At 40.7% G+C, this 72,089-nt stretch overlaps 1 protein-coding gene across 1 annotated transcript; it reads right to left on the minus strand.

Annotated features, from left to right (window-relative positions):
• Nucleotides 1–13,566: 13,566 nt before the first annotated feature.
• On the minus strand, nucleotides 13,567–60,522 carry LOC132233749 (DNA ligase 1-like). The gene is made up of 3 exons (XM_059694961.1): nucleotides 60,397–60,522; nucleotides 60,127–60,287; nucleotides 13,567–13,780 (listed from the first exon to the last, which is right to left on the minus strand). Exons 1-3 carry the CDS (start codon nucleotides 60,520–60,522, stop codon nucleotides 13,567–13,569), a joined length of 501 nt encoding a protein of 166 aa, XP_059550944.1.
• Between the last annotated feature and the right edge of the window lie 11,567 nt (nucleotides 60,523–72,089).

Below are 72,089 nucleotides of genomic sequence, written 5' to 3' on the forward strand. Positions count from 1 at the left end.
TCTCTCCTCTATTCTCCTTTTCCAAAAATAGAAGAATATATAGCTAGATAAAATTTTTTTAAAAAAAGTTTTTGGTTATTTTTTTATCTTTTTATTTTTTATTTATTGATTATTTTGTTTTTTACTTTTCTTCTTATCCACTCATTCTCTTTCTACCACCTGTATACTGAACCATGACCATTGCCCTATTCATTCAATTTCTCTACCTAACTTTCTGGAAATAAGCTCTGCCTCTACAGATTCTGTCCCCCTACCCCTCTTTTTTCTGGGTGCTTGTTGTTTGAATTTTTTTGTTTATTTTTCATCTTGTGGAGTTTTCTCCCCATACATGTATATTTTTTCTCATTCATTTTGCTTCTTTTTCTTTGCACTCTTACCTTTTTCCTTTTTCTCAGTACCATTTTTGCTTTCTTTTATCTCTCCTAATTCTATTTCCTCTGGTGGTCACTTTTATTGGGGTTATCGGTATCATGAGTACATTTGTGTTTTGTTCCCTTTGTGTCATATCTTGTCAAGTTGTATTTTGTGTTGTTCTGTCAAAGTGGTAGAGAGTGAGCCACATAACCAGAAACACAGAGAGGATACTCCATCCATGAATGGGACAATAACACTCAAGACACAACTACACCAGGAGAACCCAAATATCCCAAGTAGGGAACATCCATAAAATACCCAACCATAATACCTGAGAGTTGCAACACTGGATCCCACAAAACATCTACTATACAAGAAAAACTCAAAAAAATCTGGGTGACATAGAATTTTGATCTAATACATAGTAAAAGCCCACAAAGGAACAGCAAAAAATAGGGAGGAAGAGAAACACCCCACATACAAAAGAAAAGGAGGAATCACCAGAAAAGGAAGTAAACAAAATGGAGGCAAGCAATTTGTAAGAGAAACAATTCATAACAATAGTTATAAGGACACTGAAAAGGATGGGAGACAAATTCAACATGTGTAAGAATCAAGGGGAAATGAAGAAGAACCAGGTGGAAATGAAGAATGACATATCTGCAATAAAGAACACAATGGAAAGTATCAACAGCTGAGTAGAGGAAGCTGAGACTGCATCAGCAAACTAGAAGAAAAGGTTAAAAAAAATACCCAAGCAGAGCAGCAACTGGGAAAAACAAACCTTAAAAGCAGGAGGAGAACGTAAGGCAGCTATGGGACAACAGGAAATGACCATCTGCATGGTAGTGGTGCCAAAAGAGAGGAGACTGAGCAAGGAATAAAAAATCTGTTTGAAGAAATAATGACAGAATACTTCCCTGATATTGAGAAGAAAAAAATTCACAAAAGTCCAAAATGCACACAGAGTCCCAAACAAGATGAACCAAAAAATAAACAAAAAAACCCTGACACCAAGATACATCATAATTAATTGGCAAACACCAACGACAGAGTAAGAATCTTAAAGGCTGACCAAGAGAGACAGAAAGTTACCTATAAGGGATCTTCCATTAGATTATCAACTGATTTCTCAACAGAAACACATCAGGCCTGAAGATAATGGAATGAAATATACGAAGTGATGGAAAGCAAGGGACTGAATCCAGCAAGGCTATCATTCAAAATCAAAAGGGAAATCAGGAGCTTTACAGACAAAAAGGACTAAAGGAGTTTATTACCACCAAGCTGGCAGTGTAAGAAATGCTAAATTGACTGCTGTAAAAGGAGAAAATAGGAAGGGAAGAAGGAAAACAGGAATAAAAAATAAAAATGGCTACAAACAAATACCTATAAATAATAACTTTAAACATAAATGGACTAAATGCTCCAATCAATAGACAATTAGTGGCTAAATGGATAAAATATCATGACCCATGTATATGCTGTCTACAAGAGACCCACCTCAAAACAAGGGATTTACACGACTGAAGGGATGGAAAAATAACTTCCAGGCAAATGGAAATGAAAAGAAGCTGTGGTAGCAATACTTATGCCTGACAAAATAGACCTCAAAATGAAGGCCACAACAGGAGATAAGGAAGGCCACTACATAATACTAAAGGGATTGATACAAAAAGAGGAAATAACACTGGTTGACATATATGCACCCAATGCAGAAGTACCCAAATAAAAACAACAACAACAACAACAACAACAAACAAAAACAAACAAACAAACAAACAAAAACACCTCCTGGAAGATATCAAGGGAGAGATCAAAAACTATAAAATCATAGTAGGGGACTTTAATACCCCACTGACCTCACTGGCGAAATCCTCTAAACAAATAATCACTAAAGAAACAGCAATCCTAAATGACTCACTAGATCAGATGGACTTAATTGACATCTTCAGAACATTTCACCCCCAAACCATGGAATATATGTTCTTCTCAAGTGCACATGGTACATTTTCAAAGAGAGACCACATATTGAGTCACAGGCAAAGTCTCTCCAAATTCAAGAAGATTGAAATCATATCAAGCATCTTCTCAGACCAAAATGGCATAATATCAGAAATAAACTACAACAAAAGTAATAAAAAAATGCAAACACCTGGAAGCTGAATAGCATGCTATTAAACAATGGGTAGGTTACAAAAGAGATCAAAGAAGAAACTAAAAACACCCTGGAAATGAATGACAATGAAAACACAACAATCCAAAGTCTATGGGACACAACAAAGGCAGTCCTGAGAGGTAAGTTTATAGCTCTACCAGCCTACCTCAAAAAACAACAAAAAAAATGCAATAAATCGTCTAACTCTACAACTTAAAGAATTAGAAAAGAGCAACAAGAAAATCCCAATGTGAGCAGAAGGAAGAAGATAATCAAGACCAGAGGAAAATAAATGACATAAAGACAAAAACAAAACAAAACAAAAAAAAATGATCAATGAAACCAAGAGCTGGTTCTTTGAAAGGATAAACAAGATTGATGAACCTCTAGCCAGGCTCATCAAGAAGCAATGAGAGAGGATCCAAATAAACGAAATCATAAATGAAAGAGGCGAAATAACAACAGACTCCACAGAAATACAAAGGATTGTTAAAAAAAAATACTATGAACAACTCTATTCCAACAAACTGGACAACCTGGAGGAAATGGACATATTCCTAGAAAAATACAACATTCCAAAACTCAATCAGGAAGAATCTAAAAACCTCAATAGGCCAATAACTATGGAAGAAATTGAAGCAGTAATCAAAAAGCTTCCAGCAAAAACAAAACAAAACAAAACTGGGGCCAGATGGCTTCACAGGGGAGGTTTACCAAACATTCAAGGAAGAACTTAAACCTATCCTGCTCAGACTATTCTGAAAAACTCAAGAGGAAGGAACACTTCCAAGCACATTCTATGAAGCCAACATTACCCTAATACCAAAAACAGATAAAAAGACAACATGATGAAAGATAATTACAGGCCAATATCCCTCATGAACATAGATGACAAAATCCTCAACAAAATTCTAGCAAATTGGATCCAGCATTACATCAGAAAGATCATACACCATGACCAAGTAGGATCTATCCCAGGCATGCAAAGATGGTACAGTATCCACAAATCAATAAATGTGATACATCATAAACAAATTGAGAGATAAAAATCACATAGTCATATCAATTGATGCAGAAAAAGCATTTGACAAAATCCAACACCCTTTCTTGATAAAAACCCTCAGCAAAATGGGACTAGAGGGATCATACCTCAACATAATAAAAGCCTTATATGACAAACCTACAGCCAACATCATACTCAATGGGCAAAAACTAAAACCATTTCACCTAAGAATAGGAATGAGACTGGGATACCCACTTTCACCACTGCTGTTTGCTAGCCATAGCCATCAGACAAGAAAAAGAAATACAAGATATCCAAATTGGAAAAGAAAACGTAAAACTGTCATTTGCAGATGACATGATATTGTACATAGAAAACCCTAAAGAGTCCATCAAAAATTATTAGACTTAATTAATGAATTTGGCAATGTAGCAGGATACAAAATTAAGCCAAGAAATCTATGGCATTTTTATACACCAATAATGAACTTACAGAAAGAGAGATTACAAAAAAGTTCCATTTACCATTGCACCAAAAAAATTATGATACTTAGGAATAAACTTAACTACGGAGGTAAAAGACCTATACTCAGAAAACTACAGGACACTGAAAAAAATAGAAGAAGACATAAACAGATGGAAGAATATACCATGTTCATGGATTGGTAGAATCAACATCATTAAAATGTCCATACTACCCAAAGCAATCTTTAGATTCAATGCCTCCCCATTAAAATACCATTGATATATTTCACAGACTTAGAACAAACTCTCCAAAAATTTATCTGGAATACTAGTAAAATAAAGTCCCCAAATAGCTGCAGCATTCCTGAGAAAGAAGAACAAAGTAGGAGGGATCTCAATACCAGATATCAAGCTGTATTACAAAGCCACTGTTCTCTGATAAAGGTTTAATCTCCAAAATTTACAGGGAACTCATACAACTTAACAAAAAGAAGATAAACAATTCAATAAAAAAGTGGTCAAAGGACCTATATAAACACTCTTCAAAAGAGGACATTCAGAAAGCCAAGAGACATATGAAAACATGCTCAAAGTCTCTAATAATTTGAGAGATGCAAATCAAAACAACGAGGTACCATCTCACACCTGTCAGAATGGTTGTCATCAACAAATCCACAAACAAGTGTTGGCGAAGATGTGGAGAAAAAGGAACCCTCGTGCACTTTTGGTGGGAATGCCACTGTGGAAAATAGTATGGAGTTTCCTCAAAAGTTAAAAATGGAACTCCCACTTGACCCAGTAATCCCACTTCTAAGAGTCTATCCCAAGAAATCAGAAACACCAATCAGAAAAGACATACTCTCCTATGTTCATAGCCGTATAATTTATAATAGCTAAGATTTGGAAACACCCTAAGTGCCCATCAGCAGATGAGTGTATTGAAAACCTGTGGTACATATACACAATGGAATACTATGCTGCTAGGAAAAAGAATGGACTTTTACCATTTGCAACAGCAATGATGGACCTGGAGAGCATTATGCTAAGCTAAATAACCCAGTCAAAGAAAGATAAATATCACATGATCTCACTCATTTGTGGAATATAATGAACAACATAAACTGATGAACAAAAATAGATCCAGAGACAGAGAAATACCAAACAGACCATGAAACCTCAGAGGAAAGGCAAGGAGGATGGGGAGTGGGGGGCAAGAGATCAACCAAAGGACTTGTATGCATGTATATTAGCCTAACCAATGGAAACAGACACTGGGGTAGTGGGGGCTTGCCCTGGGAGGTGGGAGTGGCCGGTGAGGGGTCAATGGAAGAAAAAAGAGACATATGTAATACTTTAAACAATAAATAAAATAAAATAAAATAAAATAAAACAGACTGCTGACACTAAAAAGGAAACACACACAAGTTGGGAGTGCCTTTAAACTGCAGGTGGATGGAACCTGACATAATGTAGAGAAGCGTGAGAATAAAAACCAAAAGTGCCTCCAAGAAATGGTGAGTGGAGGCCTGATGGCCCCTGAGGAGGCTGACAGCAAGGGCTTCTGGACAAATGAACAAAATGACACTGAAACAAGGATGACAGAGATTCTTTCTAGGAAGCTGGTGAAAGTGAAACTGATAAGAAAGATAAGCTAAAGAAAGACAATCCTATATAATAGCCTTATATGCAAAATGACCGAACTGCAGAATGGTCAGTGAGGGGTGGGGCCAGCAAGTGGGTCAGCCAAGGTGGGTGCCAGCAGACAGAGAGAGGGGATGGAGATCCCGGGGGAGGGGGGGCAATCAGAGGCAGAGGAGGGGCAATTTGGGGACAGGGCCGGCTGCTCGCCTGTGGGTGCTGTTCCCTGATAATCCTGCCGGTCACCTTCCGCAGAGAGGGGCCAGAATGCAGCTTAGGCTCCTGAGGGATCCCAGACTGTGGTGCAGGCTGGGCTGAAGGACCCTCCTCCTGCCCCCAAGTGCATGAATTTGTGTGCACAGGGCCTCTAGTTAAATATAAAAGAAACAGGACTTAAGGATTTTAATTATCCATTTATCAATTATTGTTTCTCCCACAGGTCCAATTGTCATATAATCCTATCTAATAAAAGAGAAACATGGTGATTAGCGTACGTCCGCTACCCTTCCCATTGGCTAATCAGCGAGATATGCAAATTAACTGCCAGCCAAGATGGCGGCCAGCAGCCAGGCAACTTGAAGCTACATGAGGCTTGCTTGCTTCAGTGACGGAGGAAACCAATGTTCCCCGCCTGCCTTGCTGGCCTCTGAGCTTGCAGTTTGAAACATTGTTACAAATATAGAAGCTAAACAAAACCCCAGAAACCTGCTTTCAGCCTGCCGGGATCTCAGAGCTGGAGTTGATACAGTGTTTCGATTATAGAACCAAACCAAACCAGATACCTGCTTTTAGCAGCAGAGGCCTCAGAGCTAGACCCAGAGCTAAAGCTGGCCCAGAATAAAAAAGAAAAGAAAAAAAGGAGCAGTTGGGAGCTTTAGTCACCCGCCAGCCTGAAAACAGCCCTCAGCCCCTCACCCAGACTCGCCAGGCATCCCAGTGGGGGCCCCACCCTGAAGGGTGTGTGACCAGCTGCAAACAGCCATCATTCCCTCACACAGGCTAGCCAGGCACCCCAGTGGGGACCCCCACCCTGAAGGGTGTGTGACCAGCTGCAAACAGCCATCATCCCCTCACCCAGGCTGGCCAGGCACTCCAGTGGGGACCCCCACCCTGATCCAGGACACCCTTCAGGGCAAACCAGCCGGCACCCACCCATGCACCAGGCCTCTATCCTATATAGTAAAAGGGTAATATGCCTCCCAGGACCGGGATCAGCGGAGCTGAGAGGCCTCCTGGCACCAGGATCAGCGTGACAGGGGGCAGCGCCCCAATCCCCTGATCGCCCTGCAGCTCTGTGTGTGACAGGGGGCGGAGCCACAACCTCCCTATCCGCCCTGCTCTGCTCTGCCACCCGGGAGTGGGCCTAAGCCAGCAGGTCGTTATCTCCCGAGGGGTCCCAGACTGCGAGAGGGCACAGACCGGGCTGAGGGACCACCCCCCCCCCCCCACGAGCGCACAAATTTTTGTGCACCGGGCCTCTAGTCTATATAATAAAAGTCCAAGTGACTCCTAGGGCGGAACGATCAGAACGACTGGTCGCTATGATGTACACTGACCACCAGGGGGCAGACGCTCAATGCAGGAGCTGCCCTCTGGTGGTCAGTGTGCTCCCACAGGGGGAGTGCCACTCAGCCAGAAGCGGGCTCATGGCTGGCGAGCACAAAGGAAGTGGCGGGGCTCTCTCCTGCCTCTGTGGCAGTACTAAGGAACAGCAAGCCAAGCAGTAAGGAGCGAACAGGTGGGAGGTAAGGAGCAAGGGATCCCGGATTGTGAAAATGATGTTTCCTAAGCCGGCAGGCGGACATTCCTCTAGAGGTTCTAGAATGCGAGAGGGTACAGGCCAGGCTGAGGGATCCTCCCCCCCCCCCACCGCCTGCACAAATTTTGTCCACTGAGCCTCTATTCCTATATAATAAAAGGGTAATATGCAAATTGTCCCCTTGGGTGGTCATTTGACCAAGAGTTCGACTGGGGAGACCAGGAGTTTGACTGCTCACTATGACATGGGTCTGTGACCTCTCACTGAATATCTGAAGGTGGGGGTGATGGGGACAGAGGTGCAGCGAGAATGCGGGGTTCTGCCAAGCTCGCTCTCACTCCTCCTGCTACCCTCTCCCAGGACACCAGGACTCACACACGTGGTATGTTCTGGGTGATCCGGGACACAGCCACTGGGCCGCAGCCACTGTGACCACAGGGGCCGGTCAGGCTCCCCATGGGTTTGCACAGGAGCCGGTCTGTGAGCCAGCCAGAAGAGCTCACACTGCCTCCCGGTTTCTGTGTGGTGCTGCTGGGCAGCCCAGAGGCCCATACTGAGCCCCGGCCTGTGGCATCTGGCTGTACTCACTAAATCTCCGTGTGGGCACTCAGGCACTGTGAATCAGGCAGAGGGGGGCGCGCAAAGGGGCCTGGGAGCCCAGGTGCTGCCCAGGGCTCAGAGGTCAGCTGGGACCTGCCCTTCCACATCAGACACTTGCTCTTCAATCGCTGGTCAGGCCTAGGGACTGCACCCATGCACTATTTCATGCACCAGGCCTCTAGTGCTAAAATAAAGAAAGGGCTCTGGGCTAACATCAAATCCAGGGTGTCCAGGAAGACATGGTTTAAGGATGAAGCCAAGACTTATAAAACCCTTAAGACCTCAGAAACATTGATGTGGTGCCTCAAAGGATTTTCAGAATGTAGGAGTTTTAAAGGCACTGTCCTACAACACCTCCAGGGAGCCCAAGGTGAAGAACAATTTGTGAGGTGCTTATATGAAAACAATTTCTGAGCTTGCTTTTCTAATGGCATGAACTGCAATCTTAGTTAATAGAAAACAATCCTCTTGACTTCTATGAAGAATGATGCATAATTCTCAACGTTCCTAAGGGTAAATACTTAAAAAAATATACAAATGGCAGAATAAAAGCCAGGGTTTAAGATATAAGTGCACTATAAAGATAATACAATTAATCACAATAAAATACATAAGAAAGCTGCCATGAAAAGTAGTATCCTAAAACACATTATATTATTTAACCAGCTATAGTTTAACTGATTACAGGTTAAATTTCATACATACTTGACTTCTGCTTTGATCCAGTTTGTTCTTGAAATCTTGTTTCTTATCTTCTAAATGCATATGATGACGTGATTCAATCTCCAGAAAAAACTCAATTGTAGATAGTTTTGTTTTGGTATCAGCCAGTTCTTGTTGAAGTTGTTTCACAATGGCCTAGTAAGATATTTCTGTTACTCATTTTATAAATCACATTATTATGAAATTATGTTAATTACACATAACTTCACATAAAGGATGGGGCAAAAGGTGTACAGTTGTGAGTACGTGAAACACAGAGTTTACTCTTGTATAGTTATTGACTAATTCTTGTATTATTCTCCACACAAACAACTATAAAAAGTATAAACCTCCTTTGGCCCCACCCTGGATGTACCTTGTTAGAGTCATATATTATTATCATAATGTTATTACGATAATCTATGACTGGAAAAATATCACCAGTTACATCAAGTCACCTTCTTTTCCTCATATGGACATGTTTCTGTTTGCTTAATCAGGTTAAAGTCACAGAAAATGTAACACTTCTGCCAAATCAGACAGCTGATTCAGCCCCACTCTCATCCCCCTCTCCCATAAGTCGCAAAGCTATACAATCTACTGACATCTCAAAGAGAAATGGGCACGTAGGTGGATCAAGCGGTAGTAAATTCAATATTATGGAAAATTTTCTCTTTTTATTTATTTTTTTAGAGGCTTAAATTAACTTCAGAGTTCCTCACACATTCAATTCCCTGTTCAAGTCCTCCCAATAGGTTCCTAACTTAGAAGAAAAGTGAAGTCATTCCAATGGCTTTCAAGGCCCTAGCTAACTAGGCCTTTACCTTCCCTCCCTGCTACACATAAACCTTGCCACCCCTCACTAATCTGAAATGGAGATCCAATGCCAAGTTACTAAATCACAGAGAGCTACAATTCTCTTTGTCTTGGACAAACTTATTTCCACATGATAGTAATTAGGCCTCAAAATGAGAAACATGAGCACTTTATTTGTAAAAGTATTCAAAGAAATTTTTAAATAGTAGTGGAAAGATTAAATCAAGTGTGGGTTTGCTAAAAGTCATCACATTAGTCCCAAATTATGATTTAATGAAGAGTAGATGCCTTTAAAAGAGTTGAGAGGTCATATGAATATATTACTCGAGACTGAAATATTTCCAAATTTAATTCAATTTAGCATAAATAAAAATAACATTACACCAACTGAAATGTATAAGAAGCTATTGAAGGAAAGGTAGTATATGATACAGCATCTACATTTCAGTTCATCTGGGAAATCCGAATTTAGCGGTGAAATTAATCCATTTAATTGAATCTTAATTTCAAAATACTCATTTTTGGTAGAGCATTTCCATTTACTTGCTTCCTAATGGTTTTAAATTGGGTGACAGAAAGATTAAAATTATTATTCTATTAATATAAGACTAAATTATTGATATAAACCTATATCTACTAATAATCTATAACGTAACCTCTTAAAATTTCACGGGCAGCACAACGTCTTTACTCAAAACAAAGCACTTTTTAGGTTTAATGTTCATCTCTCCGGTACAGCGTCTGCTTTAAAGCTGACAGAGCAAACACATTTATAGACGGAATATTATATATATACACACATAAGATTGATTTCAGAGAAGAAGGGAGAGGGAGAGAGAGATAGAAGCATCAATGATGAGAAAGAACTATTGGTTGATTGTCTCCTGCACACTTCTACTGGGGACTGAGGCTGCAACTGGGCATGTGCCCTAGACCAGAATTGAACCTGGGACCATGCAGTCCTCAGGCCAATGCTCTCTATCCACTGAGCCAAACCAGCTAGGGCCATGATCTCTACATTTTTAATATTCAACTAGATTCAACACTTATCCATCATCAAATATTACTCTGAATTTTCTCTTAGGAAGTTTGAAAAATACTTATCTGTCTGGATACTTACATCTCTTTCTACATGATCATTTTCACACTGATGTATTCTTTCTTTAAAATGATGCCATTCATTGATTAAATCCTTAATTATTTTATTCAGCATAAGTCTATAATTTTCATTTTCATCATCAAATATTTTTATGATATCTAGAATCTGATCTTGGATGTTAATTACTGTCTTTTCTTCTCTGTCTACTTTGTTGTGAGCCTGATCCAGTTGCTGTCGAAGCAACATATTTTCACTCTGTAGGTGAAATAGCCTCTCCTGTAAGGATTCCTGCTTTCCAATGTCTTTATCGACTTTACCTTGTTCCTTTTGATACACATGTTCAGTTTCCTCCTTTTGACACTGTTTTTGAATGAGGTCTCTTTCTAAAACCAATGTCCTTTCATTGAGAGCATCTCTTGTGTGATGAAGCTCAATTTCTAAGCTATTGATTTTAGTTTCCATTTTAGAAAGTTGTTGAGAAAGAATCTCATTGTTATGTTTTAGGTTAGACATATCAGAATTCATTTTGTCACATAAACAAAACCATTCATAGCTTGCTCTCTGGAAAGTAAGTTGTAGGTCTCCTTTTGATGTCTGACAATGCTCATGATCCTGTTCAGCGGTATCCAGTCTAGACCAGTATGATTCAACTTCTGCTTCCAGTCTTCCTCTGTTTTGTTGTTCATCCTCCAGTTTACTGTTTAGCACAGTATTCTCAACTCTCAGAACTTCAAGCTCCACATTGTGTTGAAATACTGTTTTTCTTATTGCCTTTTCAAGACGGTCAGTCTTTTCTTTGACAATTGCGATTTCCTCAAAACAGTTTTTTCCCATTTCCTGGACCTGATGTTTTACTGTGCCCATTTCCAGTCTTAGCTTGGCAATTTCATCCCACAACATGCGATTTCCATGCAATTGACTTTTTTCTACGTCAGAACTCTCAGAAACCTATGTAACACAAAGAAGACTTTTAGCTAAAAAATTGAAATGACATCTCATGATAGGCTCTGAAATTAAAGAATAACCTATGTTTATAATAAAAAGTTGCGATATGTGGATATCCCACTGAAAAAAAAATAAATAGAGTTGGATCTAAACCTCTAACTTTTACAAACATAAATTCTCCAAAGTTAAAAAATGTAATATAATATGATGAATTTTTTAAGTGAAAAAAAATCACAATAGATTTTCAGAGTCTCAGAATTAGAAAGGGTTTTTCTAAATCATCACAAGCCCAGAATGCATTTAAATAAAATACTAATAACTGTACACTTGCAAGTTGATATTATAGCCTGAACATATAGCTACACCATAGTAAAAGTATCAACCACGCATATAATAGGACAAACTAAATTTCCTAAAATTCTTTTCCCCCCAATATTATCCCATAGATATTCTACTTTTCTAAATACTTTCATAGTCATTTATAAAAACTACCTATACTAATAACTGGTAATCAAGCATTTTCCTAAGCACTTCTACATCCATCATTCAGTTATCACAATCTGGAATGGAGGGGTTAAAAAGATAAGGAAGTTCAGGATTTTCCCCAGGTTTTCAGACTCCACAATTCGTGCTCTTGCACCAGTCCATAGTTTTTCTCCAGTGTGGATACAGAAACACAAAAGAAGCCTATGTTTCAAAAAACAAATGGTGACTAAGTAAAATTTACAGAGCTCTTTTTAGAAAAACATGAGAACATTTGTTGCTTCAATAACTTTTATTTCTTGTTCATGATGTTTGAAGTAGTATTAAATATGAAATGGGGATGGGGGGAAATACACTAAAATACTTAATCAATAAATTACCACTAAATATAGTATATTATGTCTTGCATTCTCTTCAAAAGTCCCTTGTATTAAAATGGGGCTCTGAGTTTAGAACAAATTGTTACTTTTCTCAAAAGCAGAAGAATGACATCTAAAATGTGATCTCTGAACCTGCTATACTTTCCTCCATAACATCATTGGGAGTGAAAACTAACCTCTATATTAATATGTCAAGGAAATGAAATTACTGCCAAAATCTGGAACATCTGTTGTTAGTAGCAATATCTTTGGGATCATGGAAAACACATCAATTCTTATGGAAAATACTAAAAGCCTTTTCTTTGGATGAAGCCATTGTGAATGTCACTACTTGAGACAAATGGTTTTGAATTAACAATATCATTTTATCCAATGGACCCCAAAAGCCATCTCTCTCTCTCTCTCTCTCTCTCTCGCTGTTTAAATCCTCTATAGTTTCTATATGTAGAGTATTGTTGTTTTTTTAAAATATATACAAACTCACACATACTCACATACTGGTATATTTGAAAATGACTAAATAAACTACCTCAATATTCATTTTCTTATGAGCTATTTCTATCACTTTTGGTTTGCAAAAGTGTTCAGTCAGAATTCCATCTTGTAATATTCTGGCATTCTGTTCTGGAGAAGGTTGCCTCTGAGTGTAATTTTGCTCTTCTACAACCTAGAGACACATTTCATTTAGTTTTTGGTCTCATTCCATTAAAAAAAAAAGTCCAAAGCTTAAGAGCAGTACCTTAAACAAGCTGTGAAAAGGAAGTATCCTGTTTAAGCACAAGGATTGTTCCTTTCCATGAAAAACTAAAATTGTAAGTGATTGCTACATTTGTCATAGAGCAAAAATACAGTATTCTGAAATAAAATTTATTTATGAATATTTGACTCGTTCCATCACAGTGTAAATGCAATTTAGCCCATATGTTAGCATTTTTCAAGAGCCAGAAATAACACTTATTTTAATGGGTAGGCTCAATTTATTTTCCATTTCTTCATTTAGAAAACATTCACAAGCATCTCTTAGATGCCAAAGATAGTAATAAATTAAGAATAATTTAACTCATAAATGTCACAGTTCCCATTTAGAATGAGAACATCTTTTGGGTTGTTATAAATGTAATAATATACATGAAATGACAGGGATATAAATATTGATGAAGTACTGTTAGAAATAAGAGATTTTTCCCAAAGATAAATTTACCTCATTCTCTCCTATAATCTCCAGTGTGATGGCTTGTGTTCTAATGTTGGTTTCAAGTTGTGGGTTCATTTCAACTTCTTTAATAGAGTGCTCTTCTTTCTTTCTTAACTGCACCCTATTTTTTTCACATAACAGACCAGCTTTTCGTCTCTTCTCTTTTTCTTCTCTTAAGGTAGATCTGCAGTTAAATATAAGCAAAGATGTAATCAACATAAGACAAACCGTTATATTGTAAGATGTCTTATGTAAACCTCATGGTAATCACAAAGCAAAAACCTCCAGCAGATTCACAAAAGATAAAGAGCAGGAATCAAAGCACACTATGGAAAATCTTCACTTCACAAAGGAAGGCAGCAAGAGAGGAAGAATGGAACAATGCAACTACAAAATAGCCAGAAAACAACTAAATAGCATTAGTAAGTCGTTGCTTGCCAAAAGTTACTTTGTAAATGGATTGAATTCTCCAATCAAAAGGCATAGGATGACTTGGGGCAGTGAACACACAATGCAGTGTATAGATGATGTGTTTGTAGAATTTGCACCTGAAACCTGTATAATTTTGTTAACCAGAGGCACCTCAATAAATTCAATAAAATGAAAAAAAAGTAGAGAATGTCTTGATGGATTAGATTAAGACCTAACTATATGGTGCCTACAGGAGACTCAATTCATGCATTTTCTTAATTTTTTAAACCCTCACCTGAGGATATGCTCATTGGTCTTAGAAAGAGGGGGATGGAAAGAGAGACAAACAGGCAGACAGACAGGGAAACATCAATGTGAGAGAGAATATCGATTGGTTGCCTCCCATTCATACCCAAACCAGAGATCAAACCCACAACCTAGGTATATGCCTTGACTGGGAATCAAACTAATAAACTTTTAGTATAAGGGATGGTGCTCCAATCAACTGAGCCACACAGGCCAGGGCTCAATTCATTCTTAAGACACTTAAAGGCTCAGTGTGAAGAGATGGAAATGTTAAACTTGAACCAAACATTAGACCAATGGATATAACAAATATTTAGAGAACAGTCATACATCTTTTTATCACCACTTGTAAGAGATAGCTGCATTCCCATGTTCACTGCAGCATTATTCACAATAGCCAAGATATATAAACTAAGTGTTCACCAATAAATGAACGGATAAGAGGATGTGGTATGTATGTATGTCTGTTTGTATGTATATGTGTGTATATTAAGTATGTGACTGTACTTGTATGTGTGTGTTTATATAGTAAACTAGAGGCCTGGTGCACAAAATTCATGCATGGGGATAGGTGGGATTCCCCTCAGCCCAGCCTGCACCCTCTCCAATCCGGGACCCCTTGGGGAAAAATCCCTTCCTGAGATTGGGCCTAAACCAGCAGTTGAACATCCCTCTCACAATCCTGGACCTCTGGCTTCTAACCACTTGCCTGACTGCTTGCCTGGTTGCTCCTAACTGCTGCCCCCGCACTGGACTGATTGCCCCTCACTGCCTCTGTGTGCTTGCCTGATCACCCCTAACTTTCCCTCCTGCTGGCCTGGTCACCGCTAACTGCCCCTGCTGCTGACCATGTCACCCCCCAACTTACCACCTTCCTGCCAGCCTGGTCACCCCTTGCTGCCCCTCCCCCATGCTGGCCTGGTCACCCCCAACTGCCCCCCTTCACTGGCATAGTTGCCCCTCACTGAACCCCCTGCCGGCCTGATTGCCCCCAACTGCAACCTCCTGCTGGCCTTGTCACCCCCAACTGCCCCCACTGCTGGCCTGGTCACTCCTAACTGCCCCCCCCCTGCCAGCCTGGTCACCTCTTATGGCCCCTCCACCAGCCTGGTCACCCCACACAGCCTGCTGTTCAGTCATTTGGTCATTCCTCACTAACCCCCCTGCCAGCCTGGTCGTAGACAGCCATCTTGTGAGGGTGTGAGGTTTAATTTGCATATTACTACTTTATTATATAGGGTGTGTGTACACACACACATATATATGTACACACACACACACACACACACACACACACACACACACACAGGAATTTTGCCAGGGAAAAGAGAACGAAGGAAATCTTACTGGTAGGGGAAAAAATAGAATAGCAGAGACTAGTTATAGTTATAACAAATATTAATCATGCTCTGTTAACCGTGATTGTTTTGTTCTGATTAAAGAAATCATACCCTCATCTGGCTGGGAGTTCCCCCCAGTCCCTTTGCACTTGGAAGTTAACCTGGAAATGTGGGCCATCCTCCTTAACTACCTGTATCATGGAAAGATTAACAACCTTGTTGATGAAACAATGGAGTCCCAGCCTTCATTGGTGTAATCTTTACCATTGTACCCATTTTTATTCCTTTTGCCTATTTCCCCATGCCTGTAATACCCATTTCTGTTGCATTTGGATCACACCCATTCTTATTTCTTCTGCCTACTTCCCCATGTAATCTTTGTCTTTCTACCCCATATAAGCAGCTGGCGTATGGTGTGGGGGTGCAAAATAGATTTTCTTGGATAACCTGCTGCTCTTTCATATTGCCAGCATTATTTAAGTAAATGTCATTTATGTTCCTATAGGATTCAACCCTGTCTGATGTACAGCATGGTGATTATAGTGAACAATACTGTATTATATATTTGAAAGTTGCTAAGGGAGTAGATCTAAATGTTCTTGCCACAAAGAAAGAATTGGTAACTATGTGATGTAATAGAAATGTGAACAAAGAATCTTAAGGTAATCATTTAAGAACATAAAAGTGCATGGAATAAACACACTGTATCCCTTCAAAATATACAGGTTTACGTGTGAATTATAGCTCAATAAAACAGGGAAAAAATTAGAAAAAATAAAATATCTGCATGTCATTATATATATACTAGAGGCCCGGTGCACAAAAATTTGTGCACTCGGGGAGGGAGGGGGGGTCCCTCAGCCCGGCCTGTGCCCTCTCCCAGTCTGGGAACCCTCGGGAGATAACGACCTGCTGGCTTAGGCCTGCTCCCGGGTGGCAGAGGGCAGGCCCAATCCCTAGGTGCAGCCCCTGGTCGGGCTCAGAGCAGGGCCATTTGGGGAGTTGGGGCGCCGCCCCCTGTCATGCACAGAACAGGGAGGATCAGGAGGTTGCAATGCCACCCTCAGTCACGCTCAGGGTAGGGCCGATTGAGGGATTGGGGCACCGCCCCCTGTCACACTCAAGGCAGGGTCGATGGGGAGGTTGCGGTGCAACCCCCTGTCACGCACAGAGCAGGGCCAATCAGGGGGTTGGGGCGCTGGCCCCTGTCACTCACAGAGCAGAGCCCATCAGAGGGGTTGGGGCGCTGCCACTCTCACACTCAGGGCAGGGCCGAAGGGGAGGTTATGGCTCTACCCCGTCACACACAGAGCAGGAACCGTTGGGGGGGGGCGGGGGGGGGAGGGGGTTGGGGCACCACACCCTGTCACACACAGAGCAGGGCCGATCAGGGGGTTGGGGCACTGCACCCTGTCACACACAGAGCCGCAGAGCGATCAGGGGGTTGGGCAGCTCCCCCCTATCAGGTACAGAGCAGGGCTGATCAGGGGGTTGGGGCGCCTTCCCCTGTCCCGAACAGAGCAGGGCGGATAGGGAGGTTGTGGCCCCGCCCCCTGCCGGGAGCCGGTCCATCCTTGCTGTTTCAAGGGACCTGGCATATTTGGCATACGGTTCTTAATATGTTTGCTCACCTTCTTGGCGCTGTGTTTTAACCAAAGTCACCTCTCCGAGAAAGGTTGAATCCCCAGGTAGGGATTTTCCCCTGAAGTTAGGGAGGGAATAAAACCCCTCAACTAAGTGCCAGGCGGGTAATTAATCCCTTTAACTATGAACAATCATGCTTAAACTACATAATCTTTTCTCCCTGGAATGGAGATAAGAAACGCCCTAACCTTTGTAATAGAGATTGATAGGATTGAATCAACTGGTATAAATATAGTTGTAACAAGACAGAAACACACAGAACTCAGAACACAGAACTAAGGACACAGGGCTTGGAAGACAGGACCAAGAGAGACAGAGCCTAGGCACAGAACCTACACAGAACGTTCTCTAGAGACAGAAGAACTTCGCTGGCGAGAGCATGCCGGAGGATCCTGGACAGGGACTGGCCTTGGAGCCTGGAGGTGGAGCCTGGCGAGAGAGCATGGCAGGGATCCTGGACTGAACCTGACTGTGGAGATTGGCAAGAGAACCTGACCAGGACCTGGCCACAGAACCTGGCTGGAGATCCGAAGCAGAACCTCTCTGGAGATCGAGACCATTCCTTCTTCACCGACTCCGTCCACACCTTTGGGGACCCCTGGACCTGCTGGGGTTGGACCCCGGCATCTGGCGCCCGAACAGGGACCCCTAGGTAAGCGCCCTGCACTCGGGACGGATCGGACTCCACCGTAGGAAGAGGGTGGATAGTCTTCGCCGACTCCGTCCACACCTTTGGGAACCCCTGGAACAGGATTCCCTTAGGTAAGCCCCCCCCCCATTGAGAACCCCACACTCGGGACGGATAGGACTCCACCAGGGTGCTACAGACCCCCCTATAGAGGATAAGTAGGGTAAGAAGGTGGATAGTACAGAACTTAGATTGAGAAGATGTGCCATACTGAGTCCAAAGAAAGAAGACTCTGTATTGATTCTTAGATTGAGAAGATGTGCCATACTGAGTCCAAAGAAAGAAGACTCTGTATTGATCTTTAGATTAAGAAGATGTGCCATACTGAGTCTAAAGAAAAAAGACTCCATATTGATCTTTTAACACATATGCTTGCTAGCAGAGGAGTTAAGGTTACTCCCAGTCAGATGGAACATTTTATACAAGAAATATGTCCATGCTTTTCTGAGGAAGGAAAGGTGCCAGAAAGGTAAATGTAGAGGCATGGGAGAAGTAGGCCCAAGGAGCCTTATCCTTAACCCCACTGCAGCCTTTCCACCCCGGGAAAGTGCAGGATTGGCAAGCTCTCCCTGGGGTGATAGATCAGGACTCAGGTAATAGCAGAAAGCGCCAATCCTACTCTTAAAATGGATACAAGAGAGCGTTTCAGGTTTTTCTTTTTAATGCTTGCTTTTAAAAAATAAAAAAGGGGGAATTTGCCGGGAGCCGGTCCATCCTTGCTGTTTCAAGGGACCTGGCATATTTGGCATACGGCTCTTAATATGTTTGCTCACCTTCTTGGCGCTGTGTTTTAACCAAAGTCACCTCTCCGAGAAAGGTTGAATCCCCAGGTAGGGATTTTCCCCTGAAGTTAGGGAGGGAATAAAACCCCTCAACTAAGTGCCAGGCGGGTAATTAATCCCTTTAACTACGAACAATCATGCTTAAACTACATAATCTTTTCTCCCTGGAATGGAGATAAGAAACGCCCTAACCTTTGTAATAGAGATTGATAGGATTGAATCAACTGGTATAAATATAGTTGTAACAAGACAGAAACACACAGAACTCAGAACACAGAACTGGGAACACAGGGCTCAGAAGACAAGACCAAGAGAGACAGAACCTACAGGGAACCAGGAGATGGAGGAGCTTCGCTGGAGAGAACATGGCAAGGGATCCTGGACTGAACCTGACTGCAGAAATTGGCAAGAGAACCTGACTAGAACCTGGTGACTGAACCTGGCTGGAGATCTGGAGCAGAACCTCTCTGGAGATCCAGACCAGAACCTGGCTGGAGATCCTGGCTGGAGATCCTGGCTAGGCTGCTGATCAACTGAACGCTATCTCTGTGTCATTCCTTCTTCGCCAACTCCGTCCACACCTATGGGGAACCCCTGGACCCGCTGGGGTTGGACCCCGGCAGCCCCCTGTCGCACACAGAGCCGCAGGGCGATCAGGGGGTTCAGGGGGTTTGGGCACTGCCCCCTGTCACACTGATGCCGGTGCCGGGAGGCCTCACGGCTCCGCTGATCCCCGTGCACTGGGTGTGTGTGTGGGGGGGAGTGTCCCTCAGCCCAGCCTGCCCCCTCTCACATACTGGGAGCCCTCAGGCATTGACCCCCATCACCCTCCAATCGCAGGATCGGCCCCTTGCCCAGGCCTGATGCCTCTGGCCTAGGCGTTCGGCCCGGGCAGCGGGGACCCGCAGCTGCAGCGGCCCCACGATCGTGGGCTTTGCTTTAGGCCCAGGCAAGGGACGCCTAGCTCCTGGGACTGCCAGCTTCGACCATGCCCAGCTCCCATCGCTGGCTCCACTCCTACTTCCTGCTATCACTGGCCAGGGCGGAAAAGGCACCTGATTCTCTGATCATGGCTGGGGGGCAGGGCAAAGGCAGCCCCAGGTCCGCCTTTGCCCTGCCCCCCAGCTCTTAGCTCCCCCCTGGGTTTCCGATCACTGTCAGTGGCAGGGGGCTTCTTCCTGCTTTCCCTTTCGCCTCCCTGCATTGTGCCTACATATGCAAATTAACCGCCATCTTGTTGGCAGTTAACTGCCATCTCAGTTGGCAGTTAATTTGCATATAGCCCTGATTAGCCAATGAAAAGGGTAGCTCGTACGCCAATTACCATTTTTCTCTTTTATTAGTGTTGATAGTTAGAAAATGGTAATAATCCAATTAGTTATGATTTTCTTTGAAAATGAAATTATTTGGTAACTTTTTCATCTAATCTTAAATGAAAAGCTAAATTTACCAATAGGAAAGTATAATTAGTTTTTATGGAATCAATTCATGCATAAGAATATCATGATTATATACATCCACAAAGTACAAAAATGCCTGGCTGAGTGGCTCAGTTGATTGGAGCATCATCTTATACACCAAAAGTTGCCATCAAGGCACATACCTGGGTTTCAGGTTTAATTCCTGGATGGGAAGCATACCAGGAGGCAACCAATTGATGTTTCTCCCTCACATTGATCTCTCTCTCTCTCTCTCTCTCTCTCTCTCTCTCTCTCTCTCTTTCTATCTCTATCTCAAATCATTAGGAATATATCCTTGGGTGAGGATTAAAATAAAATTATAATCTATATATAGTTATACAAATCACTCTCCTGGTTAAAACTAAATATTTAAACACTAAACATCAATGGTTGAGCATCAACCCATGAACCAAGAGGTCACCAGATCAATTCAAAGTCAGGGCACACGCAGGGTTACTGGCTTGATCCTTGGTAATGAGCATGCATGAGGCAGCTGATTGATGATTCTCTCTCATCACTGATGTTTCTATCTCTCTCTCCTTTTCCCTTCCTCTCTTTCTAAAATTAATAAAAACACATTTAAAAGGATCTTCCTGAGAGCAATTATTAAACAATTTCTCTTGACCCAAACTTCAAAAATAAGTCTCTAATTATTGAATATGAAATATTGAACATAGCTGATGGAAGAGCACCTACCCAGGTTTTGGGTTCAATCTCCAGTTGGGAGGCCTGTGGGACTCATGTACTTTGAGTGAAACAGGCAATTAGAGGGTATTGACCAGAGAAACAATACAATCTGACTTACCTTTTAATAGGTCCAACTGTGTTTAGATTGAACAAAAGACTAGAATTGATGGAAAGAAAATAAATAAAAATAAAAGAGAGGGAGAGAGGCAGGGAGGGAGGGAGGGAAAAAGGAAGGAAGGAAGGAAGGAAGGAAGGAAGGAAGGAAGGAAGGAAGGAAGGAAGGAAGGAAGGAAGGAAGGAAGGATATCAATTAGTTGACTACTAAGCTAATCTAGATAGCAGGCGGTAGTGACCTGACCTGGAAGATGTGATTGCATTCTGGATATACAATAAACTCTGGATTTTTGTGGACCTTGAATTAACAGACTTGAGATTTAACAGATAAAACTTCTGGTCTGTATGTCATATGTGAAAATTAACACCCCATTAAATTAAAATGCTTTTAACCAAGATTTGCTTATCGTTAAATTAACAGATTATTTTTTTGGTGATTAACTCACAGTTATTTTTGACAAATTTTATCAAATAGGCCATATGTTGTAAAACCACTGTAGTAATTTCACCACTTATCTGCAACTATACTCTGCATATTTAAATCCAAGAATCACCGTTCCTAAACAATGTTTGGCAAATGATTAGGACATGATTACACCACATGGCACCTAGGAATTGGTTCTGTTGGCAAGTGGAGTGACTTTCTTTAGAAGTTTTAACATATGCCGGCCAATTCCCATGTGCACTGAGCCGCGCCAGAGTTGTGTGCATTTGCTTACTCTCGGTGACTGGAGGATGCACACATTACTAGATCCATTCAGTATAAAGTTAAAAATATGTATGTACCTTAAAACACATCACTCCAACCTTAACCTTTAAAGATAATTCTGGCAACAAAATGAATATATTGCAAAACGTTTTTAGAGGAAGTAGTGCTTGTATTGCAGAATGAAGGTAATGATGAACATATAAGAAGACAGTATATCTTACAAAACTTACCATTTTAAAGAGTTACTGTTTAAAATCAGCAATTATGCTGCAGCATGAAAAGAAGTGCAAACATTAGAAACTGGTTGGAAGAATTTACTTGACAATGAAGGGAGAATTGCATTTAGAAGGTGTAGAGGTTACTGATTACTGTGGGACAACACAGAATATTGGTGGACAAGTAGCCGAGGAAGATGATTACAGTGGTTAGAAGAAGATGAAGGTGACCTTGGGTAACACACTGGCTGAAAGTGAAATAGCAGATGAGCTGATGACCTGGGATGATGAGGGTGGGAGTGAAGATAAGGAGGAAGAAGAAAGAACATGCCCCAAACATAAAGTTATCAGTGCTTGGATCTCATCTCCACGATCTAATAACATTTATTGACAATTCATCGGATAATAAAATTCAACTTCATTTACCCATTTTCAAAATATTAGGGAGTTAACAATAAAAATAGCAGACTTCAAACGTTCAAGCTAGATCGTTTTTTTCAAAGCAGGATTACCTAAAGCAAGCCCCTCAGAATCAAATATTAAAGTGACACCTCAACAGGAGTGTCTGTATATATCATTATCCAAAGATGATTAAATAGGAAAACTTTTTTCCTGTTCTTATAAAATTTAAATTTTGTTTTGTTTTTAGAACATTGTTCATTTGTTTAGTTAAATATGATTAAAATGTATTTTCTGCGAAATGGTTATTTCCATTTAGATTCCATACTTATTACACAGTCTCAAAACTATGGTGAATATATAAGCAATAATGTGTTTGGAAAACTCCTCTGTGAAATGAAACTTTTCATATCTACTTAATTTTAATTATACAAATGTGTCTACATATGTAAAAACAGGTAAACTAATTTGTCAATTTTTCACATACACATTCAGAAAACCTACTTTATTATATATAACTGATTTTCATCTTTAAAGCACACCCCTTGCCTGAATGAGTCCCTTATATCCAGGTTCCACTGTATTTTGAAAGTAATCTGACAAGATTTGCTGACACAATAGATGTGAGGTTTAAGACAAAGAGAAAGACAGGCTGACACCAAGTTTTTGCCAGAGCAATTGGAAGAGCTGTTATTTACTCAAATAGGAAAGACCATGTGAAGGGTAGATGTGAGAAAGACTATCAGTAGATCAAATTTGGAGATCTTAAGTCTGCAACACCCAATAGTGATATTAAAGAGAGAGAGAGAGAGATCAAGTTCTAGCTGGTTTGGCTCCGTGGATAGAGAGTTGGTCTGCGGACTGAAGGGTCCCAAGTTCAATTCCAGTCAAGGGCACATGCCCAGGTTCTGAGCTCAATCCCCAATAGGGTATGTGCAGGAGGTAGCCTATCAGTGATTCTCTCTCATCATTGATATTTCTCTCTCTCTCTCTCAACCTCTCCTTTCCTCTCTGAAATCAATATATATATATATATATATATATATATATATATATATATATATATATATATATATTTAAAAGAGTTATTAAGCAGGCAGTTTGATATATAGGTCTGGCATTAAGGAGAGAGATCTTGGCTGGGAATATACATTTGAAGATCATTAGTATATACAAGGTAGTAAAAGTCAATTTTGGTAGGAAAAAAAGACCAAGGACTGAATCCCGGGACACCTGATTGTGTAAAAGGTGGGAGACGAGGATAAACCCAACAGACTAAGAAGGACAGGCAAGGCAGGCAAGGGGGAAACCAGGTGAGTGTGTTTTCACCCCCTGAAAACTCAAAGTCCTAAAAGCCAAATGAAAAAAAAAGTTTTCCATGGGGTCAAATATTGCTGATAGGTTATGTAAAACCAGATCTAAAACATGATGTCTAGATTTATTAGAGGGAAAACAAGTACTAATCTTGAGAAAAACCATTTTGGAGATGAGTTAGGACTAAAAATTACTAGAGTGGCCTCAAGAGTGCATGGAAGGGAAATTAGAATCAGTGAGTATAGATAGTTCTTTTAAGGAGTTTATACTAAATGGCATGACCTTGGATGATCTCATCTTCATGTTTACCTGTAGCTTTCAATCCTTTCATAATGATCATAAAGTATTTTTGTAATACTTAAGAGTTTTTTCATTACATACCTGTAATATTACATGGTTTAAAACATGCCAGACTAGGTGTTACATAACAAATTCACAAATTATACAACTAAGAGACCCCATGAAATTTTTCTAGTTCTATAAGATTACATAACCTGATTGTGATGTTTCTCATGCTTACAAAGATGACAGAAGGATTTCTTGCTAGATGAAAATCATCCAATCCTAGAATATGTGACACTACTTCAATGTACAAAGCACACTGTAATTAGTCATATTAAAATTGTGTAATAGAAATAAAGGGGGAAACATGCAGGTAATATCCTTACTTTACAAACTGAATTTTTGTCAATTGTGTTGAAAAATTGTGTGTGGTGCATACTGAAATGTATTCTCCTTAAAAATGAAGGATAAAGGCATGCGTGCAGGGTACTTTTCAAATAGAAGATTCACTACATTAGGAGCACCTTAGTTTATATTGCAAAGGTCAACAAATGAATGCCTGCAGGCCAAATCCAGCCCAGAGCCTATTTTTGTCAATAAAGATTTGTTGGAACACAGCCACACCCACTCCTTTACCTAGTGTCTATGATTAACTTCAGAGACCCCATAGTTCACGAAGCCCACAATACTAACTTAACTATCTGGCACTCTAGAGAAAAGCTCTGTCAGCCCCTCACTTAGCAGATTAATCCCCTGATGTGTTTTAATAGGTTTTTCACAATATGCTGAAGTTTTTATGTAAGATATGGAATAAATTGCCTTGTGAAATCCCTCAGCTTTCAGATTAATTTGAGTGCCCAATATTAGGAATAAAACACAAATATCTAGTAACCAGAAACTAGGTGGAAACAAAGTAGAGTGACAGTGTAGCATATAACTTCCCTTTATACCTGAACGGATATTAAAAATATTCTCACAAAATTTGCTTAGAACATGACATTAAACCCAATGCTTTAAGTACAAGTACATTGTGAAACAATTAGCATACTGTAGACCAGAACTACCCCCATTTTTCCAGTGGCTGCATACCACATTATTTTATGTGTATAATAATGTATTACCTTATAGATAGGTATTTACACTACCTACAATTTTTTGTAAGCAATGTTATAATAAATATTCTTATACATATGTATATATGTAACATTTTTATTAGTATCCTTAATGCATAAATGTATATTATATATCCTTAACATTTGCCATTATATATACATCTATATTACATATAATGACCTACTTTATGTTTTATATACATAATAATATATAATTGATGTCCTTAGAATTTGTACATGTGTGTATATCCAAGTCATGTCTTCTTGTAGGATCTAGTTCTGGAAGTGAAGCTATTGGGATAAAGGAATGACATACTTGAAATTCCAAAATTCACTCAATTATCCTAGAAAAAGGTGTGCCAATGTCATGTACCAGTAGTGCACGGGAGTGCCTTTTCCTCTCATGTGCCAGTTCTGGTTGTTATTTTTTAAATAAAATATTTATCATTTTAAATTTAAAAAATGGTATCTTATTGTTTGTTGATTTACATTTTTTCTGATTACCAGGCAAGGATCAATCTCCCTAGTAAAAATATAAAATTTGTTAATCATGAATATTTGCACAAATTGGAATTTGTTTTATAGGAAAAGAGTAATTACCTAGTATTAAATACTGCTGTAGGCTTACCTATCAGAATCTTTGCTCCCCATAACAGGAAGCTGCTGCTTATCAGTTTGTTCAGCTTTGTTTTTCTGACTCCTTCCATCACTGTCAGCAGCAGCAGCATTAGACATGTTTCCTGACACTTTCCTTTCACTGCTTTTCTGCTTCTTTTTTTCTTCTTCAGCCTTTGATGAAAGTTTGGTATTAAGGATATTGTTACTACCTTATTCATTAAAAATACTGTGTTTTCTTTAATTTTATCGTTTGGCTTTTAGTTTAATTGCCATGACTTTAATAATAAAAATATTTTAATAATAAAAATAATCAATAAAAATATTTTGTGTGTTTATTTTTTATCATTAGAGGTCATTGAAATTGTTGAAAATTCTGCTTCATTTCTGTTTCAGTAAAGAAGCAGAATTTTCCAAAAGTTTTAAAAGAGCTGTCTTAATTTTGTGCACCTATTCACATCACACCCACACTTTGTTTACCTTACCTACCCCACCCCATTTATCTAGCAGAGACAGAGAAGTAAAAGGACAAAAAATGCAAAATGTGTCCTCCTCTGTCTTTCCCACCTGGGTCTTGCATTACCCACCAGATTTAACCAATGTGACATTGTGCGTAACAAATAGGAAGCTATCCTCATTCTGCAGGAAGCTATTCCTTCCCCTCTTGCCTTTTACAATTATTTTTTCTTTAAGATCTTTGAGGGCATCAAAAAAGTGGTGGTATTCATAAAATATATGAACCACAGTTTACCACAGCACTGGAGCATAGTGAAACCAATGGATTGTTGGTTAATGTTCAATTCTGGAAAATGAGCAATGCTCCCCTAATGTCACATACAATCACTATAAAATCTTATAGCTAGAGGACATAGAAGTCATTATCTACTTACTTTAGCCCATATTTACTGATAACGGAAATCAAGGTTTAATGATCTGTCCAAAGTTTCTAAAGATGCATTACCTACCATTTTATGGCACCAAAAGAAGAGATATCTTGTATAATAAAAACCTAATGCTAAGTGTCTGGTCATCTGGTTGGATATTCAACCAATCAAAGTGTAATATGCTAATGATATGCTAAGGCAATGCAACCACTGTCTATGATGTTCATTGACCACCAGGGGGAAGACAGTTGGCCAGTTGACCAGTCTCTATGACATGCACTGACCACAGTAGGCAGATGTTCTGACCGGTAGGTTAGCTTGCTGCTGGGGTCCGGCCATTGGGACTGAGCGAGATGGGCCGGGCACACTCTGGAGCCCTCCCACAGTTCCTCCCCAGCTGGCCCACCTCCTGTGTCCCTTCCCGGCCTCAGTCATGACCCAGTGGGGTCCCTCGGCCTGGCCTGCACCCTCTCGCAATCTGGGACCCCTCAGTGTATAATGGAGAGCCGGTTTCAGCCCAATCCCGCAGGCCAGGCTGAGGGACCCACTAGTGCACTGATTTGTGCACTGGGGCCTCTCATAATTCTATAATGCTGAATCAGATAAATAAACAAAAAATGTTATTAAATTAACCAGGTAAAATAAGTGTGACTTTTGAAAAGTAATTTAATGCCTTAATGTAATGAGAAGGCTCATCCACTTTTTCTTATAAAGGAGCATAATGTTTCAATTTTTTTCCATCTCAAAGCTCAGGTTCTCTTTTAGAGACAAATATTGAGTTTATGGCAAATAACTTATGTGACCTATATGATACATACATGTCAAAATGATAATTGCTATGCTTTTATTTTTGGAAGGTATTCTACGTTTCTATATTTTTAATCTTTCAATCACATTTCACATTCAACATTTTTGTATTAGTTTCAGTTGTGCAGCATAGTGGTTAGACAATCAGATACTTCACAAAGTGATCCTCCTGATATTCCAAGTGCCCACCTGGCAGCATACATACTTATGACAATACTAGAGGCCCAGTGCATGAAATTCATGCACAGGGGGGTGGGTAACCTCAGCCCAGCCTGCACCCTCTCCAATCTGGGACCCCTCAGGGGATGTCCTAAACTGGCAGTCGGACATCCCTCTCACAATCCGGGACCGCTGGCTCCCAACTGCTCGCCAGCCTGCCTGTCTGATTGCCCCTAACCACTTCTGCCTGCCAGCCTGATTGCCCCCTATCCACTCCCCTGCCAGCCTGATTGACACCTAACTGCTCCCCTGCCAGCCTGTTCGCCCCCAACTGCCCTCCCCTGCCAGCCCAATGGCCCCCAACTTCCCTGTCCTGTAGGCCTGGTCTCCCCAACTGCCCCCCCCCCTGCTGGCCTAGTTGCACCCAATTGCACCCCCCTGCAAGCCTGGTCGCCCCTTACTGCCCCCCCCAGGGTTTGGTCACCTCCAACTCCCCCCCATCCCACCAGCCTGGTCACCCCTAACTGCCCCCTCTGGCCTGGTCATCCCTTACTGACCCCCACCGGCCTGGTCACCCCTCACCATCCCCCTCTTCCAGTCTGGTTGCCCCACACTGCCCCCTCCTGCCAGCCTGGTTTCCTCCAACTGCTCCTGCTGTGGGCTTGGTTGCCCCACACAGCCTGCTGCTCCGTTGTTTGGTTGCCCCTCACTAACCCCCCTGCTGGCCCTGTTGCCCTTACTGCACCCCCTGCAGGCCTGGTCATCCCACGCAGACTGTTCGGTCATCTGTTCTGTTGTGATGGTCGCTTAGGCACATATATATATATACTAGGGGCCTGGTGCACGAAATTCGTGCACTGGGTGTGTGTGGGGAGGGGAGTGTCCCTCAGCCCAGCCTGCCCCCTCTCACATACTGGGAGCCCTCAGGCGTTGACCCCCATCACCCTCCAATCGCAGGATCGGCCCCTTGCCCAGGCCTGACGCCTCCGCCAGAGGTGTCAGGCTTGGACAGGGGACCCCCATCTCCCCCTGATCACTGGCTCTGGCCCCGCCCAGGCCTGAGGCCTCTGGCCAAGGAATCATGCCTGGGCAGGGGACCCCCATCTCCCTCTGATCGCTTGCTCCACCCCCCGCCCAAGCCTGACACCTCTGACCCAGGCTTCAGGCCTGGGCAAGGGGACAATCATATCCCCCCAATCCCCGGCTCAGCCCCCCACCCAGGCCTGATGCCTCGGCCAGAGGAGTTGACCCTCATCACCCTCCGATCACCAATCACCGGATTGGCCCCTTGACCAGGCCTGAGGCCTCCGGCAGAGGTGTCAGGCCTGGGCAGGGGACCCCCAGCTCCCCGCGGTTGCAGGCTCCGCCCCTGCCCAGGCCTAACGCCTCTGGCCTAGGTGTCCGGCCCAGGCAGCGGGGACCCACAGCTGCAGCGGCCCCGCGATCATGGGCTCCGCTTTAGGGCCAGGCAAGGGACCCCTAGCTCCCGGGACTGCCAGCCTCTACTGTGCCCAGCTCCCATCGCTGGCTCCACCCCTACTTCCTGCTATCACTGGCCAGGGCGGAAAAGGCACCTGATTCTCCGATCATGGCTGGGGGGCAGGGCAAAGGCGGCCCCAGAGCCGCCTTTGTCCTGCCCCCCAGCTCTTAGCTCCCCCCTGGGTTTCCGATCACTGTCAGTGGCAGGGGGCTTCTTCCTGCTTTCCCTTTCACCTCCCTGCATTGTGCCTACATATGCAAATTAACAGCCATCTTGTTGGCAGTTAACTGCCAATCTTAGTTGGCAGTTAACTGCCAATCATAGTTGGCAGTTAATTTGCATATAGCCCTGATTAGCCAATGAAAAGGGTATCGTCGTACACCAATTACCATTTTTCTCTTTTATTAGATAGGATATATATATATATATATATATATATATATATATATATATATAGAGAGAGAGAGAGAGAGAGAGAGAGAGAGAGAGAGAGAGAGATGATTGACTACATTCTCTATGCCAGTTTTTCTCAACCTTCCTAATGCTGCGACCCTTTAATACAGTTCCTCATGTTGTGGTGACCCCCAACCATAAAATTATCTTCGTTGCTACTTCATAACTGTAATTTTGCTACTGTTATGAATCGTAATGTAAATATCTGATATGCAGGATGCGTTTTCATTGTTCGTTACCCACAGGTTGTACTTGACATCCTTGTGACTATTCATTAACTACCATTCTGTGCTTCTTAATCCCTATATTTTTTGCCCAGTCTACTGACCCCTTTTTCTCTCACATCCATCAGTCAGATTTCTGTCATCTAAGAGTCTCTCATAAATTTCTTAGTTAACCTATTTTGCTCTTTACATTCCACATATTAGTGAAATCATATGGGACTTCTGTTTTTCTGTCTGACATATTTCACATAGCATCTATGCTGTCACAAATGGCAAGGGTTCATTTTATTTTATGGCAGTGCCACACTTTAGTAAACAACATAATGTAAAGCTTTGACTCAACAAACACATCTGAGAGTGGTGATAAAAAATATATGTGGAAGTATATATGTTTGTTATTAAAATATCTCAATAAAATTGCAATGATGATATACGGTGCAGGTGGGTGCTTGAAATATTGGGGAGACCAATTTGAAAAGTATATGATTATCTAGCCATTATGCTGTACATGTGAAACTAATACAATATAATATTGAATGTAAACTGTTAACAAAAATGAAATAAAAATATCTTGAAGCGATCATATTAGAATTCTAAGTGTCAAGGTTTTGAGTAAACTGTAGAAGACTGCACACTACAGCACAAAATAGATGAGTTTAGCTGGGGATATTTGTTCATATCCCTTCTCTCAGTCATAGCTTCCTTCCATTTTATTGTTTCTGGGATGCAACATAAGTTCAATTTTTTTAATTTGATTTTAGGAAGAGAGCATGGGACTGGGATAGAGAGTTAAAAACATCGATGAGAAACATGGATTGGATTTGTCCTGCACATTCCCTACTATAGATCCAGTCACCACACTGTGCCCTGACCCTGAATCCAATCAAAGACATCCTGGTTCATGGGTCAATGCTCCACCATGAGCCATACTCCCTGAGCTATGGGATGTGATGTAAATTTAAGCCAATGGACTTAAAAAGCAACAGCATAGTACTTATTACATATTTTAAACAATTTCCTTCATACTTTTCACTGGTTCATAGTACATAGGCCACATGGTACATAGCTAAATTAGTTGCCCAATTCAGAGGGAAGGCTGACAGAGAGACTTAAGTCAATTAAAGAACAGAAGAATATTTTCCTAAACTATTATTTAGTTGACAGATTCTAATTATACACACAATTACATATTTAAACAACCTCATTTTACATACAATATATTTTTCAGAAGTGGAAGATCAGAATGGATCAGAGAATTGATAAAGAGAAAAAAACAAATAGTAGCAGCAACTGAAGTTCTACCTCTTTTGGAATTTGAATTTTCTTTCTTTTCAAAGCCAGGTGCTCTGCTTTGTACATGTCTACTTCATTCGTAATCCTTTGTAATTTTTCATTTACATATACTCCAGGTGTTCTGTCATTGTGCAGTGCAGAGGAACTCTCATCTTTTAATTTAGAGTCCATGCTTTTACAATAATTAGCACTGTAATGATCTGCACATAATGGCTTCGGGAACAAGTCTTGATTTGGCTTTGTTTCCTTATAAGCATTTGTAACAGCAGGCATATCGTGGCTTTTTACTTCAGTGATGAGTTTGGTTTCATTACAGCAGGGATGCTGCAATTCAAGGTGGCTTTTTGGATCACGGGACTGAGGTGTAGGTCTGAGGCCTAATTTCCAATCCGTGGTATTTGGGTTCATATTTTTTGTCATCTGCATAGCAAACTCTTGGTCTTCTCTCACTTCAGATGTAACTACTGGGTGTCTTTCTTTTTTATTTTCTGTATCATTATAAAAACTCTCCTCATTTTTATTCAAAACTTGTTCAGCATCAGGTTTGTGATAATTTCCAGAGTGTAATTTCCGTTCTCTTAAACAAAGCTCAGATGATGATGATGAGGGAGAGTCTTCTGGGGACCCAGGGTCTGCATGAGATGGAGAAACAATTTTGAGAGAGGTTTCTTCTCCTTCAGGAAATGTTTGTAATGCTGCAGAGACAGATTTTCCAAATGCATCTTTCCCCTCACAATCAAGCATTTTACCTGTCAAATTAGAAGGCATTTGTCTTAAGCTTGCTCCTTCTTTAGAGTTATCACGTAGTGGCTCTTCCTCAGGGCACTCAGCCATTTTGAATTTTACAGAAAATTCATGCGACTTCTGCTGTGACTCATCTTTGGGAAGTTGTAAGTTCTTCCTCTGCTCTAACGTGCCTTGTTTGATGCACATTTCCATATCCTTTTGCACAGAAGGGTGTTCTGAATATGCCGATGTATCCTCTTTGTCACATGCCCTATTTATTTGTGATTCTTGAGTCATTTTTTCCAGATGCAAAGGTAGAAGACAAATATGCTTGCTTTGATTTTTAGATGTCTTTGCTGTCGGGGTATGTGTTTCTGAAATAACTTTATCCTTAAGTAATCAAGTATGGACAAAGAAAAATTAGAATGTAATTTAAAATTAACAGTTAGAATTCTTAATCAATGACTACCTATTCCCCAAAATCAATGAATTGTAACTGAGAATTAAAAATAAAAAAGAAAAGAAAAACTTGCCTTGGTCTAAATTAAAATAAAAACATGTGCCCTCAAACCTAACTGTAACACTACTGAAATCAAAGAAATCATTAGATGTTAAATCTATCAGAAATAAATTAGTAGCTGAATTTTAACATTACAAAGCCTTCCTCACTTAAAATATTTCACCTCACCATATCCTAAATAGTGAGCCGCTGCAGTGCATTTCAGAAATTTTAGGGTGATCCAAGATGGAGGCAAAAGAGGTGAAAGTTACACTCACTTCCTCTGTGGACCAGATTGGGATTACAACTCAATTATATAACTACTAACCTGAATAACCAACTGAACATTATCTTATAACCAAGGATCTACAGACGAAGCCTCAGCTAGACTGGTAGGAAGGACAGAGACCCAAAAAGGGCTGTCCCTGCATCCACTTGTGGTGGTTGAGAATGCAGAGGCATGTCTCAGTGCAATGGTCCCCCTGAGGAGCATGTTGTCTCAACCCCATGCTGGGCTCCCAGCCCTGAGAACCAGAGCCTGGAAGAGGAGCCCACAGGACATCTGGTTGTGAAAATCAGAAGAGATTCTGTCCTCCAGGAAGAGATGGGAGTCTGCTAGAAAAACAGGAGCCCTCGTAAAGGGCCAGCACACAAGTATCCTTCCCACCACCTACCCTGGGCCTATGAAGAAAGGGTGGCTCAGAGTGGCCTGGGAGTCCTGTGAGGAGACTGTTTTGTGTGGCTCTGGGAGAGAGCTGAGGGGATGGCCTCTGGGTGCCCTCCCTGTGCTGAGTCCCTCTCCCACGATGCCCACAGATGCCATCTACCCTGGGTCAAGCCCTCCCTTCGTTATGGCCTCAGCCTGGGGAATGTACTAGCCCATCGTCCTGAATCCTTGTTCAAAACCCTGTGGAGCTACTTATTGCAAAGGAGTGTGGGCCCGTGGTGTTTTGTGATCTCTTAAGGAGGTCGGGATGGACTCAGGGGGTGTCAGAGACTGAGCTGTGTGACTTTGGGTTGTGGGTCTTTATTCCCTTTCTGGTCTTACTAAAGCCACCATTTCATTGCTGAGCCCTCCCTCCATGCAGCCAAATCTTGGTCTTTGAGCCCTGATGAATTTTGATGGCCTTCCTCTGAGGCCCCACCCAACCACAACAGTCCACGGGTACCTGGTGGGTGATAAGTGGCATTTGTGTTCCCTGGGACTTGTGCTGAGTGGCCTCACACCCAGAAATGAAACTGAGTTTGAATCTGTATCAACATGGCAAACACCACTTGCACCTACCTGATGACTCACTTACCTCATGCAACTCACATACCAATGGGAACCCATCAGAAAGCTGGTAGATAGAAGTAGCCCAAGTGTCCAAGTGACTTGGGCTTTTTGCTCAGCTGTCCCATGGGCTTGATGCTGGTGGAAAGAGGCACCTCCCAGGCGCCCCCAGGCCCAGCAGAGGCAGTCACACATACTGGATCTCTTTATAGCTCCACATAGGCAGCCCAAGGGAAATCACAGGCAGAGACTGACATTGCCTTTCAGCAGAGACCCTTCCACAGGCCCCAGAACCAACACACCCAGGGTTGAGTGGGGGGACTTCAGAGCATGACCCAGTTAGATCCATAAGTAGAACACCCAAGGTCTGGACAGACAGCAAACCGAGCTGGCCTGAATTACTCAACATGGGGTCAGTCTTTGCACAGCAGCTTGTACACTGTGTGTAGTCAGGAAGCCTGAGGATCAACCCCATCCACAAACAGGCCAAAAGCAATCAAGACTTTACAAAAGGAGGGTTCACAGAACACTCAGTGACATTCCAGGAGTACCTAACTGAGGTGATCAGAAAGATTGTGTCAAGGCATATACAAGAAGCAACCAATGAATGCATAATTAAGAGGAACAACAAATCAATGTTTCTCTCTCTCTCTCTTAAGTCAGAAAGTAAAAAAAAATTAAATAATTTTTTTTTCATTTTTAACAACAAAAAAAAGCCAGGATAGCAATTAGTATATCAAATAAATGGAATTTAAAACTAAGGCTATAACAAGAGACAAAGAAGGCAGTTATATAATGATAATGGAATCAACCCGAAAACAAGAAATAACCTTTGTAAACATAAGAGCACCTAATTATATACAGCAAATATTGATATAATCATAGTTGGGAGTTTAATACCACATTGACATCAATGGATAGATCTTCCAAAAGAAATAAAAAAGATAAGAGCACCCTGAAAAGACACATTTTACCAGACAAATTTCATTTATTTTTTCAGAGAATTACACTGCAGGGTATACGTTTTCTTCAAGTACACATGGAACATTTTCCAGGATAGACCAGATGTTAGACCATAAAAAAAGCCTTAGAGAATTTAAAAAGATTAAAATCATTTCACACATCTTCTCCATCCACATTTGTAGTGTTATCAAACTACAAATCAATTACACACAAACACACACACACAAAAACAAACCACACCTGAAAACCCACAAACACATGGAGGCTAAATAACCTGTTACTAAACAGTGAATGGGTTAATAATGAGATCAAGGAAGAAATCAAAAGATACCTTGAAACAAAGGAAATGGGAACATGACAACCCCAAATCTATGGAACAGTGAAAGCAGTCCTAAGAGGAAAATTCACAGCAATGCAGGCCTACCTCAAGAAACAAGAAGAATCTCAAATTAACAATGTAACCTTTCACCAGAAGACCTGCTTTAAATGAGCCTATTGGATTGTTTTGAAAGGTGTAATATGATCTTAATTCGATCTGTTGATAATTATTATTATGAGAGTATTCTTTTTGTAGTGAGTATAGTCCACCAAACATAAAATAAACCCTGGGTACCACGCTATGACTGAAAGTGAAATAGCAGATGAGCTGATGACCTGGGAAGATGAGGGTGGGAGTGAAGATAGGAAGGAAGAAGAAACAACATGCCCCAAACATAAAGTTATCAGGGCTTGGATCTTATCTCCATGATCTAATAATCCATTTTAAACTAAAAAATTCAGTAACATTTGGTACATTTACAATATTGTGCAGTGATGCCCTCTATCTAGTTCCAAAACGTTTCATCACTCCAGAAGGGAACTTCATTCCCACAAAATTGAGACTCCCCATCTCCCCTACTGCAGTCTCTGGCAAGCACTTGTCTGATTTCTGTCTCTATGGACTCATTTATTGTGGAAATTACATATAAAAGGAATAACACAATAAAATAAACATATGTTTTGGCCTGGCCTATGTGGCTGAGTTGGTTGGCACGTCGTCCCAAGCACCAAAAGGTCACCGGTTCAATTCTCAGTCAGGGCACATACACAGGTTGTCAGTTCAATCCCAGTTGGGGCTCATGGGGAAGGAAACCAATCCATGTTTCTCTCTCATGTCAATGATTCTCTATCTATCTATCTATCTATCTATCTATCTATCTATCTATCTATCTATCTATCATCTATCTATCTATCTATCTATCTATCTATCTATCTATCTATCATGTATCTATCTCCCTCTCCCCCCTAATCCTCCCTCTCTCTCTATAATCAGTTCTTAAAAAGGCATATTTCAGTTGAAAATTTAACAATAAAAAGACTAATTTTGCATTACAATCATAAATCAATGACAGGTAAGCCGCTATAAAATTTTAAGAGTAAGTTCAACACAAAATTAAATTGACAGCAGGAAAATTAATTTCACAAGGGAGCACTTTACCTTCAAGTCTTCATTGTGTGATATAGGTCTTGAATCACCAATGCCAGGTTTGCTGCAAAGTCTTTACAGTAAAATATATAATAAAAATGAGTGAGTTCATTTCTTTCAAACAAGCAACAAAAAATTTAAGTGAAACATCTGTTATCTGTATAACAAATAAAGATTTTTTAAAATATATTTTATTGATTTTTTTACAGAGAGGAAGGGAGAGAGTTAGAAACGTCGATGAGAGAGAAACATCGATTCAGCTGCCTCCTGCACATTCCTCACTGGGGATGTGCCCGCAACCAAGGTACACACCCTTGACCAGAATTGAACCTGGGACCCTTCAGTCCGCAGGCCGATGCTCTATCCACTGAGCCATACCATTTAGGGCACAAATAAAGATTCTTGATATAATTAATGCTGGTGCTCTGTTTAAAAAAAGGCTTTAGTTATCTATTTCTGCTGCCACCTCTCCCAATCTATAAACTATTTAATTGAAGACACATTCTGCCTGAGACTAATTTGTTTTTACCTATTAATGGCTGGCATATCTTTTGTTTCCTGAACTGGCACACATCTGATGACCTAAATCAAAATAGGAAGATACACTGTCCCTTCCCCCTTGTCTGACCCTGGTTTAAAGACTACTGGGTTTCAGTCAAAAATGGTAGTCTTGCCAAAACCGGTTTGGCTCAGTGGATAGAGTGTCAGCCTGCGGACTGGGGGGTCCCGGGTTCGATTCCGGTCAAGGGCATGTACCTGGGTTGCGGGCACATCCCCAGTGGGGGATGTGCAAGAGGTGGCTGATCGATGTTTCTCTCTCATCGATGTTTCTAACTCTCTCTGTCTCACTCCCTTCCTCTCTGTGAAAAATCAATAAAATATATTTAAAAAAATGGTAGTCTTGCTTCTTTAGCATAGAAACCACTTATTAAGGAGAATCCATTCCTTCCTTTTACCCTAAAACCATATAAAAAGTTCCCTGAAATGGTGGAAAGTTAAATGTCCAAATGTCAAAGAGCAAAGTATTATCTTGTTAGCCATCCCACTCCCAGATCACCCTCTGCTCGCTCCATGCCAGTCTCCAACATTTAAATCGCCAGCCTATGAGGCACAGACTCCTGAAACAAGTACAGGCTCAAATGGCCAAGAACAGGAGCTCTCTATTTCCCTGCTCCTGGAAAACAATCTAAAGGGAGTCTGAGTAATCCACGCATAACATAGGCATGTTACCAACTACCCAACGCCACTACTGATTTGACAGCTTGTCCTGTCCCTGCCCAACTCTCAATGTACTTGGAAAGCACATCAGCTAATTGGAAAAAGTGATACAAATAACTCTCCTGGTTAACACTAAACATCTAAAACACACACACACACACACACACACACACACACACACACACACAACGGGAATTGCCTTGGCCAGTGTGTGTCAGTGATTCAGCATCAACCCATGAACCAAGAGGTCACCAGATCAACTCCAAGTCAGGGCACATGCCCAAGTTGCTGGCTCAGTCTTTAGTAGGGGGCGTGCCTGAATGAGGCAGCTGATCAGTGACTCTCTCTCATCATTGATGTTTCTATCCCTCTCTCCGTCTCCCTTTCTCTCTTTCTAAAATTAATAAAAACATATTAGAGCAGCAACAACACAGAGCGGGTAACTATTAAGGAACCAGCTCTGGATAGTTGACCTCTCCAAATCAGTTTTAAATGCGATAGAGAAGCCGTATAGCCTCATAGGCCAACCCCAGAACACTGCCACCCAGAGGCTGAGCCACAAACTGACTCTTTGCTAAACACAAAATAAGGCAGTCTGGGAAACAAATACGACCTGCATTAAAATAAGGACTGTGGCTTACAACACAGAGGAACAGTGTATCGAAGGGAAACTCAACACTCTCCTGAATACCTGGCAGGACTAAAGGCGAGCCCGACTGAAGAATAGAAGAACCAAAGGACCTTCACTACTGCAATTTTTTTTTCTTTTTTCACCTTTTAACTAAGAAACCAAATTTTTCCTTATTTTTAATTTTTTTCTCTTTTTTTCTTTTTTCTTTTCTTCTTTTTCCATCACCTGATTTTACCCTTTTAATTACTACTTTCTTGTTTTTAACCAGTATTATTACTGCTACCATTTTACCATTTTTTAAAGTGCCATTTTATTTTTTCTTTATTTTATTTTGGGATTAGTGTCCTCCATTCTATTTTCATCGTTATATTATTAGTTGTTTCTAGTTTTAATCCATCTCCAGGGAGCTGTTGCTGGAATTTGTTGGGATTAGTGGCGGTTCTATAGGAGTATTCTCCTCATATAAAAAGTCTCTTCCCCACTTCCACTTCATTCTCTCTTTTCGCTCTTTTTTTTTCTTTTCTTTTCTCGCTTTTATTTCCCCCCCTCCTTTTTCCCAATTTCATTTTTGCACTCCTTTTTTTGGTCCCTACATTTCTTTTCTTTTTTCTCTTTTATCTTTTTCTCTTCCTTCTTCCTTATCCCCTAATTCTCTTAATTAGGGTGGTCACCTTTATTTGGGGTTATTAATATCGTGAATATATTTGTGTTTAGTGCCTGGTACGTGGTGCCTCGTTGTGTTGTATTTTGTGCCTTTAAATCAACGCAGCAGATCCAAGCAACAGCAGCCTCCTGAGCACCACAACCTCTGCTGAGGAACAGCAGCTGTACGTGAAGCCTCCCCCCACCAGCCAGAAGAGCCACCACAGCAGTGAACAGCACCCACCAGAGAAGCTGCTGCCAACTGAAGAGCAGCTGCTACCACAACCCCCTGAAGAACAACCACAGACCAAGGAGTCACTGCCACCAAGGGAGCAACCACTGAACGACTCAACGTCTAGGTATGTCAGTGAGATCAAACATGGGTAGACAAAGAAACCCCCAAAGGAAAGAGAAGGAGGACTCTCCAGAAAAGCAGCTAAGTACTACAGAGGCATGCAACATGACAGAAAGAATTCAGAATAAGGGTCCTAGAGTGCATAAACCGGGTGGAGGAAAAAATCAACAACTTCTACAAGAAGCAAGAAGAAACAGATGAAATAGTCAACTACCTATGCAAGAAGCAAGAAGAAACAGATGAAAAAATCAATAACATATGGAAGAAGCTAGAAGAAACAGATGAAAAAATCAACAACTTAAGTAAGACCCAAGAAGAAATGAAGAGTGATATAGCTGCAATAAAAAACACCATTGAAAATATCAACAGTAGACTAGGAGAAGCGGAGGACCGAATTAGTGAATTAGAAGACAAGGAAGCAAAACACAACCAAAATGTACTGCAATTGGAGAAAAAAATTAAAAGACAGGAGGAGAGCCTAAGGGAGCTTTGGGACAACATGAAATGAAACAACATACGAATAATAGGGGTGCCAGAACACCAGAAAGATGAACAAGGCTTAGAAAACCTATTTGAAGAAATAATATCAGAAAACTTCCCTTAGGTGGGGAAGGAAAAAGTCACACAAGCCCAGAGAGTCCCAAACAAGGTGAACCCGAAAAGACCCACACCAAGACACATCATAATTACCATGGCAAATCTTCAGGACAAAGAGAGAATCTTACAGGCTGCAAGAGAGAGACGGAAAGTTACATACAAGGGATCTCCCATTAGATTATCAAATGATTTCTCAACAGAAACACATCAGGCCAGAAAAGAATGGACAGAAATTTACAAAGTGATGCAAAGCAAAGGTCTGAATCCAAGAATACTCTATCCAGCAAGGCTATCATTCAAACTTGAAGGGGAAATAAGAAGATTCACAGACAAAAAAAAGGCTATGGGAGTTTATCACCACCAAGCCAGCAATGCAAGGAATACTAAAGGGACTGGTATAAAAATAAGAAATAAAATGCTCAGAAAGAAAACAGCCACACAAAAAAAGAAATGGCTACAAACAAGTACCTTTCAATAATAACTTTAAACGTAAACGGACTAAATGCTCCAACCAAAAGACATCAAGTGGCTGAATGGATAAAAAAACATGACCCATACATCTGCTGTCTACAGGAAACCCACCTCATTAGAAGGGACTCACACAGACTGAAAGTGAAGGTATGGAAAAATATCTTTCAGGCAAATGGAAAGGAAAAGAAAGCTGGGGTAGCAATACTTATATCGGACAAAATAGACCTCAAAGTGAAGGCCATAACAAGAGATAAGGAAGGCCACTTCATAATACTAAAGGGATCAATACAACAAGAAGATATAACCCTGGTAAACATATATGCACCCAATGCAGGAGCACCCAAATTCATAAAAAACTCCTGGAAGATATCAAAGGAGAGATCGACAACAATACAATCATAGTAGGGGACTTTAATACACCACTGACAGCAGTGGATAAGTCCTCTAGACAAACAATCAGCAAAGATACAGCAATCCTAAATGACTCACTAGATCAGATGGACTTAATAGACATCTTCAGAACACTTCACCCCAAAGCCAGGGAATATACATTCTACTCAAGTGCTCATAAGACATATTCAAAAATAGACCATATATTGGGTCACAAGCAAAGTATCCCCAAATTCAAGAAGATTGAAATCATAAAAAGCATCTTCGCAGACCACGATGGCATAATATTAGAAATAAACTACAATAAAAACAACCCCAAATACTCAAACACTTGGAAGCTGAATAGCATGCTATTAAATATTGATTGGGTTACCAATGAGATCAAAGAAGAAATTAAAAACATCCTGGAAACTAATGACAATGAAAACACAACAATCCAAAACCTATGGGACACAATGAAAGCAGTCCTGAGAGGGAAGTTTATAGCTCTACAGGCCTATCTCAAAAAACAATAAAAAATGGTAGTAAATCATCTAACTCTACAACTCAAAGAATTAGAAAGAGAGCAACAAGAATTGCCCAGAGTGAGCAGAAGGAAGGAGATAATAAAGATTAGAGCAGAAATAAATGACATAGAGACCAAAAAAACAATACAGAAAATCACTGAAACCAACAGCTGGTTCTTTGAAAGGATAAACAAGATTGACAAACCTCTAGCCAGACTCACCAAAAAGCAAAGAGAGAGGACCCAAATAAACAAAACCAGAAATGATAGAGGCGAAATAACAACGGACCCCACAGAAATACAAATGATTGTTAAAAAATACTATGGACAACTTTACTCCAACAAACTAGACAACCTGGAGGAAATGGACAAATTCCTAGAAAAATACAACATTCCAAAATTTAATCAGGAAGAATCTAAAAATCTCAACAGGCCAATAACTATGGAAGAAATTGAAGCAGTCATCAAAAAGCTTCCATCAAACAAAAGCCCAGGACTGACGGCTTCACAGGGGAGTTTTACCAAACATTCAAGGAAGAAATAAAACCTATCCTCCTCAGACGACTACAAAAAATTCAAGAGGAAGGAACACTTCCAAGCTCATTCTATGAAGCCAGCATCACCCTAATACCAAAACCAGGTAAAGACAACACAATGAAAGAGAATTACAGGCCAATATCTCTCATGAACATAGATGCCAAAATCCTCAACAAAATCTTAGCAAATCGGATCCAGCAGTACATCAGAAAGATCATACACCATGACCAAGTTGGATTTATCCCAGGGATGCAAGGATGGTACAATATCCGCAAATCAATAAACGTGATACATCACATAAACAAATTGAAAAAAAACAACAAAAAACCACATGGTAGTATAAATTGATGCAGAAAAAGCATTTGACAAAATTCAACACCCATTTTTGATAAAAACTCTCAGTAAGGCGGGAGTTTTAGTCAACATAATAAAAGCCATATATGACAGGCCCACAACCAACATCATACTCAATGGACAAAAACTAACACCATTTCCCTAAGAACAGGAACAAGACAAGGATGCCCCCTCTCACCACTCCTGTTCAACATAGTACTGGAAGTGTTAGCCATTGCAATTAGGCAAGAAGAAGAAATAAAAGGCATCCAAATTGGAAAAGACGAAGTAAAACTGTCCTTATTTGCAGACATGATATTATACATGCAAAACCCTAGAGACTCCATCAAAAAGCTACTAGACTTAATACATGAATTTGGCAATGTAGCAGGATACAAAATTAACCCCAAGAAATCTGAGGCATTTCTATATACCAATAGTGAACTTTCAGAAAGAGAGATTATAAAAACAATCCCGTTTACCATTGCACCAAGAAAATTAAGCTACCTAGAAATAAACTTAACTATAGAGGTAAAAGACCTCTTCTCAGAAAACTACAGGACGTTGAAAAAAGATATAGAGGAAAACATAAACAGATGGAAGAATATACCGTGTTCATGGATTGGTAGAATCAACATCATTAAAATGTCCATACTACCCAAAGCAATCTATAAATTCAACACACTTCCCATTAAAATACCAATGGCATACTTCATAGATCTAGAACGAACTCTCCAAAAATTCATCTGGAATAAAAAAAAAGACCCCAAATAGCTGCAGCAATCCTGAAAAAGAACAAAGTAGGTGGGATCTCAATACCAGATATCAAGCTGTATTACAAAGCCACTGTTCTCAAAACTGCCTGGTACTGGCCCAAGAATAGGCATATAGATCAATGGAATAGAATAGAGAGCCCAGAAATCGGCCCGAACCAATATGCTCAGTTAATATTTGACAAAGGAGGCAAGAACATACAATGGAGCCAAGATAGTCTCTTCAATAAATGGTGTTGGGAAAATTGGACAGATATATGCAAGAAAATGAAACTAGACCACCAACTTACACCATACACAAAAATAAACTCAAAATGGATAAAGGACTTAAATGTACGACAGGAAACCATAAAAATTCTAGAAGAATCCAAAGGCCACAAAATCTCAGACATATGCCGAAGCAATTTCTTCACTGATACAGCTCCTAGGGCACTTGAAACTAAAGAGAAAATGAACAAATGGGACTATATATATAAAAATAAAAAGCTTCTGCACAGCAAAAGAAACCATCAACAAAACAATGAGAAAACTCACTGTGTGGGAAAACATATTTGCCAATGTCATATCTGATAAGGGCCTAATCTCCAAAATTTATAGGGAACTCATACAACTTAACAAAAGGAAAATAAACAATCCAATCAAAAAATGGGCAAAGGACCTAAATAGACACCTTTCAAAAGAGGACATTCAGAAAGCCAAGAGACATATGAAAACATGCTCAAAGTCACTAATCTTCCAAGAGATTCCAAATCAAAACAACAATGAGGTACCATCTCACACCTGTCAGAATGGCTATCATCAACAAATCAACAAACGACAAGTGCTGGAGAGGATGTGGAGAAAAAGGAACACTTGTGCACTGCTGGTGGGAATGCAGACTGGTGCAGCCACTATGGAAGACAGTATGGAGTTTCCTCAAAAAACTGAAAATGGAACTCCCATTTGACCCTGTGATCCCACTTCTAGGAATATATCCCAAGAAACCAGAAACACCAATCAGAAAGGATATATGCACCTCTATGTACATAGCAGCACAATTCACCATAGCTAAGATCTGGAAACAGCCTAAGTGCCCATCAGTAGATGAATGGATTAGAAAACTGTGGTACATCTACACGATGGAATACTATGCTGCTCTAAAAAGGAAGGAACTCTTACCATTTGCAATGGCATGGACGGAACTGGAGAGCATTATGCTAAGTGAAATAAGCCAGTCAATGAAGGAAAAATACCACATGATCTCACTCATTCATGGACAATAGAGACCATTATAAACTTTTGAACAATAATAGATACAGAGGCAGAGCTGCCTCAAACAGATTGTCAAACTGCAGCGGGAAGGCCGGGGAGGGTGGGGGTGCAGGAGGTAGGGGGGTAAGACATCAACCAAAGGACCTGTATGCATACATATAAGCATAACCAATGGACATAAGACACTGGGGGATAGGGGAGGCTAGGGGACTGTCTAGGGTGGGTTGCGGGGAAATTGACACATATGTAATACCCTTTGTATTACTTTAAGCAAGAAAAAAAAATATATTAGAAAAGGGGGGAGGAGCTTCCTGAGACCAATTATTAAACAATGCCTCTTGAACCAAACTTCAACGATAATTCTCTAAATATTGAATATGAAATAGTTTTCATTTTGAACATAGCTGATGAAAGGCAACTTTTAAACAGAACACATTTGGTTAGCCCTGGCCAGTTGGCTCAGTTGTTTGGAGCATTGTTCCATACACCTGAATTCGAGTTTGATTTCAAATCAGGACACCTACCCAGGTTTCAGGTTCAATCCCAGGCTGGGGCATCTGTGGGACTCATGTACTCTGAGTGAATCAGGCAATTTGAAGGTATTGACCAGAGGAACAACACAATCTGACTTATATTTTAATAGGCCCACTATATTTAGAATTGAACAAAAGACTAGAATTGATGGGGAAAAAAGAAAATTGGGGGAAAGGCAAGGAGAGAGGAGTAGGGGAAGAGCAAGAAGAAGGAAGGTGGCAGGATGGAGGAAGGCAGGAAGGAAGACAGGAAGGAAAGAAGGAAAAAAGAAAGAACAAAATCAATTAATTGGCTATTAAGCTAACCGAGACAGCAGATGATGCTGACCTGGGCCTGGAAGATATGATTGAATTTTGATATACAGTCACCTCTTAAGTTTGTGGACCTTGAATTAACAGACTTTGGGTTTAATGGATAAAACTTCTGGTCTGTATGTCATATGTGAAAATTAACAACCCATTAATTTGAAAATGCTTTTAACCAAAATTTGCTTATACTCAACAGTTTTTTTTTTATTAATTCACAGTTATTTTTAACAATTTTTTCAAAAAGCCATATGCTGTAAAACCACTGTAATAATTTCACCAAGATAAATGAGTATTACTTATCGGCAACTATAGTCTACATATTTAAATCCAAGAATCATCATTCCTAAACAATGTTCAGCAAATGATTAGGACAAAATCACACCACGTGGTGCATGGGTAATTGGTTCTGTTGGTGAGTAGAGTGACTGTCTGCAGAAGTTTTAACATATGCCAGCCGCCATTCCCATGTGCACTGAGCTGTGCCCCAGCCGTGTGCATTTGCTTATTCTTGGTGACTGGTGAATGCATGCATTATTAGACCTATTCACTATAAATTTAAAATTATGTATTAAACACATCATTCCAACCCTCACCTTAAAATATAAACAAAAGGAAAGGACTTAATTTAACGCTAAACTGCAAATTAGAAGAGTCAGGAGTGGGTGTGTTCATCCGTGTCAGCAACATGGCATAAAAAAAAGCAAACTGTATTTGACATTAAAAAGTAACAAAGATGACCCTGGCCATTGTGGCTAAGTGGTGAGAGCGCCGGCCTGCGCACCAAAAAGATCACAGATTCAATTCCTGATCAAGGGCACATACCTGGGTTGCAGGTTCCATCCCCAGCCCTGGTCCACTAGCTGTGCTTCTCTCACATGGAGGTTTCTGTCTCTCCCTCCCTCACTTCCACTCTCTCTAAAAAATCAGTGGAAAAAATGTCCTTGAGTGAGGGTTAACAACAAAACAAAGACGAAATAAAAAAATATGTTAATATGTGGTACAGGGTAAACACCAATCACAGAAAACATGGGAAACTGATGAAATTGGCGCCAGAAAGCAAATGAATGGGCTGGTGACACTTCAGTTGAGGAAGCATTGTTGAAGTGTGCACACAACGGCTTTCCTGTGGGCCCGGTGCAGGCAGCTGAATTGAGATCTGCAGCAGTTTAGTTTGCAAATCATATGAACACACCATTCAAAGCAAGTGATGGGTGGCTTGGGCGCTCTCACAAAAGGCATGAAATTATGAGAAAATGAATTTACGGTGAAAATTTAAGTGCTCCAACAGAAGAGTCTGAACCATTTAGGCAAAAATTAATAGAACGTATAAATAATGCAATGCCACTACAGCCTCGGGTTTACAATGCTGACAAAAGTGGTTTGTTCCGGCTTCTGTGCCTGAAAACACACCAGTCTGCCAATAGCGGAAACCGACATGGGAAGAAAAGTCAGCAAGGACAGGATCTTGGCACTGCTATGTGCCCACACAGATGGGTCACGTCCTAGTAAACTGACACCTGTAATCACTGGAAAAACTCATAAACCTAGAGTTTTAAAAAATAGAATGAATCATCTGCCTCCTTTGTATGGCAACTCTAAAAAGGCATGGCTCAACTCAGACATTTTGCAAGAGTGGATTTTGAAAGCATTTTTACCTGCAGTCAGGAAGTTTCAAGGTGAAGAGGTTAGAATACCACCAGAGGATGCAAAATGTTTATTGCATTTAGACAATGCTCTTGCTCATCCATCCAAAAATACTTTCTGTTCAGAGGATGGCAGATTTAGATGTATGTTTTTGCCAAAAAATACATCACATATCCAGCCCATGGACCTGGGGGATAATTCTGGCAACTAAATGAATATACCGCAAAAAATTTTTAGAGGAAGTAGTGGTTGTATTGCAGACAGAAGGTAATGATGAACATACAACTGGACAGCGTATCTTACAAAACTTACCATTTTAAAGAGTTACCCTTTAAAATCAGCAATTTTTAACTTTTGATGCAGCATGAAAAGAAGTGAAAGTGCAAACATTGGAAACTGGTTGGAAGAATTGGCTTGACAATGAAGAGAGACTTGCATTTAGAAGGTGTAGAGGTTACTCATTACTGTGGGACAACACAGAATATTGGTGGACAAGTAGCTGAGGAAGATGATTACAGTGGTTAGAAGAAGATGAAGGTGACCCTGGGTACCACACGGACTGAAAGTGAAATAGCAGATTAGGTGATGACCTGGGAAGATGAGGGTAGAAGTGACGATAAGGAGGAAGAAGAAACAACATGCCCAAATATAAAGTTATTAGTGCTTGGATCTCATCTCCATGATCTAATAACACTTATTGGCAATTCATCAGATAATGAAATGCAGCTCTATTACACCCATTTTTGAAATATTAGGGAGTTAATTATAAAAAAACAGCAGACTTCAAAAGTTCAAACTAAACTTGACAGGTTTTTCAAGGCAGGATTACCTAAAGCAAGCGCCTCAACATCGATCATTAACGTCACACCACAACGGGAGTGGCTGGGTATATCATCATCCAAAGATGATTATATAGGAAAACTTTCTTCTGTTCTTATAAAATTTAAATTTTGTTTTGTTTTTAAAAATATTATTTATTTTTTAGTTAAATATAACTAAAGTGTATTTTTGGAAAAATGTTTATTTTAATTTAGATTGCATACTTATCACAGTCTCAAAACTATGGTAAATACATAAGCAATAATATCTATAGAAAATTTTTCTGTGAAACTAAACTTTTCATTCACACTTAATTTTAAACAAACGTGTCTACAAAAGTAAAAGCAGGTAAACTAATTTGTCAGTTTTTTCACATACACATTCAGAAAACCTACTTTATTATATATAACAGACTTTTGGCTTTGGGACACCTCCTTGCCTGAATTAGTCCCTTACATTGGACATTGGGGTCTCTCTTTAATTTGAAGATAACCTGACAAGAGTTGCTGACAGATTTGATGTGAGGTTTAAGATAAAGAGAAAGATAGCAGTTGAGTTTGAACCCAAGTTTTTGGCAGAGCAATTGGAAGAGCTGTCATTAACTCACACAAGAAAGACCACATGAAGGGCAAGTATGAGAAAGAAGATCAATAGTTCAATTTTGGAGATCTTATGTCTGGAACACCCAATGGCTATTAAAAAAAAAAGATATCAAGTAGGCAATTTGATATATTGGTCTGACATTGAGGAGAGAGGTTTGGTCTGGAGATATAAATTTGAAGATCATTAGTATATACAAGGAAGTAAAAGTCATTAGAAAAAAGATCAAAGCCTGTATCCTGGGACACTTGCATGTGTAAAAGGAGGGAAATGAGGAGAAACCAGACTAAGGACAGACTAGGAAAGGCAAGGAGGAATCCAGGTGATTATGTTCCCCCTCCCCACTGAAAACTCAAAGTTCTAAGAGACAAATGAAAAAAGAGAGTTTTCCATTGGGTCAACTATTGCTGATAGGTTATGTAAAACCAGGCCTAAAACATTATGTCTAGATTTATTAGAGGAAAACAAGTACTAACCTTGCGAAAAACAATTTTGGAGACGAGGTGGGACTGAAAATTACTAGAGTGGGCTCAAGAGTGCATGGAAGGGAAATTAGAATCAGTGAGTATAGATCATTGTTTTCAGGACTTTGTAGCTAAATGGCACAGCCCTGGATGATCTCATCTGCTTCATGTTTAGCTGTAGCTTTCAATCCTTCCATAGCGACTATGAAGTATTTTTGTAGTACTTGAAAGTTTTTTAATTACACACCTGTGGCACTATATGGTGTAAAACATGCCAGTCTAGTGTTACATAATAAATTCACAAAATTATACACCTAAAAGATGCCATGATTTTTTCTAGATATATAATATTCACTAATCTTATTATCATGTTTCTCAGGCTTACAAAGATGACAGAAGGATTTCTTTCTGGATGCAAATCATCCAACTCTAGAATATACTACTCAAATGTACAAAGTACACTGTAATCAATCATATTAAAATTGTGTAATTGAAATAAAGGGGGAAACATGCATGTAATATTCTTACTTTATAAACTGAATTTTTGTAAATTTTGTAATATGCAGTCCCTGTTGAAAAATTGGGTGAGGTACATACCGAAATGTATTCTCTTTAAAAAAGAAGGATAAAGGCATGCACTCATGGTACCTTTCAAAAAGATTCACGACATTAGGAGCACCTTGGTTTATCTAGTGTCTATGACAGATTTCAGAGACCCGATGGTTCATGAAGCCCACAATACTGAGTGTCTGGCCCTTTACCAAAAAAGTTTGTCAACTCCTGATCTAGCAGATTAATCCCTTGATGTGCTTAATAGCTTTTACTCAATATTCTGAAATTTGTATATAATATATGGGACAAATTGCCTTGTGAAATCCCTGGGCTTTCAGATTAATTTGAGGGTCCAATATTTGAACACTCAGGAATTAGGGACAAGCACAAAAAGCTAGTAGCTAGTAATTTAGATGGAAACAAAGTAGAGTGAGAGTGTAGCATATAAGTTTCTATCATAATTGAGCAGGTATTAAAAGTATCCTCACAAAATTTGTCTAAGACGTGACATTAAACCCAATACTTTAAATACACTTCAGCAAAGCAGGAATAACAGGAGTGAAGAAAAAGATGGCCGCTGGCAGGATGGAGGTGAGGGATAGGAAGTGAGTGAGTGAGGGTATGAAAGGAGAGTGTGTGGATGTGTGTGGTATGTGTGTGAGTGAGGGAGGGACAGTTAAATCTGGCAGGAGCAGCAGAGGCTGGCAGACCAGGCTCTCTGGGACAGGGAGAGACTACCACCCCTGCGGGCACTCCCCAGACTGCAGGACTTGGACTGGGAGCCCAGGCCATCTTGAAAGGGAGAGTGGCCTCTTCTAGGAACTCATCAGCACCACCACCCAGATAGGCCTTGGACACTGTCTGTGACCGGCAGCCACTCCAGCCAAAATCCTGCTGCCATACCTGCAGACTCGCAGACCCTGGGATTTCCACCTCTAAAGGAGCACTGCGCCTGCAGCAGTAAGTGCAGCTGCCCCCTCCCCAGTGGCAGACCTCCAACATTGCATTCATGCATCTCCAGTGAGCAGGTCTCCAAGGCACACCACTCCATAAACTTCTCTTAGGAGTCACTGTGAGCCCCAGCTGGGTGTGATTTTGTACAGACACAGGCGCACTGCCCCCCAATAGAAATTCTGAATTCCCTCTGCCTGAATAACTGCCCACACACCCAGCTGCACAACTTTAGCGCCAGGGCCTCTCAGTACCAGGGCCCCTCAGTGCCAGGGCCCCTCAGAGTGCATCAGAGGTCAGCGCCTCTGGCAGATGCACTGCCACAGTTGCTCATTCCCCCTGAGCCCACCTATCCACAGGGCACTTTGGGAAGCCTCAGTGAGCCTCCGCTGGGTCCGATTTTGGACAAATAGGGACTCACTCCCCTGGGCAGTAGAAATTCTGAATTCACCCATCCTGGATACCTGCCCAAAGATGCCTCGATTAAGCATGCCAGGGCCCTTCAGAGTGCTTCAGTGTGCCTGTCTTAGCAAACTCAGGGCGGGCGCTCCTGTGTGCCACCACTGGGAACACGCACCTATCCACCACAGGTGCGTCAGCAAAAATTGAGTTTCCCCACCGCACAAATGCAGATCTCTGGACACTAAAGTTGCATGCTTTTCCAGCGTGCAGTTCTCCCAAGGCCACTGCTCCACAGGCAGCCCTGGGGCCCCGCTGTGAGCCCTGCTGGACACACATTTAAACAAACAGGGGTGCGCTGCTGGGCTGTAGAAACACTGAATCCCCTCTTCTGGGATACTTGCCCACAGACACTGCAATCCAGTGGCTTCAGTGCCAGGGCCCTTCAGAGTGTGTCAGTACACCCTGCTGGCAAACACACCACAGGTGCCTCTGTGAAGTGCCGCTGGGATCACATGTTCCCAACCATGAAGGCAGCAGCAAAAGCTTTGTCTGCCCACCCCACAACTACAGAACTTTGGACACCATAGTCATGCCTTGCCAGAATAGAGGACTCCTGAGCCCCAACACCCCAATAGGTGGTTCCTGGGTACCACTGTGAGTCCCTGCTGGGCACACGTGATTTCAACCAAGGGCATAAGACAGCAAAAATTGGAACACCCCCTCCACAGCTGCTGACTTCTAGACACCTCAGTTGTGCATTTCCAGCTCGCAGGCCTACATCAAGAGAACCCAAATAGCTCAAGTAGGGAGCTACTCTAGACTACCAAGCCCAGGAGACCTGAGAGGTCACACCAGTAGCACCACACCCAAAAGAAACTGGGTAGCAAAGCAATCTGAGCTACAATTAAAACATTACAGCAAAACATGGGAAGATAAAAAAGCAACCCACAAAGGAAAGAAAAATCACCAGAAAGGGAATTAAATGAAATTGAGGCTACTAACTTATGAGAGAAAGAATTCTGAATAATAGTTATAAGGATGCTCAAAGGGCTGGATGACAAATACACACAACTCAATGAGAATCATAAGGAGCTGAATGAGAATGTCACCAACATGAAAAGGAACCAAGAGGAAATGAAGAACGACATAGCTGCAATAAAGAACACAATGGAAGGCTTAAAAAGCAGACTAGAAGAGGCTGAGGACCACATCAGTGAATTAGAAGACAAGGTAGGAAAAAACCACACAAACACAGGAGCAACTGGAAAAAAACTTAAAAAGCAAGAGGAGAGCCTAAGGGAGCTTTGGGACAATGCAAAATGAAACAACATTTGCTTAATAGGGGTACCAGAAGGAGAGGAGGAGAAGCAAGGAATAGAAAACCTGTCTGAAGAAATAATGACAGAAAACTTCCCTGATACTGGCAAGAAAAAAGCTACACAAGTCCAAGAAGAACATAGAGTGCTAAACAAGATGAACCCCAAAAGACCAACACCAAGACCCATCACAATTAAATTCGCAAACACCAACGACAAAGTAAGAATCTTAAAGGCTGCCAGAGAAACACAGAAAGTTACCTACAAGGGATCTCCTATTAGAATATCAGCTGACTTCTCAACAGAAACACACCAGGCAAGAAGGGAATGGAATGAAATATACAAAGTGATGCAGAGCAAGGGAATGAATCCAAGAACACTATACCCAGCAAGGCTATCATTCAAAATTGAAGGTGGAATCAGGAGCTTCACAGACAAAAAAAAAAAGGCTAAGAGAGTTTATTACTACCAAGCCTAAAGGGACTGCTGTAAAAAGACGAAAAAAAGACAAGAAGAAGCACAAACATTAAGAATAAAAATGACGAGAAACCAAGATGGCGGCATAGGTAAACACGGGAAATTGATGCCTCCCACAACAAATTCAAAAATACAACTAAAAGACAAAAAGGACATCATCCAGAATCACAAGAAGGCTGGCTGAGTGGAAATTCTACAACTAGAAGGAAAGAGAAAAGCACACTGAGACTCACAGGAGGTGTGGAAATAAAGTGCAGAGGGACAGAGGCGCACGTGGAAAGGGTTGGCAACTGAGGACACAGTTGTCTTTTTCAATCTGGAAGGAGTCTCAAGCTCCCTACTGCTCTGAACTCCAGTTCCAGGCGAGTCTCTGGGGACCCAGACTCATACGGGGAGAAACTGGACTGTCTGGCAGCGGGGGGAACTCGAGGGCAGCTTTCTCTCAGAGGTGCTTCCAGCGATTACCTTACTGGGACACTGAGACACAGGGTCTCTTAGGGTAGGACTGAGTTTCAGCCATAGCTGTTTGCTTTGCCTTGTTGCTTCATTGAGACGCCAGTCCACCCAAGCTGTTAGCAGAGGCTTTTGCTTATGAAAGGCCTGGCCCTTTGCAATCTGAAAATTACCTAACAAACTGCAGCTGGGTCAGAGAGTCCCAGAACTTCCAAAAGAAGGCCCAAGGCCCCGCAGCAGCTTGCATTGCTTCACAGTTGGGCCTCATCTGGGCACCTCCAAATCCCAAACAAAGAAGAGGAATCTTCAGATATCTCCATAGCTCCTGCTGGGTAGCCTCAGGCAAAAGCTAAATTAGCACCTCCTTAGAGATCCAAGAGCCACTGCACCCAGTGGTCAGAGTGGGACCATCCAGATTACAACTCCTCAGATCCATAAGGGACACACTCAGGGGGCAGACACAGTGAGCACCAAAGCCCCACTGAAGCAAGTCCTTCCCCAGAAGGGCATCTCCAGCACAGAAGTTCTCCCACTGCAGACACAGCTGATTCTCAAAGCCAATTAGCCTGGAGGTCAATTCCTCCCAGTGATACCTACAACAATCAAGGCTTAACTACAACAAGACTGTGCACAAAGCCCACAAAGGAGTGCACCAAAAGTGTCCACCTCAGGTAATTGGGGAGGCTGAGCCACTGGGCCCCATAGGACACCTAGCACAGAAAGCCACTCTATCAACACAGGGAAGTATAAGAAATGTGGAGACAAAGAAACAGGTCACAAATGACAGAAATGGAGGAAAGCAAACTACTGGACATAGAGTTCAAAACCACACTTATAAGGTTTTTCAAGAATTTTCTAGAAACCGCTGATAAATTTAGTGAGACCCTCAAGAAATCTAGTGAGACTCTCGAGGATATGAACAAGGACCAACTGGAAATTAAGCATACTTGACTGAATTAAAGAATATTATACAGAGTTCCAACAGCATACTAGAGGATCGCAAGAATTAAGTCATAGTTTAGAAATACGAAGAAGCAAAAACACCCAACTGGAAAAACAAAAAGAAAAAAGAACCCAAAAATATGAAGATAGTGTAAGGAGCCTCTGGGACAACTTCAAGTGTACCAACATCAGAATTATGGGCGTACCAGAAGAAGAGAGAGTGCAAGATAGTGAAAACCTATTAGAAGAAATCATGACAGAAAACTTCCCCTACCTGGTGAAAGAAATAGACTTACAAGTCCAGGAAGCGCAGAGAACCCCAAACAAGAGGAATCCAAAGAAGACCACACCAAGACACATCATAATTATAATGCCAAGAGCAAAAGACAAAGAATCTGAAAAGCACCAAGAGGAAAAACTCAGTTACCTACAGGGAGTAACCATATGACTATCAGCTGATTTCTCAACAGAAACTATGCAGTCCAGAAGGGAGTGGCAAGAAATATTCAAAGTGGTGAATAGCAAGAACCTACAACCTAGCTGAAACTGGTTTGGCTCAGTGGATAGAGTGTCGGCCTGTGAACTGAAAGGTCCCAAGTTCGATTCCGGTCAAGGGCATGTACCTTGGTTGTGGGCACATCCCCATTAGGAGATGTGCAGGAGGCAGCTGATTGATGTTTCTCTCTCATTGATGTTTCTAACTCTCTATCTCTCTCCCTTCCTCTCTGTAAAAAATCAATAAAATATATTTAAAAAAAAAAGAACCTACAACCTAGACTACTTTACCCAGCAAAGCTATCATTCAGAATTGAAGGTCAGATACAGAGATTCACAGATAAGAAAAAGCTAAAGGAGTTCATCACCACCAAACCAGTATTATATGAAATGCTGAAAGGTACCCTTTAAGAAGAGGAAGAAGAAGAAAAATGTAAAGATACAAATTATTAATAACAAATACACATCTATCAACAAGTGAATCTCAAAATCAAGTAAATAAATAATCTGATGAACAGAATAAACTGGTGAATATAATAGAATCAGGGGCATAGAAAAGGAGTGGACTGACTATTCTCAGGGGGAAAGGGGTGTGGGGGGTGCGGGAAGAGACTGGACAGAAATCATATACCTATGGATGAGGATAGTGGGGGGGGAGGGTAAGGGTAGAGGATGGGGTGGGAACAGGGTGGAGGGGAGCTATGGGGAGAAAAAAGAGGAACAACTGTAATAATCTGAACAATAAAGATTTAATTTTTTTAAAAAAAGGATAAAAATGACCACAAACAAGTACTTTTCAATAATAACATTAAATGTAAATGGATTAAATGCTCCAATCAAAAGACACAGGGTAGCTGAATGGATTAGAAAACATGAACCATATATTTGCTGTCTGCAAGAGACCCACCTCAGAACAAAGGATTCACACAGACTGAGAGTGAAGGGATGGAAAAAAATTTTTTCAGGCAAATGGAAATAAGAAAAAAGCTGGGTTGCGATACTTATATCTGACAATACAGACCTCAAAATAAAGGCCATAATAAGATATAAGGAAGGCCACTACATAATACTAAAGGGAGCAATTCAACAAGAATATATAACACTGGTAAACATATATGCACCCAATATAGGAGCACCCAAAACATAAAACAACTTTGGGAAGATATCAAGGGAGAGATCGATAGCAATACAGTCATAGTAGGGAACTTTAATACCCCACTGACACCACTGGATAGTCCTCTAAACAAAAAATCAGCAAAGAAAAAGCAATCCTAAATGACTCACTAGATCAGATGGACTTAATTGACATATTCAGAATATTTCACCCCAAAGCTACATTCTTCTACAGTGCACATGGGGCATTTTCAAAGATAGACTATATATTAGGAAACAGGAAAAGTCTCTTCAAATTCAAGAGAATAGAAATCATAACAAGCATCTTCTCAGATCACAATGACATAAAATTAGAAATCAACCACAATAAAAACATTGAAAAAGAAATCTAACACTTGGAGGCTAAATAGCATGCTATTAAACAATGACTGGGTCACCAGAGAGATCAAAGAAGAAATAAAAAGCATCCTGGAAACAAATGACAATGAAAACACAACAATCTAAAATCTATGGGACACATTTAAAGCAGTCCTCATACGGAAGTTCATAGCTCTACAGGCCAACCTCAAAAAACAAGAAAAACTGGTAATAAATTATCTAATTCTACAACTCAAAGAGTTAGAAAGAGAGCAACAAGAAAAGCCCACAGTATCCAGAAGGAAGGAAATAATAAAGAGCAGAGGAGAAAGAAAGAAACATAGAGACAAAAAAAAAAAAAAAAAAAAAAAAAAAACCCAAAAAAACAAAAACAAACAAAAAAAAAACACAATACAAAAGATCAATGAAACCAAAAGCTGGTTCTTTGAAAGGATTAACAAGATTGATGAACCTCTAGCCAGGCTCACCAAGAAGCAAAGAGAGAGGACCCAAATAAAATCAGAAATGAAAGAGGTGAAGTAACAACTGACCCTACTGATATACAAAGTATTGTCAAAAAATACAATGAACAACTCTACTCCAACAAACTGGACAACCTCAACGAAATGGACACATTCCTAGAAAAATACAAGCTTCCAAAACTCAACCAGGAAGAGTCAAAAAACCTGAATAGGCCAATAACTACTGATGAAATTGAAACTAATCAAAAAGCTTCCAGCAAACAAAAGCCCTGAACCAGATGGCTTCACAGGGGAGTTTTACCAAACATTCAAAGAAGAACGAAAGCCAATCCTTCTCATACTATTCCAAAAAGTTCAAGAGGAAGGCACACTTCCAAGCTCTTTCTATGAAGCCAGCATTACCCTAATCCCAAAACCAGAAAGGGACACCACAAAGAAAGCGAATTACAGGCCAATATCCCTGATGAACATAGATGCTCAAATACTCAACAAAATGCTAATAAACCAGATCCAGCATTACATTAGAAAGATCATACACCATGACCAAGTGGGATTTATTCCAGGAATGCAAGGCTGGTACAATATCCGCAGATCAATAAACGTGATACATCACATAAACAAATTGAGAAGCAAAAATCACATAATCATATCGATGGATGCAGAAAAGGTATTTGACAAAGTCCAACACCCTTTTCTGATAAAAACACTCAGCAAAGCCCTAACCGGATTGGCTCAGTGGATAGAGTGTCGGCCTGCAGACTGAAAGGTCCTAGGTTTGATTCCAGTCAATGGCATGAACCTTGGTTGCGGGTACATCCCCAGCAGGGGGTGTGCAGGAGGCAGCTGATGGATGTTTCTCTCTCATCATCAATGTTTCTAACTCTCTATCCCTCTCCCTTCCTCTCTGTAAAAAATCAATAAAATATATTTTTAAAAATGCTCGGCAAAGTGGGGATAGAGGGATCACACCTCAAAATTATAAAAGCCTTATATGCCAAACCTACAGCCAATGTTATACTCAATGGGCAAAAACTAAAACCGTTTCCCTTAAGAACAGTAACAAGACAGGATGCCCACTTTTACCACTCCTGTTCTACATAGTACTGGAAGTGCTAGCCAAAGCGATCAGACAAGGAGAAGAAAGAAAAGGCACCCTAATTGGAAAAGAAGAAGAAAATTGTCATAATTCACAGATGACATGATACTGTACTTAGAAAACCCTAAGGACTCCATCAAAAAAATATTAGAACGAATAAATGAATTTGGCAATGTTTCAGTATACAAAATTAATGCTAAGAAATCGATGGCATTTTTATTATGCCAATAGTGAACTTACAGAAAAAGTAATTAAAAAAAACAAACCTCATTTACCATTGCACCAAAAAATTAAGATACCTAGGAATAAACTTAACTAAGGAGGTAAAAGGCCTCTACCCAGAAAACTACAGGACTTTGAAAAAAAGAGATAGAGGAAGACATAGACAGATGGAAGAACATACCGTGTTCATAGATTGCTAGAATCAACATCATCAAAATGTCCATACTACCCAAAGCAATCTATAGATTAAATGCACTCCCCATTAAAATACCAAGAGCATAGTTAACAGATCTAGACAGAACCCTCCAAAAATTCATCTGGAATAAAAAAAGAAAAAAGAAATGAATAGCTGCTGCGATCCTGAGAAAGAAAAACAAAGTAGGAGGGATTTCAATACCAGATATCAAGCTGTATTACAAAACCACTGTTCTCAAAACTGCCTGGCACTGGCACAAGAATATACATATAGACCAATGAAATAGAACAGAGATCCCAGAAATCGACCCAAACCACTATGCTCAATTATTATTTGACAAAGGAGGCAAGAACATACAATGGAGTCAAGACAGTCTCTTCAATAAATAGTGTTGGGAAATTTGGTCAGACACATGCAAAAAAATGAAACCAGACCACCAACTTACACCATACACAAAAATAAACTCAAAATGGATAAAGGACTTAAACGTAAGATGGGAAACCATAAAAATATTAGAGGAATCCACAGGTAGCAAAATCTCAGCTATATGCCGAAGGAATTTCTTCACTGACACAGCTCCTAGGGCAATGGAAACTAAAGAGAAAATGAACAAATGGGACTATATATATCAAAATAAAAAGCTTCTGCACAGCAAAAGAAACCATCAGCAAAACAACAAGAAAACCCATTGCATGGGAGAACATATTCGCCAATGATATCTCTGATAAAGGTTTAATCTCGAACATTTACAGGGAACTCATACAACTTAACTAAAGGAAGATAAACAACCCAATCAAATAATGGGCAACAGACCTAAATAGATACTTTTTGAAAGAGGACATACATAAGGCTGAGAGACATATGAAAACATGCTTAAAGTCACTAATCATGTGAGAGATGCAAATAAAAATGACAGTGAGGTACCACCTCCCACCTGTCAGAATGGCTATCATCAACAAATGACAAATGCTGTGAGGATTCAAAGAAAGAGGAACCCTTGTTCACTGCTGGTGGGGATGCAAACTGGTGTAGCCACTGTGGAGAACAGTATGGAGTTTCCTCAAAAATCTAAAAATGGAACTTCCATTTGACCCAATGACCCCACTTCTAGGAATATATCCCAAGAAACCAGAAAAACCAATCAGAAAGGATATATGCTTCTCTATGTTCATAGCGGCACAATTTACCACAGCTAAGATTTGGAATCAGCCTAAGTGCCCATCAGCAGATGAATGGATTAAAAACCTTTGGCACATCTACACAATGGAATACTATGCTGCTGTAAAGAGGAAGGAACTCTTACCATTTGCAATAGCATGGATGGAGCTAGAGAGCATTACGCTAAGTGAAATAAGTCAGTCAGAGAAAGATAAATATCACATGCTCTCACTCATTTGTGGATTATAATGAAAAACATAAACCGATGAACAAACACAGATGTAGAGACAGAGAAGCATTGATCAGATGCTCAAAACTCAGAGGGAAGGTAGGGGAGGGTGGGGGTGAGGGTGAAAGATCAACCAAAGGACTTGTATGCATGCATATAAGCATGAGTGATGGATGTGGACAACCAGGGTGAGGGTGAGGACAGGATTGGGGGATAAGGGGACATTGGGGGGATAAGGACACATTTATAATATCTTAATTAATAAAGGGGGAAAAATGTAAAAAAAATAAAAAAATAAATACACTTCAATTGTCTAACAATCAGTACTCTGTAGACCAGAACTACCCTCATTTTTTTTCCAGTGGCTGCATACTACATTATTTTATGGGTATAACAAAGTATTTCCTTATAGATAGCTATTTATACTATCTTCAACTTTTTGGTATGCAATGTTGTAATAAATATCCTTAACATACATATGTATATTTGTAACATTTATATAAATATCCTTAATGCATATGTGTATATTATATATCTTTAAAATCTATGTCACATTTTATATATATACTAGAGGCCCAGTGCACAGAATCGTGCACCTGTGGGGTCCCTTGGCGTGGCCTTGGGATTGGGCTGAAACTGGCAGTCCAATGCTGCCTGCCCTCCTGCCTGCTGCTCCTGCTCATCCAGGCCCAGCTGTACCTGCCCAGTCAGTCCCAATCAGGAGAGGCTCACACAGCTGCAGCAGTGCTCGCCAGCCATGAGCCCTGCACCTGGCGCCCCTTCCAAGGGGATTGCGGCAGGGGGGGGGGGCTGGGATGCGATCAGTGATCAGTCCTCTGGGTGGACAGTGGGGTGCCCTTGCTGGCCTGGGATCCGTATCCATCCTGCTGACATTCGCACCAGTTGTTGGGAGCCACCTGACAGCTGCTTTCACTAGTATATCTTTTTTCCTTGCCAAGCTTCCAGGGAGGGGAAGTGGCTGTGGTGCCCGAGGCCGACTTCCAGGAGGCCAGCGGCACTGCCAGGATCGTGCCAACAGTGCAGGTCCATCAGTGCCTGGCCCGTTCTCCAGAGATTGGACCTACATGACTACTGAGGGAGTGAGTGGCTGCCACCAGGCTGGTGGGCTGCTGGGACAGGTCAGACAGCTGAACAGTGATCCCGCTGTGGGAGCCCACTGGCCACCAGGAACAGCTCCTGTCGATCAGTCATCTGGCCATTCAGTCATTCGGTTGCTTAGGCTTTTATATATATAAATAATACATATAATGACCAACTGTATGCTTGATATACATAATAATATATAATTAATGTCCTTAGAATGTATACATGTGTGTTCCTACAAGTCATGTTTTCTTGTAGGTTCTAGTTCTGAAAGTGAAGCTATTGGGATAAAAGAATGACATACTTGAAATTTTGAAACTCAATTACCCTTCAAAAGAAGATGCACTGATTTCACCTCCCAATAGTGCACAAGAATGCCTTTTCCTCCCACGCGCCAATTCTGGTTTTTATTTTCTTTAATAAAATAGTTATCATTATCAGTTCTAAAAATGGTATCTCATTGTTTGTTGATTTGCATTTTTCTAATTACCAAGCAAGGTTCACTCTCTCTCATAAAAATATAAAATTAATCAGGAATATTAGCTCAAGTTGGAATTTGTTTATAGGAAAAGAATAATTACCTACTGTTAAGTACTGCTGTAGGCTTACCTGTCAGACTCTTCATTCTCCATAATAGAAACCTGCTGCTTATCAGTTTGTTCACTGTTGTTCTGCTGACTCAATCCACCACTGCCTCTGTCATCAGTACCCTCATCCATGTTTCCTGACACTTCCTTTTTACTGCTTTTCTGTTCCTTTTTTTCTTCAACCTTTGATGAAAGATTGATATTAGGGATACTGTTATCATCTCGCTCATTAAAAAACTTGTGTTTTCATTAATTCTATCATTTGGCTTTTATTATTTGGCTTTGTTATTACCTTATTCATGAAAATGACTGTGTTTTCATTAATTTTATCACTTGGCTGCTGGTTATCAGTGTGTTCCTTGTTGCTCTGCTGACTCAGTCCAATACTGCCACTGTCATCATCAGCACCATCATCCATGTTTCTTGACACTTCCCTTTTGCTGCTTTTTTGCCCCTTCTTTTCTTTAACCTTTGTTGAAAGTTTAATATTACGGATATTGTGATTATGTTATTCATTAAAAAGGCTGTGTTTTCTTTAATTTTATGAAATTGCTATGACTTGAACCAATAAAAATATTTTTTGTGTTGAAGTTTATTATTAAAGGTCATTGAAATTGTTGTCAATTCTACTTCATTTGTGTCAGTAAAGAAGATGACTTTTCCAAGATTTCTAATAGGGCTTTCTTATTTTTGTGCTCCTATTCACATCACACCCACACTTTGATACCTAACATTCTCCTTACCCACCCCCACCCCATTTATCTAGCAAAGACAGAGAAATAAAAGGACAAAGATGCAAAATGTGTCCTCTTCTGTCTTTCAAACCTGGATCTTGCATTACCCACCAGATTTAGAGGATGTGAAATCGTGCTTCAATAACAAATAGGAAGCTTTCCTGGATCTGCACTAAGCTATTCCTTTCCCCATTGTCTTTTACAATTCTTTTTTCTTTAAGATCTTTGAGGGCTTCAAACAAGTGGTGGTATTCATAAAATATATGAACCACAGTTTACCACAGCACTGGAGCAGAGTGAAACCAATGGATTGGTGGTTAAAGTTCAATTCTGGAAAATGAGCAATACAATCACTATAAAATCTTATAGCTAGAGGATATACAAGTAGTCATCTACTTACTTTAGCCCCATAGTTACTAATAATGGAAATAAAACCAAGATTAAATGAACTGTCCAAACTTGGTAAGGATGCAATTCCTAGCATTTTATGGCACCAAAAGAAAAGATATAATTGTACAGTGCTCAATCAGATAAGTAAACAGAAAATTTTGTCAAATTAATCAGGTAAATTAAGTATGACTTTTGAAAAGTAATTTAATGCCTTAGTGTAATGAGAGGGCTCATCCACATTTTCTTATAAAAAAGCATCATATCTCAAGCTTTTTCCATTTTAAAAGTCAATGAACCTCAAAACTTAATCTTCTATAGAGAAAAATATTGATTTTATTGCAAATAATTGATGTGACATACATATATATATATACATATATATATGTCAAAATGATAATTTCCATGATTTTATTTTTAGAAGGTGTTCTATCTCTTTTTATATTTTTTAATCTTTACATTGCAGTTCACATTCAACATTATTTGTATTAGTTTCAGTTGTGCCGCATAGTGGTTAGACAATCAGATACTTTACAAAGTGATCCCCCTGGTATTTCAATACCCATCTGACACCATTCACACTTCTTACAATACTAGTGGGCTGATGCACGGATTTGTGCACATGGAAAGGAAATTAACTAAAAGAAATATTTTAATATTGCTGGTCACCCTTTCTCTCTAATACAAGTGTCAGAGATGAAAGAAAATTAGTAAGATGCATATGAAAATAACATTTGAATTGATTACTAAATAAACAATAACAACATGATATAACAACAAAGACATGATGTAAAAACATTGATAAAAACAATGACTGATAAATTAATTAAACTTATTTTATATCTCCCTGCATACTACATTAAAGGTTAAAACATTTTCAGAGTTCTTGACTAATTTCCCTTGTGATAAAATATTTACAACTTTAATGTCACATGCACTTCTACCTCGAGAGAAAGCAACATGTAACTGACCATGTCCGAAAACGGGTTCAGGTAGGAATATTCCTACTCTGTCTAGAGTTTGTCCTTGTGATTTATCAATAGTCATCACAAATGCTGGCATCACGGGAAACTCTCTTCAAATTAATTTAAATAGGAGGCCAGTGTCAGACAGGGACAATCAATTCTTAGAATCAGAGCAACCTCTCCTTTCACAGCATCTGTTAATACTTCAGCTTTAATTATGTTAGGTCGCAATCTCGTGATAATAAATCTAGTACCATTAAAAAGACCCCATTTACTATTAAGATTTCTCAATAGCATGATAATTGCACCCAATTTCAATTTTAATTTATGACATGACATTCCCAAAGGATTAGTACTATTAAGAAATGCAGTGGGAAAATATGCCTTCCCGGTAACATCCATTGAATCAATAGATTCATCACTCAAGTAAGTGTGAAAATCTCCATTGAGTCTATCCAAAATTTCTTCATTTAATTTATGAACATGCTTACTTTTAGGACAAAGAATCACACATTTAGATATATTTTTAGTATTATCTATAGATATACTATTTTCAAAGCTAGCTTCAATAACAGATCTGTTACAAATCATTTCATGGGGTATTTCAATAATATCCATTCCCAAATGAAAACTGTTATCTAGTTTGCCATCTCCAAGTTTTACTAACCATTTGCTATAAGCAGAATCCCCTGATCTCATATTTGTTTTAAGGGACAACTGTCTGAAACATCCCCAAACAGTACAGTACTTTAAGCTCATTTGTACTATAGCTGATGGCATAGCATGCAGCAAAACACTGAGATATTGTCGAAAATCCCCTCCAAGGAGAACTTTTCCACCAAATGCAACATTCAAATGATAATTTCTCTTAGTAATCTATCTATGGTGTTTATAGCATGACTGGATGCCATGGTGCATTCGTCAATAATGAGCCTTTTTAATGGTTTTAGCAACTTCACTCTCTATATCGAGTCTAGAAATTGAAGTTTCATTGGTGCCAGAGAGAGCTTTATATGTATCACCCATGCACGAGTCAAAGTTTATTTTTAAGTTGCCAGTGTGTGTCATATGTACCAGCAGGTGGGTCAGTGGAACTTTCAGATGGATGTACGGTCAGTCACTTAGCCTTTTATATATATAGAATAGGGGCCCGGTGCACAAAATTCGTGCACTGTGTGTGTGTGTGTGTGTGTGTGTGTGTGTGTGTGTGTGTGTGTGAGGGGAGTGTCCCTCAGCCCAGCCTGCCCCCTCTCACATACTGGGAGCCCTCAGGCGTTGACCCCCATCACCCTCCAATCGCAGGATTGGCCCCTTGCCCAGGCCTGACGCCTCTGACAGAGGTGTCAGGCCTGGGCAGGGGACCCTCATTTCCCCCCATCACTGGTTCTGCCCCCAGCCCAGGCCTGATGCCTCGGCCAGAGGCGTAGCCCCCCATCACCCTCCGATCGCCTGATCGGCCCCTTGCCCAGGCCTGATGCCTCCGCCAGAGGTGTCAGGCTTGGACAGGGGACCCCCATCTCCCCCTGATCACTGGCTCTGGCCCCCGCCCAGGCCTGAGGCCTCTGGCCCAGGAATCATGCCTGGGCAGGGGACCCCCATCTCCCTCTGATCGCTGGCTCCACCCCCCGCCCAAGCCTGACGCCTCTGACCCAGGCTTCAGGCCTGGGCAAGGGGACTATCATATCCCCCCAATCCCCGGCTCAGCCCCCCACCCAGGCCTGATGCCTCGGCCAGAGGAGTTGACCCTCATCAACCTCCGATCACCAATCACCGGATCGACCCCTTGACCAGGCCTGAGGCCTCCGGCAGAGGTGTCAGGCCTGGGCAGGGGACCCCCAGCTCCCCGCGGTTGCAGGCTCCGCCCCCGCCCAGGCCTAACGCCTCTGGCTGAGGCGTCCGGCTCGGGCAGTGGGGACCCGCAGCTGCAGCGGCCCCGCGATCATGGGCTTCGCTTTAGGCCCAGGCAAGGGACCCCTAGCTCCTGGGACTGCCAGCTTCGACCGTGCCCAGCTCCCATCGCTGGCTCCACCCCTACTTCCTGCTATCACTGGCCAGGGCAGCAAAGGCCCCTGATTCTCCGATCATGGCTGGGGGTCAGGGCCAAGGCGGCCCCAGGGCCACCTTGGCCCTGCCCCCAGCTCTTAGCTCCCCCCCTGGATTTCTGATCACTGTCAGTGGCAGGGGGCTTCTTCCTGCTTTCCCTTTCGCCTCCCTGCATTGTGCCTACATATGCAAATTAGCCGCCATCTTGTTGGCAGTTAACTGCCAATCTTAGTTGGCAGTTAATTTGCATATAGCCCTGATTAGCCAATGAAAAGGGTATTGTCGTACACCAATTACCATTTTTCTCTTTTATTAGATAGGATGGTTGACTATATTCTCTATGCTGTACTTGACATCCCTGTGACTTTTCTATAACTACCAGTTTGTACTTGTTGACCCTACTTTTGACCCAACCTACCAACCCATTCCTTCTGGCATCCATCAGTCAAATCTGTCTGTTATCTATGAATATCTTTTCAATTTCTTAGTTCATTTATTTTTCTTTTTGCCCTTTACATTCCACATATAAGTGCAATCAGTTGGGACTTATCTTTCTCTGTTTGATTTATTTCAGTTAGCATAATGCCCTCTAGGCCCATCCATGCTGTCACAAATGGTAAGTTTTTGGGGTTTTTTATGGCATCATCATACTTTATTAAACAATATAATGTGAGGGTTTGACTCAACAAAAACATCTGAGAGTGATGATAAAAATATATATATGAAAGTACATATGTTTGTTATTAAAATATCTAAATAATATTCCAATGATGATATACAATGCAGGTGGGTACTTGAAATATTGGGGTGACTATGTTATACAGTATATGATTATCTAACCACAATCCTATACATATGAAACTAATACAAAATAATATTGAATGTAAACTGTAACTGAAAAATAAAATAAAATAAAAATATCTTGATGTGATCATATTAGAATTCTAAATTGTAAGGTTTTCAGTAAACCATAGAAGATTGCACACACTATAGCACAAAAATAGATGAGTTTGGTTGGGGATATTTGTTTATATCCCTCCTCTCAGTCATAGTTTCCTTCACTTTTATTGTTTCTGGGACGCTATTTATGGGTATTTTAAAAATTAATTTTAGAGAGAGAGGGAGAGAGAGAGAGAGAGAAACATCGATGACATAGAAACATAGATCGGCTGTCTCCTGCACACCCTCTACTGCAGATCCAGCCACAACATAGGCATGTGCCCTGACCCTGAATTCAAACAGGAACCTCTTGGTTCATGGATCAATGCTCAAATACTGAGCCACTCTGGCCAGGATACAGGATGTAAATTATATTTAAGCCAATGAACTTAAGAAATAAAACAACCCTAGTGCTTATTACATTTTTTAAACAATTTCCTTTATACTTTCACTGGTTCAGAAGATGACATAATACATAGCTAAATTAGTTTCCCAATTCATAGGGAAGACTGACAGAAAGATCTAAGAACAAACCTGAGAACGTTTTCTTAAAATCCTATTACTTAGTTGACTGAATCTACTTATATTTACAATTATATATTTAGACAACCTAATTTTACACACAAACTTTTTTCAGAATGGATAAGAGAATTGATAAAGAGAAAAAACAGAGTAGCAGAAAATGAAGTTCTACCTCTTTTTGAAGTTGAATTTTCTCTCTTTTCCACGCCAGGTGTTCTGCTTTTAAGATGTCTACTTTATTCTTAAACTTTTGTAATTCTTCATTTACATATACTCCAGGTGTTCTGTCATTGTGCAGTGCAGAGGAAGTCTCATCTTTTAATTTAGAGTCCATGCTTTTGCAATAATTAGCACTGCAATGATCTGCATATAATGGCTTCTGGAACAAGTCTTGACCTGGCTTTATTTCCTTATAATTATTTGTATCAGCAGACATATCGTGGCTTTTTAATTGAATCATGGGTTTTGTTTCATTACAGCAGACAAGCCGCAAATCAAAATGGCCTTTCGGATCACTAGACTGAGGTGTAGTTCCGATGCCTAATTTCCAATCCGTGGTATTTGGGTTCATATTTTTTGTCATCTGCATAGCAAACTCTTGGACTTCTCTCACTTCAGATGTAACTACTGCATGTCTTTCTTTTTTATTTTCTGTATCATTATAAAAAATCTCATTTTTGTTTAAAATGTGTTCAACGTCAGATTTGTGATCATTTTCAGAGTGTAATTCCTTTTCTCTTAAACAAAGCTCAGATGATGATGATGAGGGAGAGTCTTCTGGGGACCCAGGGTCTGCATGAGATGGAGAAACAATTTTGAGAGAGGTTTCTTCTCCTTCAGGAAATGTTTGTAATGCTGCAGAGACAGATTTTCCAAATGCATCTTTCCCCTCACAATCAAGCATTTTACCTGTCAAATTAGAAGGCATTTGTCTTAAGCTTGCTCCTTCTTTAGAGTTATCACGTAGTGGCTCTTCCTCAGGGCACTCAGTCATTTTGAATTTTACAGAAAATTCATGTGACCTCTGCTGTGACTCATCTTTGGAAAGTTGTAAGTTCTTCCTCTGCTCTAATGTCCCTTGTTTGATGCCTATTTCCTCCTCCTTTTGCACAGAAGGGTGTCCTGAATATGCAGATGTATCCTCTTTGTCACATGCCCTATTCATTTCTGATTCCTGAGACATTTTTTCTAGATGCAAAGGTGGAAGATGAATTTGCTTGCTTTGATTTTCAGATGTCTTTGCTGTCAGGATACATGTTTTTGAAATAACTTTATCCTTGAGTAATCAAGTATGGACAAAGTTAAGTTAGAATATAATTAAAATTTAACTGTTAGGATTCTTAATCTATGATTAGCTACTCCCAAATCACAGGATTGAAACGAAGAAGTAAAAAAAATAACTTGCCTTGGCCTAAATACAAATAAAAATATGAACCTAATTTTGACGCTGTTGGAGTTAAATAATTCATTAGATGTTAAATCTATCAAAAATAAATTACCAGCTGAGTTTTAACTTTACAAAGCTTCCTTCCTCACTTAAAATATTTCACCTCACCATATCCTGAATATTGAGTCCTTGCAGTGCATTTCAGAATTTGTTAGGGGTGCTCCAAGATGGAGGCAAAAGAGGTGAAAGTTAAGTCACCTCCTCCCTGGGCCAAATTGGAATGACAAGTAAATGACATAACTACCAACATGAACACTAGCTGAACGTTAGTCTCATAACCAAGGATCTACAGAAGAAGCCTGAGCTACACTGCCAGGAAGGACAGAGATTCTAAAGGTAGGCCCCACATCCACTTGTGGTGGTTGAGAATGCAGAGGTATGTCTCAGTGCAATGGTCCCCTGAGGAGCATGTGGTCTCAACCCCACTCTGGGGTCCAAGCCCTGAGAACCAGAGCTGAGAAGAGTAGCATACATGACATCCAATTGTCCTTCAGGAAGAGGTGGGAGTCTCCTAGAATCCCAGGAGTCCTTTTAAAGGGTCAGCACATGAGTATCCTTCCCACCACTCACCCTGGGCCTATGAAGAAAGGGTTGTTCAGAGCAGACTGGGAGTCACGTGAGGAGAGACTGCTTTATGTGGCTCTGGGAGAGAGCTTTATGGCCTCTGGGTGCCCTCCCTGTGCTGAGTCACTCTCTGACAATGCCCACAGATGCCATCACCCTTAGGTCAAGTCCTCCCTTCCTTATGGCATCAGCCTGGGGGATGTACCAGCCCATCAACCTGAATCCTTGTCTCCAACCCTGTGGAGCTACACAGTACAAAGGAGCCAGCTGCCTGGGCCCATGGTGTGAACTTTCATGAAGATCTCTTGAGAAGGTTGAGATAGCCGAAACCGGTTTGGCTCAGTGGATAGAGCGTCGGCCTGTGGACTGAAAGGTCCCAGGTTTGATTCCTGTCAAGGGCATGTACCTGGGTTGCGGGCATATCCCCAGTAGGAGATGTGCAGGAGGCAGCTGATCGATGTTTCTAACTCTCTATCTCTCTCCCTTCCTCTCTGCAAAAAATCAATAATATATATATATATGTATATATATATTTTTTTTTTTAAAAAGAAGGTTGAGATAGACTGAGGAGGTGTCAGAGACTGAGTTGTGTGACTTTGGGTTGGGAAATTTTATTCCCTTGCTGGTCTAATTGAGGTCACCTTTCTAGTGCCAAGCCCTCTCTCCACACAACCAAATCTTGATACTTGGGGCCTGATGAATTCTGCTGGCCCCACCCTACCAGAAAGGTGCACAGGTCCCCGGTGGGTGATAACTGGCATTGGTATACCCTGGGACTTGTGCTGAGTGGCCTCACACCCAGAAATGGAGCCGAGTTTAAATCTGTATCAATCAGGTAAACACCACTTGCACCTACCTGATGACTCACTTACCTCATGCAACTCACATACCAACAAGAGCTTTTTCAGAGACTGACCCCAACAGAAAGCTGGTAGGTGGAGGTGGATCTTGGTATGACTTTGGCTTTTTGCTCAGCTGCCCCATGGGCTTGGTGCTGGTAGAAGGAAGCATTGCTGTGCAGCTTGGCCCCTTCCAGGCGCGCCCAGACCCAGCAGAGGCAGTCACAAACTGGATCGCTTTGTAGCTCCACACAGGTAGCCCAGGGGAAATCACAGGCAAAGACTGACATTGACTTGCAAGACAGTCCCTCCCAATAGGCCCCAGAACCAACACACTCAGTGGGGGGCTTCAGAGCATGACCCAATTAGCTTCACAAGCAGAACACGCAAACAGAAATCTGGGCAGGCACCACACCGAGCTGGCATGAATGACTTCACATGGGGTCGATCTTTGAACAAAAGCTTGTATGCTGTGTAGTCAGCCGGCATGAGGATCAACCCCACCCATGAACAGGCCAACAGCAATGAAAATTCTACCAAAGGAGGGCTCACATAACACAATAACACACACAAGTGACATTCTTGGAGCACCTACATCATGTGATCAGAAAGATTGTACCAATGTGCCTCACTAGACACCTAGTTCATAAGGCTATTATACTAAGACTGGGAGGCAAAGCAGATCTACCCAATACACAGAAATAAGTATCACGTGGCAACCGAAATGGAGAGACAAAGATGCCCCAAATGAAAGAACGGGAGAAATCCCCAGAAAAAAAATCTAAATGAAATGAAGGCAAGATACAGAGTTCAAGAATATGGTTACAAAGATGCTCAAGGAATATAGTGAGAACATCAACAAAGAGATAGCAAGTATAAAAAAAGGACAAAGAAACCACATAAGATAACCACTCAGAAATAAAGAATACGATATCTGAAATGAAAAATACACAAAAAGGAATCAATAGCAGATTCAATGAAGCAGAGAATAGGCTCATTTTTAGAAAAATATATTTTATTGATTTCAGAGAGGTAGGTATAGGGAGAAAGAGAGATAAAAACATCCATCATGAGAAAGAATCATTGCATGCCCCACACTGGGGATCAAGCCCACAACCTGAGCATATGTCCTAACATGGGATCGAAGCATGACCTCTGGTTTATAGGTCAACACTCAACCACTGAGCTATGCCAGATAGGTGAGAATAGAATCTTTGATTTAGAAGACAAGGTATCAGGAAACACCCAATTAGGGCATAAATGGTGTTTTTTTTTTAAAAAAAATACGGCTAGTTTAAGGGACTTCTGGGACAACAAAAAGCATAGTAACATCCACATTATAGGGTACCAGAAAGGGGAGAGAGAGAGAGAGAGAGAGAGAGAGAGAGAGAGAGAGAGAGAGAGAGAGAGAGAGAGAGAGAGAGAGACCAATGATTTGAAGAAATAATGACTAAAAACTTCCCTGTCTGGGTGAAGAAAAAGGAGACACACGTGCAGGACACAAAGAGAGTCCCATACAAGAGGCCCACAGCAAGACACTGTATAATTATAGACAGTGACAAAGAGAGGATCTTAAAAGCTAAAAGAGAAAAACAGATAGTTACCTACAAGGGAGGCACCATAAATCTATCAGATACTTTCTCAACAGAAACTTTTCAGGCTGGTAGTGATTAGTACAAAATATTCAAAGTGATGAAAAAGAAGGACCTACAACCAAAACTATTCTACCCAGCAAAGCTATCATGTAAAATTGAGCTTTTCACATAACTTAAAGGAGTTCATCTCAAAAAAAGGCAGCGTTAGAGGAAATATTAAAGGGACTTCTATATAAAGAAAAAGAAAAAAGGCAGAGACATAATTATTAAGGGTAACAATAATTATGAAGAATAAAATGGCAATATGTGAGTACTTTCAATAATCCCTTAAGTTGTATATAGCTTAAATGCTTCAATCAGAAGACAGAGAGTAGACGGATGGATAGGGAAACAAGATCCCTACATGTGCTGTCCACAAAAGATCCACCTCAGCAAAAGATACACACACACTGAAAGTATAAAGAAATGGAAAAAGATATTTCCTGAAAATGCACGCAAAAAAGGCCCTGGTCTGCTGGCTCAGTTGGTTAGAGTATTGTCCCGATATGCCAAGTTGGTGTGTTCAATCTCTCATCAGGGCATATACAAGAATCAACCAATAAGTGCATAAATAAATGGAACAAATTGATGTTTCTTTCTATCTCTCTGTCTGTCTCCCTCTTTCTCTTTCTCAAAATAAAAAATAAAAAATAATTAAACAAATTTTTGCCTTGCCAGTGTGTTCAGTGATCAAGTGTCCATCCAGGAAATAAGAGTTCACTGTTTTAATTCCTGGTCAGGGCACATGCCCGGGTTATGGGCCCAATCCCCAATAGGGAGCATGCAGGACACAGAGGATTGATGTTTCTCTCTCATTGATGTTTATATCTCTCTATCCTCTTCCCTTACTGTCTCTCTCAAATCAATAAGACATCCTTAGCTGGTTTGGTTCAGTGGGCAGTGTCAGTTTGCAGACTGAAGAGTCCCGTGTTCCATTCTCTTCAAGGCACATGAAAAATGTATTTTTTCAAAAATAAAATAAAACATATTTAAAAAAAAATTTTTTTCAAGCACAAAGAAAAGCCTGGGTAGCAATACTTATGTCAGACAAAATAGAAGTTATAAGGTTATAAAAAGTGACAAAGAAGGCCATTACATAATGATATGGGATCAATCCAACAAGAAGAAATAACCCTTATAAACATATATGTACCCACCAGAGGAGCATTTGAATATATAATGCAAATATTGATACAATCATAGTTAGGGTGTTAAATACCCCATTGACATCAAAGGATAGACCTTCTAAAGAAAAAGAAAAATCAGGGAGGTAACAGCACCCTTAAAGGACCCATTTTACCAGATGAATTTCATTGATTTTTTTCAGAGCATTATACCTTAAAACTGCAGGGTATACATTTTACTCAAGTGCACATGGAACATTTTCCAAGATAGACCACATGTTAGGCCATAAAACAGGCCCTAGTAAATTTAAAAAGACTGAAATCATGTCACACATCATGTCCAATGACTATAAGTGTGTACCTATTAATAATCACTTTAAATATAAATGGCTTTAATGCTCCAATAAAAAAAACACAGAGTAGATGAATGGACAAGAAAACAAGACCCCTATATGTGCTGTCTGCAATAGAACCACATCAGCAAAAGATACACACAGACCAAAAGTAAAGTGATGGAAAAAGATATTTCTTGAAAATGCAAAGTAAAAAGGCCCTGTCCAGGTAGCTCAGTTAGTTAGAGCATTGTCCCAAGTTTGTAGGTTCAGTCTCTCATCAGGGCACATACAAGAAGCAACCAATGAATGCATAAATAAGTGAAACAACAAATGAATGTTTTTCTCTCTGTGTGTGTCTCTCTTCCTGTCTATCTGCCTGCCTCTCATTCTCTCTTTCTTTCTTTTGTCTCAAAGCCACCGGAAATCTGTCTGAGTGGAAGTACTGCAACTAG

This window comes from Myotis daubentonii, chromosome 1 (assembly GCF_963259705.1).
Source record: "Myotis daubentonii chromosome 1, mMyoDau2.1, whole genome shotgun sequence".
Lineage (NCBI taxonomy): Eukaryota > Metazoa > Chordata > Mammalia > Chiroptera > Vespertilionidae > Myotis > Myotis daubentonii.

Excerpts from the sequence above, each read along its gene's own strand:
- LOC132233749 (XM_059694961.1), bottom strand. The coding sequence starts at position 60,522 with ATGGATGATGGTGCTGATGATGACAGTGGCAGTATTGGACTGAGTCAG. Across the intron at positions 60,288-60,396 it reads CAGTCATTTTCATGAATAAG|GTTGAAGAAAAAAAGGAACA; the intron begins GTAATAACAAAG and ends CTTTCATCAAAG. Across the intron at positions 13,781-60,126 it reads GAGAATGAAGAGTCTGACAG|ATCTACCTTAAGAGAAGAAA; the intron begins GTAAGCCTACAG and ends ATTTAACTGCAG.